Source organism: Delphinapterus leucas, chromosome 16 (genome assembly GCF_059928025.1).
Source record: "Delphinapterus leucas isolate spDelLeu-1000000601 "Yukka" chromosome 16, BTC_Dleu_Yukka2, whole genome shotgun sequence".
NCBI classification, from domain to species: Eukaryota; Metazoa; Chordata; class Mammalia; order Artiodactyla; family Monodontidae; genus Delphinapterus; species Delphinapterus leucas.
The window spans coordinates 17152196-17224284 of record NC_143144.1 but is presented as its reverse complement, the minus strand read 5'-3'; the positions used below and the strand labels follow the sequence as shown (position 1 = coordinate 17224284).

General features: G+C 39.4%; 1 protein-coding gene across 1 annotated transcript; it reads left to right on the top strand.

Annotated features, from left to right (window-relative positions):
• Positions 1–23429: 23429 nt before the first annotated feature.
• Positions 23430–68105, top strand: TMEM26 (transmembrane protein 26). The gene is made up of 6 exons (XM_022560582.3): positions 23430–23817; positions 42329–42407; positions 46472–46585; positions 48594–48814; positions 64620–64696; positions 67681–68105. Exons 1-6 carry the CDS (start codon positions 23627–23629, stop codon positions 68103–68105), a joined length of 1107 nt encoding a protein of 368 aa, XP_022416290.1. The 5' UTR covers positions 23430–23626.
• Positions 68106–72089: the final 3984 nt, after the last annotated feature.

The window sequence follows — 72089 nt, the reverse complement described above, 5'->3', positions numbered from 1 at the left end:
TCTGTACAGTGACTGCTAGTCAAAAAATAAACTCAGTAGACTGCAATAATGAGCCCAAATCAACAAGGGAACTTAACAGGAATAAACAACCATCTTTTATTCAACGTTCGCTAAAAGTATAACGTGGCCATTAAAAAAAACCAATTCTTTCCTTTGCTTCACTTAGTTTTTTTAAACTCTTTGCATCCTCCTTGGGTGATGAAGTAAACGTTACAAGCCTCCTCTCCTTCTTTTTCCTGCTAAGTCTGCTTCTTTTGATGTAGCTAACAACAAACACCCAGCATTTGCCTGCACAAATATCTGCTGAACATCTCTTTCATCCCAGTATATTCATTATCTTTCTCCCTCAAACCCAGTCCTCCCTTGTGTTTTCTTGGGGCATCTCCAACTGTTCTCCCTCATAGCCTAGTTTCAGTTTGTGGTCAGGATTTACCACTTCTACCTGCCTCTTGTTTTTATTCTCAATGATATGGACAAAGTTCACATCAATGTCATTTGTTGCGTGGACTAATGTTGTAAATTTCTAATTGATTTCTGTATCTCCAATTATTCCTGTCTATAACCAATTATGTCAGCGACAACACCATCATCACCACCTACGCTCAAACTCATTGATGATTCTCTGTCATTTGTAGAACAATAAAATCTAAGTGTGTTAATACGGAATTCAAAGCTCCGTGCACTCTTGACCTCACCTAGAATTTTGTTCTATAACCCAGCTTTACTGTACCACTTGCATTCTCATTCTTCTTGTTGGTACTGCTTTTCTATGTATCTTTATCCATCTATAAATATAATTCTCCCTCTGTCCCTCTCTAAAGACAGTATATTTATCTTCAAGACTCAGCTCAAATGCTACCTCAGGGAAGTAGTCTTACATTTCCACAGCAGAAATTAATTGTGCATCCTTCTATTTTCCATAGTGGTTTGTTTATGCCACTTTTAACATGCATATTGCTTTATGTTTATAAATATATTTATGATATATTTTATGTGTGTGTTTTCCTAACTAGACTGTGTTTTAGAAGGCAGATGTTTATTCATCTCTGTATTCTTCACAAAGCCTAGCCTAGTACGAATCTTCACTGTGCAAAATATATGATTGTGGAATATAATTCTGACGTTTAAAACAACAGGGATGCAGTTCTTTCATTCATTTGGTCCTCATTGGACTGCTTCTAGAGCTAGATTGTCCAACATGGTCACCACTAGCAAAATGAGGCTATTTAAATGAATTAAAATGATATGAAATGAAAAATTCAGTTCCTCGGGCACACCAGCCACATTTCACACACACTATAGCCACATGTGACTAATGGCTATTGGACTGCACGGCTATGGAACATTTCCACCATCACAGAGAGTTTTGTTGGACAGCACTGCTCTAGCACGTTTGCAACAGAAAGCTTTCAGCTGTAAGTAACAGAATATACAACTTGTCTTAATTTGAGTTCCTTGAAAACAGACCCTAGACAAGGTCTTAGACACATGTGATTTATTTAGAAGGTGATCCCAAGGTCAAGGAAAGCAAATTTGAGGGGAAAAAAAGTGAGACGGGGGCTTCCCTGGTGGCGCAGTGGTTAAGAATCCGCCTGCCAATGTAGGGGACATGGGTTCGAGCCCTGGTCCGGGAAGATCCCACATGCTGTGGAGCAACTAAGCCTGTGCGCCACAACTACTGAGCCTGAACTCTAGAGCCTGTGAGCCACAACTACTGAAGCCTGCACATCTAGAGCCCATGCTCCGCAACAAGAGAAGCCACCGCAATGAGAAGCCCTCACACCACAACGAAGAGCAGCCCCCGCTCGCAGCAACTAGAGAAAGCCCGCGCACAGCAACAGAAGACCCAACGCAGCCAATAAATAAATAAATAAAATAAATCTATTAAAAAGAAAAAAGTGAGACAAGGAAGGGAGACAACCCAGCAAAAGCTGAGTTAATAAGTGGGTTTCTGCTGTGGGCAACTTGGACTCTGTTGGAGCCCTTTGAGAAACCATGTTTAATGCGTTTCAGAGATGGGCCACCAGAGTCGGGGGAGACTTAACCCCCCAGCTCCACTAAATCCCATTTCCTATTGATTGAGGCTCAGGGGGAAGGGACTTAAATTCCTCCTCACCTATCATGTTTAGCACAGGACCTTCAAGAAGAGAAGAGGTTCAGGCACCTGAGGTGGAAAGCTATCAGAGTGCTGGCTACGAGCAGATCACCTCAGGTGGGCAAAAGGGAGGGGTAGGGGCTTCAAAAGACAGTGCTACAGTCCTAAATAGGGCTTAGGCAATAACTAAAATGGATTGCCCTACATAAGAATATCTGCAAAATGGAAAAATGAACACTTGTTAATTCAGTGGCTTCATAATAAAGGAGCCCTGGGTTGGTGGTTCTACAATAATCTTGGCTTTCCTCCTAGCATCATTTCAGGTCGTCTGCAGCACATCCAAACATCACCCCACGGGCGGGAAGGGGTGAAGCCCGGTCTCGGATCTTTTCTAAAGAGTGAAGAGAACTTTTCTAAAGGCTCTCCTGAAGACTTCCTCTTGAATGTTAGTGGCCAAGATTGCATCACATGAAGGTGGCAGGGTAATAAAATTGCCATGATTGACTTAAACTAATCAATATTCACCTCTGGGCTTCCCTGGTGGCGCAGTGGTTGAGAGTCCCCCTGCCGATGCAGGGGTTACGGGTTCGTGCCCCGGTCTGGGAAGATTCCACATGCCGCGGAGCGGCTGGGCCCGTGAGCCATGGCCGCTGAGCCTGCGCGTCCGGAGCCTGTGCTCCACAACGGGAGATGCCACAACAGTGAGAGGCCCGCATACTGCAAAAAAAAAAAAAAATTCACCTCTTGGGTCTGGGGGCGGGGCTGCCTTTCTTGAGCAACTACTACCACACCCTCCAATATCTGAACAGAATAGGCCTCTGCTGGCTAAGAGAAGGCACAATCGGAATGGAGATGTGTATGCGCTAGGTGAGCAGCAGTCTGTCACAGGTATAGGCACCAAGTTTTGAGAAGGATATTAACAAACTCAAAGGAATCTGGAAGAAAAGGACCAGGATTTCCAGGGCTGGAAAATGCATCATATTTTGAGTAGAAAATGGAACGAGGCGGGATTCCCTGGTGGCGCAGAGGTTGGGAGTCTGCCTGCTGATGCAGGGGGCGCGGGTTCGTGCCCCGGTCTGGGGGGATCCCGCGTGCCGCGGGGCGGCTGGGCCCGTGGGCCGTGGCCGCTGGGCCTGTGCGTCCGGAGCCTGTGCTCCGCGGCGGGGGAGGCCACGGCAGTGAGAGGCCCACGTACCGCAAAAAAAAAAAAAAAAAAAAAAAAAAATGGAACGAGGTAAATCCAGATCTTGATGTCATTAAACAACCGAATTAACCAACCCTTGAATTTTCCTCTGTAATGTACAGAATAGAAAACTTAAAGGGTATTATGATAACTATCATTATTGAAGAAATACCATTGGATAGTAGATCAAGGTTAATTCTGATGTACCAGGGGATATAGCTTGAATCAGTGTGGGAGTTTTATATTTTTTTCATATATTTTACAGTTTTCTCTCTTTAGCAATTAGAGCTGTTCATAATAACATGATAAAGTAGTAATATCCTCACCAATATTAAAATTGAGCAAAAGCTGAGTGATGTTAACAATTTACATTCCAATAATGCTTTATGCTTCTAAGTATAATTTCATTTGACTACTCTTAAAATGCTATAAGGTGGTAGTGTGTAGATACTATTACTTCTATTTTCCTATGGAAGGAATGAAGTTCAGCAAGTTTAATGATTGCTCAAATCGTGAAGCTAATAAATGGCATAGATGTGACACACTCAGATTTTCTGACTCAGAAATATTGACAATTTCTAAAACTTTATAACTGGTAGCCTATTTAAAAAGTCTTACGTAATTAAAAATAATTTTGTAATAGACCTGGATGTGACACTCGTTCTGCTTTATTTCCTATAACTAGCACTATTTTCCCAGGAATGCCCATCATTAACCACTCTATTTCTCTCTTCCCTTGATAACTTAAACTTACATTTCTTATAGCCCCTGCTGCTATACTCTCATGTCTTACAGATTCTGCCTGTCTTCTCCTTTAGCTGAAGATGCTTTGTTTGGTATTAGTCATTATGTAGATTTTTTTCCCCCTTTCCCAGTATTCTATGGGGTCCAGTTTGTGAATACATAAAAACACAGCTAGAGGAAGTGCCCTTGTTTCTCTCCTTGATCAGTCTGAATTTCCTTTCTTTCATGGAGTGGTCTGGTTTATTTCATGATTTGCTGGAACATAATAAACTCTCTCCTTCCCTTCCTTTGTATGACATATGAATGATTAGAACTGCTGTTCCAGTTACCCTGTCCTCTGTTCTTAACTTCCTTACTGGGTGGAGGTCAGTGCCTCTGTACAGCCAGCACCCATTGAGTTCTCTTCAAATCAATTAGGGAAGTCTAATCTGAGCTGTGGGATCTTTTGATTTAGTTCCGGATGTTGCTTTATGGCTCTAATTTTTATATTCGTGCAAACATACTATTTCTCTAGTTCTTGAGTTGGAATTTTTTAACAATCACCAGAGCTTCAAACTTTGCAGGATTTGAAGCAGCTATAGGTACAGGAAAAAAAAAAACCTTCCCATCTCAAATATGCTTGATGCAGGGGTTCCTTCAACTTCTTACAGGGGTTACTTTTGAGATAAGAAGAGTGACTGTTATACTGTACTGGTGATTTTGATATGTGTTATTTGGGGACTAATCCAAAGAGTACCTAAGAATCTTTAACTCCAGATATATAGCAAAAAACACTAATCCAAAGAGTACCTAAGAATCTTTAACTCCAGATATATAGCAAAAAACACATGAAAAGATATAGATTAAGTAAATGACTTTCCAATTACTGCAGTGATGCTTGCTTGTTTCTTAATGTCCACTTTGATCTGCTATTTTCTACTAATTGGTGCTTTATTTTATAGTAGCAGTAACAAAAATAATAGTAAGTAACAATAACAGTTACTGAGAGTTTACTATGTCTGAGGCATGATTTTAAACATTTTGCATGTATTAGCACAAAAACTTGGTCAACAGAGTTACCATTGGTACCCTCATTTTACATATTTGAAAACTGAGGCACAGAAAGATTAAGTAATTGTGCTAAGTCACACAGCTTTAAATGGTGAAGCCAAGACTGCTAGTCAGCCAGTCTAGCTCCAGAAAACCACACACTATTCACTATACTATTATATTATTATTATTATTAAATGTACTCACTATGTTGGAAGTTTCAGAGGTATGGCAAGAAAGCACAAAAGAAACTTGTGTCTTAGACGGTATTAATGCGTTTTTTATTCCCTTCAAACAAACTCCTGCTATTTCAACTTGCATGTTTATGCACTGGCCAACTTTATTTCATTTTTATTAATTTCTACACTTTGCCACCTACCTAAAGTGTGTATGTGTATATGTACATATATATAAAATAAATTGTTAAAGGTGATATTCTTGCATTAAGTCCTCTGTTTAGACCTCTAAAATCTTTGAGGTTAGAGAGTGTGCCTTGTGAATTTTCTGAAAGGTTGACTTGAACTGTCTTTGAAGGAAGCCCAAACCAGGAAGTAAAAGAGAGTGAGAGGAACAAAACTAACCAGAGCAGTGACGAGAAGGATTCTCAGTAGTTGTTCGGACAATGAAAGCAAGTGAATAAGTGAGATAAAAGGTTTAAAACACAAGTACTAAAAAAAAATAGTTTACATAGTACAAATATTCTTATCTAGGGAGAAAAAATTGGGAATGTTAGGAAATAAAAGCTAGTCTAATGGTATTATAAATTTAGGATTAATTTTTATAAATCAGAGAAAAAAGAAAAATTAAATTTCTACAAAGAGCTATAGATATATGCAGGAAAGAAATTGGAATCATTACTACAGAGCTTCAGAAAAATGAAGGAAAAGTCAAGGAGGTGGATAGGGAAAAAAATGTGACAAAGCAGTGAAAAAAAAACAAGAAAGAAAAATATTGAGGGCGCAATATTTGCAAAGACATTCCCATGATGTTTAATGACTAAAAGTCACAGATACATAAAATGTGAGAGAAAGGCAGGGTTGAGTCATTCCCACAGCTGGCTGCTGAAGGAAAGGCTGCAATGTTTCTTTATTATGACAACTGACCGGCCAGATAAATTATGATTCAGTAAGTTACAGGTGTGGGAAATGGAGTGGAAACGTACAAGGGACTCAGCAAACTGTAAACCTGCATTGGCTTTATCAGTGGACTTGTGTTGAGTCCATCTACTTGATGAACATCCTTATCAGCCAGCAAATATAAATGACTTATGGGAACAATATTTCAAGGAATAATGACACAGCTATATCTAGTATTCTTCTAAGATCTGGCTTATTAAATATTAAATATCAAAGCTGTAAATTATAGGAGCAGCTTTATATAACTAAATTAAATTCAAACAAAACCTAATTTCCTTAATCATTGGCTGTAATCCTCCAGGAACATATGCTATTAACTCAACTACAAATGGCACTGAAATTGTATGACTTCAGTTATTTGATATCAAATTCTAATCCAGGGCACACTTCTCTGTAAATCTCCTATAGGGATTTTAATACTTCTACAATTATATTGGCTTCTTACAGAGTAATCTTTTCATGCTCTTATTTCTCACTCCTTTATCCAATTTCTTTTTTTCATACTCTTATTTCTCAGTCCTTTATCCAATTTGTTTTTCTTTTTTCTTTCTTTCTCTCAGAGCATATTCTAGGTCAATTTTTCAAAACAAACTTCTGTGGAATTAAAAAAAATTATCCCAAATGATCACCAGAGTTAACATAACCTAAGATTCTGCACAGAGAAATAATTAAACTTAACTGGGGGGCTTCCCTGGTGGCACAGTGGTTGACAGTCCGCCTGCTGATGCAGGGGATGCGGGTTCGTGCCCCGGTCCGGGAAGATTCCACATGCCGCGGAGCGGCTGGGCCCGTGAGCCATGGCCGCTGAGCCTGCGCGTCTGGAGCCTGTGCTCCGCAACGGGAGAGGCCACAACGGTGAGAGGCCCGCGTACCGCAAAAACAAAACAAACAAACAAACAAAAACTTAACTGGGAGTATTTATAGATCCAATTAACTGTCTATGGCCATGTATGTCGGGGCAAACCCAAAATAGTAAAAAAAAAAAAAAAAAAAAAAAAGAAAGAAAAAAAAAGTGATCCATATAATTCAGCTCATTGTCTCCATGGCCAAATGTTTATCTTGGAGTTTGCTCAGTGATGAAGCGCACTGTGTCTATTGTAATTATGAACAAATGGCTTAAGTGAATTTATTTTGTGCTCTTCTTGGACAAATGTTATCCATTTTTTGAAGAGTCCATTATGGTCACAGGCTAAATAATATATGACTAAGAATCTAAAATTACTTAAAGTAAAAGATTTTGAGAAGGACAGAAGAATTAGTTCATCCTATGGGGATGTACACAGCAGTACGCAGATGAGAATCCTGGCAAAAGTAGATGCCTGGGAAGTTTGGGCTTCTGTTCATAAGTAGTGATGTGATGCATGGGGAGACTGGTGTTGATAGACACTTAGAAGAAGGAGAGTAATTAGTTCAGGTTTTAACCCTAGATGTCAGCCTTCCTCAGCGTAAGGAGGGGGCAGTCCAGGACTGCCTTGAATCCAACAAGACCGTAATTCAAGACAGTGGGCGTCAGCAAGAGGGGATGGTTGCCTTCCCAGAGAGCAATAGGTCATAGCTATTCCCCTCTGCATCTAAAGGCTGAAAATTCTTAAATGTTATTTTCTCCAGCTCAGACCTTCCCGGCCTTAAGGTTTTTCCAGACTCACTTTTGCTTGCCTATCTATATCTTCACCTGGATGCCTAACAGGAAGATCAACATAAAGTCGGCTCCTCTTATAGTCAGGGTCTCGTCATGGGATATCTGGCATCCTTGAAGGTTAACCTTCGTCTAAGCAGGCAAGTTTAATGAGGAAAAAGTTTACAGAGGTGTGGGTAGAATGAATGGAGCCAATACCTGATGCTGAAGCTGGGATAACATTGGGAAGCTGTTATCTCCTTTAAGCCTACAATGTAGGGACAAGGGCAAGGAGCCCAGAGAAAGATTTGAGCCACGGGACAGAGTCTATTTGATTGAAGCAGTAATCCCGGAAGGTAGTCACCGGCAGAGATGAGGTAGACAGGAAGGGATCATAAGGAATAAATTCTCCTATTTTTCTTTTCTCCTGTCTCCTGCTGTTATCTCACATATGTACACATCTATGGAATACACACATTATCTATCTATCTATTGGGGTGGCCAGAAAGTTCGTTTGTTCGGGTTTTTCTGTGACATCTTATGGTAAAAACCTGAACGAACTTTTTGGCCAACCCATATCTATCTATGTATCTACCTATCTATCTATAGTGATCTCTTATCCATATAAATTATAGAGACAAATTCCTCATTCATATATATTTCTATAAGCATGTATATATGTATGTATAAGTCAACTTTGGTCTATATTTTAAGTAAACGTAAGAATCAATGTCTGTACTAGTTACTGTAGATATCTAGGCTGGCTGATCCTTACATGCGGCAACTGGCTTTGAACTCTTACTTCTAATAGGGTCCCTCCAATGCCTAACAGCGGAGTCCCCAAAGGCTGAGTCCTCAACCCTCAACTCCTTCTCCTTATGTCCTATTCTCAGAATTCAACTATTGCCTTTATGCTACTGTGGGCTCTGACCTCAAGGCAATAATTCATAATTCACAGGAACAGTATTTGATTAGAAGTGAATTTAAAATGAGGTCTCTCTTTTGCTATGAAAAGGTGTAGAATTAAAAATTAAATAGACTCACTTTTGCCCTTTCTTGATGAAAACTGAAGCAACCCAAACAAAACAAACAAAAAAGAAAGGGAGCAGGTGGTCCGTCAAGCTAGCAGTGAACGTCTAAATTACATTCTTAACACTAGCCTTGGTTTGCTCTGTAATCATGAGCAAGGCTTGATCGAGTGTGGTTTACGTCATATGTAACTCAAATGTTCCCAGGTCTCTCCAGCTTGTGGCTCTCCAGCTTACAGTAAAGTCACCGAACGAGTCTTTCCTCAAGTCTCCGAGGGCCGATGGCTGTCAGGCATGATTGACACTCCCTCCGCCCTGTTTGAGGGTCAGTGCTCTTGAGACAGACAATCATCTCCATAAGGGCCAGGACTGCACTTACAGCTTCATTGCCACTTGCCTCGGGCTCTCTGGCTCTCTTCTTTAAGGCAGCAGGAAAACGGCTTTCCTTTCTCATCCCTATGCTTACAGGGGATGTCCCATGGTGGAGTGGCCTGATTCCCTGGTGACAGCCGGTTGTGATACTCACCCAAAGCATATGGGTGACTTAGGGCTGGAGGAGTTACAGAACACCCAGGACCTCTCCTTCCTCCCCTACTTGGGCTGCTCACCTGAGTCTGACTCACAGAGGCAGAATCCTTCATCTAGCTTGGTAAGTGATTTCTCTCAGGGGCCCTCCTACACTTTGTCTCCGAATTTAAACTCACAACCTCCAACCCCAAGCTGCATCAGGCTACATCCCTGCTGTGGACGAAATTCAAGTCTTTTGAGACTTACGGGTCCCACAGAAGCCTGGAGCGTGGCTAGGTCTACGAGTTTGGAATGTACAGAGTTGGGGGTGACTGTGGAAAAGAAAGAATGAACAGCCTCTTTCTCTCTGAAGTCAGGAGAGCAAGTTTCAGCAGCCCTGTGCAGCGTGGGGCTGGGAAAGGGTGGGGCAGTGGCAGGGGGATAGAGAGGGAGTTCGAGGTGTGCAGGAAAGGGAACAGTCATCCACCTTCCATGCCAGCATGTCTAAGCCTCAGCTCTGCCCTCAAGATTCCTTGATAGGTTTCTGTGGCCAGCCACACCGAGGTTTCATTCCTTGTAATCAATTTTTAGCTTATTCCATTAAGGATATTTTCATCTGTGACTAAATTCTTCAGCTCTTAGTAGTTTGGGAAAATGGTAAAACTTGTCTTGAATACCCTTGACTCAAAATTGGATTTGGTTGATTCATTTTTGAACTTAATCTTGAGTTTCTTATAAAAAGTACCACTGTCTATTAACCTACTCCCTACTGTTTCATCATTCATCACTCATTTTACCAACCCATCTTAGGGAATTTGTTGCTGTTGTTAGAAGGCCATCAATTTGATAGGAGTTAGTAACTTAGCAGGAGCTGTGTTGAGATACGATTTTTCTTAAGGCTCTATGGGAAACAAAGGCAGCATTGGTAATAATTCTTGGACCTTGGGCTTGTTAAAAAATTCCTTTCTTTTTCCCCCTACATTGGGGATTTAAAAAAAAAATGCAGCAGTAAGAACTGCAGTCAATTTCATGCTCAATACAAAATGTTATGAACTGAAAAGTTCTGGAGGCTTCAAAGGAAAAAAAAAGGAACATACGAACATACGGCTCATTTTAAAGGCATAAAGCTTACCTATTCAATTAGGTAACTTGGAGAGTATACCTTCAGCCATTGCTGCAAAGTCTCCACAATTTTCTGAAGAAAGTTACTCTTCAAACCACAGCTACTGTTTTGTTTTGTTTTTTTTTCACAACTGCTGTTTAATAAAAAGAAAAGATGCCGTAGTCATGGTATTTGCACAATATTTCTGCATTATCAGTTTCTGACTCAGAAAGGAAAACAAAAAACAAAAAATCTTTTAGTTTCCCCAAGGAAAGTCTGTACCAATCTATTAAGTGAATCTATCATTGCGTCTACTGGAGAGAAAAATTGTGCTGCTTTTATTTACAGCTTCATAGGTCATCTCCGAAAGCTATGAAGGCAGTACAGTGAAAAACTGGAACAGTGAGGGATGCCGTAGACCCCACTCTGCTTGGCTTTTCTTTAGGACTTACAGCATAAAGGTGGTATATTAACATTGAAAATATTTCAAGAGCTCTCTTCAACTCTGTCAAAAAAGTAGTTTTGCCCAAAGAATGAAAACCAACTCCTTACAAATATAGGGGCCTTGCAACAAATTAGGGCCCTAGAAGTTGTGTGATTAAACACACACATACAGAGAGACACCAGACTCTGTGTTTGTCAGTCTAGTTTATCTTCTAGGCATGCGTCGATTGCAAACTCCTTAGACCTAAATCAAATCTTCTACAACTCAGCAGGTAGCACAATGTCAAGACATCAGGATAACCAGGCCATGGCACCTGCTAGCCCTGCCGACAGCCAAAGATGACAAGTGAAAAAGCATACACTCCCCCCAGTGAGGGAGGAGTAGCCTCCCCGTAAGCCTATATGTATAGTTGGTTTCTGCTAGAACCTCCAAATAAACTTTTTAAAATCAATGTTTTTTGTCATTACAACCCTAAGGATTCAGAGGAAGAAGTCCCCTAGCCCCACCCTGGAACCTAGGTCACTCACTAGAATACTACCTGCATCTTTTCCCCATTGTGTTGCAAAGGCTCAGCATGTGGTAAGCTTTCCATAAAATGGACTGACCTTCTCCTCTCTTTTCCAGTCATCCCCTACTATTAGCAACTTTGCCATGCTGCCCCTGAAACAGCATGGGAAGATTCAGCAATTTATAATCCAGCCCTCAAAATATCAGGAAGGGTATTTTGGGTCTATGCCCAGCCTAGAAGTTTAACAGAATGGATTAGCACGTGCAGACAATTATTGGACTGATAAACTTTGAATAAATTCCCTCTTCTGTGATAGTAACAAACGTCCTCAGGTAGGGCTGTGGTCATTACATTAGTCAGCTCAGGACAAGATATCACATACTGGGTGGTTTAAACAACAGCCATTTATTTTCTCATAGTTCTGGAGGCTGAAAGTCTAAGATCAAGGTGTCTGCAGGGTTGGTTTCTAGTGAAGCCTCTCTTCCTGGCTTGTGGATGGACACCGTCTTGCTACGTCCTCATATGGGCTTTCCTCTGTGCATGCACAGATTGAGCAAGAGACCGCTGGTGTCTCTTCCTCTTCTTATAAGGACACCTATTCTATCAGATTAAGGCCCTACCCTTATGACCTCATTTAACCCTAATCACCTTCTTAAAAGCCCTATTTCCAAACACAGTTACACTGGAGTTTAGGGCTTCAGTATACAAATTTTGAGGGAACACAATTCAGTCCATAACATTCCACCCTCATAGTACTTAAGTTATGACATATCAGTGGGAAGAGTAAATATCACTCAAGGGTTTTCCGTCCTCTCCTGGGAAAAGGCTTAGTGTGTTTGGCTGTACACAGGACAATTGTGTCCTGTTACGTATAAGGATGACATTGTTATTTACCTTATTTGGAGATTAAATATGGCTTAAGGAGAAGTATATGGATGACAAAGTTGACAAGAGGTGGACTTGTGATGATTAATTTTGTGTGTCAACTTGACTGGACCATGGGGTGCCCAGATATTTGGTCAAACATTATTCTGGGTTTTTCTGTGCAGGAGTTTTGGGCTCAGATTAACATTTAAATTGGCAGACTGAGTACAGCAGATTGCCCTCCATAATGTGGATGAGCCTCATCTAATCAGGTGAAGGCACGCATAGAACAAAAGGCTGACGCTTCTACAAAAAAGAGAGAATTCTCCTGCTTGAGAGCCTTCAGAGTGGAAGCTCTGTTCTTCCTGGTTCTACAGCAGGCTGCCATTCTTCAGACCCCAACTGGGACACGGACTCTGCAGATCTTGGACGTGCCATCCTCCGTAAGCACGTGAATCGATTCTTTATAAGTAATACATGTACATGCACACATAATATGTACAAACGTAAATCCTTTTCTTCCTGGAGAACTCTGACTAATAGTCATTCATGCATTTCAAAGGCTGGCTATTGTCCACTTGTCACTTAATCATGTATACACACATTTATTGTAAACGTTTCCTGTGTAGTCTTGTTCACTCTTGTTGTTGCAAAATTTAGGAATCAGACAATCCTAGCCAGAGTTCCCACAGTTCTGTGACTCCTAATTTGAGTCAGAAATTTGAGTGGTTATAAAATATTCAGATGATTACAAAATATTTCCTTAATTCTCTAACTTACCAGCTGCATGAACTATGATGAGTTATCTGCTCTGAAATCCCGTTCCTCATTTGGCAATGGGGATAAAAATACTTCCCCTTTCTATACTGTGAGATCACTTTAGAACCTCATGGGATGACTCGTAAAAGCTCTTCTAAAGACACAAAGTGTCATCACATCACTGGCTGTATTACTATTACTACATGACATGCATATGCATTTGTAACTGTGGGTTTATTTTGAATTAAAAATTCCCAAACTTTAGGAAACAGATCTTATCTCTTATCATGACAAACACCTTAGGTTAAATGAAGGATGTTTACTAAGTGGCTCATGTGCCCACTGCCCTGGCCAGTATCCAAAGTCTACCAGGGATGCACTTTACCACTGAGCTTGGGAAGAGCTTTAGAAATCTTCTAATGCCTGTATTCCTGGCAGCCACTACCAGTGGACCTGAGTAGGCACACAAGTGTATACCTTGTTGTCATCTCTGAATTAGTTATTAATTAACCAGTTCTGTGGGCCTTATGGACCTGCCAAAGGAATGTCTAGATTACTGTTAATTTATATAATGCAGCATAGATCTACGGAAGAGTGAGGAACATATGTCCAGCCTTAATTGCTGCATTTAGCAGCCATCCACTTTGCAGCTGTGTCCCACAGCCTTTGTGACCTTTGTGTTCGGAAATACAGACATGTCTGCCCTCCTCTGCAAATTTCTTTGCAAATTCTGCAGGTCGTGGGAGCTGTCTTTGTAGAAGAGAGTTTTTTAAAGGGAACAAGAAATCAGAGACACTGTGCCAAGAGAAGAAAATAGGCTAAATTATCCACCTTCCTCACCAACCCTTACTCGCCTTCCTCCCCAACTAGAGGCACAACTAGTCCTTCTGGGGCTATTTTCCCAAGTCTCCTTCAGATTACACAGAAAAAAACAGAGCTCTCTGATTAAAGTTAGCCTAAGGTTTTATGTTTCTTTTTTCACTGAGTCATACAAAACAAACAAAACACATTCAGCTCAATCAAAATCTAACCAATCATATAGCATTGTTAAACACGGCATCGACCGAAAGAAAATATGAACTCCTTGCCCAGGAAGGATGAATGCCAAGAACAGAGTAATTTTCTGGCTATGTCTTTCATATCTATAAATTTTATTTTTGTGCAAGTCACTACGTTCCTGAATAGCTGTTGATGTTAAACACTGGGGGAAACTTACAAATGGGCAGTGAAATGCATTAGGGGTTACCAGATGTTAGCTAGCCACACTCCGTGAGAACCTTACTCACATCTGGTTTTGACCTCCAGAGTACATAAAACACTTTCTTTTCTCTTCTCTTATTCAATCTCCTTATTTTCGTGGCCAAGTATATACTGGATGCAAAAACTTTTCAGACCAAAACTTGGCATGTGAACTCTCGATTTGGCTGCAGTTGGGTTACTACCAATTTGCAAAATAAAGTATGAATAATAAGTAAGAGTGCAAGTAAAGTAAATCTTTACCATCTTATCAGGGAATATAAATCATCCTGGCACATACGTCAACCTTAATTTCTGTGTAAAAGTTCCAGATGTAGTTATGATTCTATTTTATAAACATAACCAACTTATTAGGAATAATGAGAGCGAAAGACCCCATGGATCTCATGAATGGCCCTTCCTCATGAACACAATCTGAGCCCAGAGCCTTGGAATTCGACTGAGTTCACTTGACAGTGTTGCCTCTATACAGGTTTTCCTGGTCTCTTTGTTCCCGTCCCTCACTCATTTAAACGCCTCTTCCCTCTACTTAATTTTCTGCCATGTATATGCCTCCTCTTGACCTACAAACAACAGATTAGCCTTTTGGGGTGCAATCAGGGCCAAAAAGGGCATTTTTTTTAGAACACATATCTGCAGTAATGATTTAGGATACCAACCTCCACTATTTGTTGTATTTCAAAGTAGGCTTCAACATGAAACGCTTGCTATGGGTTTTCAAACCTAAGCTCTTGGTCCTATCAGACTCCCACTGCTGCTCTGCCCGCCTGGCACCTGGGCATCAACACCTCTCTCTGTCCACTGTGTGCAGGTCTTGCGTAGACTGGTCAGACCACCTAGGATTAGGCACTGTCAAAGTTGGCTCTCCTTTATTAGGTACCACTTACTGTGGTCCAGGTGCATTACCTTCTCCAGCGCCACAACAGCCTGTTAGGGCAGAACTCTTAGAATGAGGAAAGGGAGGCCTAGATTCATGTACTTGCCTGTAGTTCCACAGTTAGGTCACTTGGTACCTAAACCCTTCACCAGGAGCTGCTTCTTTCCTGGCCATATTAGAAGCATCAATTCTGACCGCTCCTCCCATTTCTGCAATCCTTGGTCATTGAACAAAAGGTATCGCCACTCCATCTCCTCTCCTTGGTGTATTTTTTTATCCCCTACTTCTCTTCAATTCTGTACCCCTGAACAATGCCAACACCCCAGGTGCATTCTCCTGGCACCCCATCGAGCTTTTGCCTTCATCTAAGTGTCATCCTCTGTCAATGTCATCTGGGTTGAACATCTTCTGCCTCTCTTAACCCTCCAGACATCTCCTTTCTTTACTCAGAAGCTTGACACATGGATTGGTTTTCTTTTCTAACAAATTTAGTTTTAAGAGACTGTGACTTTCTCTGATTCTTACAGGAACGTTGGCTTTCATGTCGCTTTTATTTTCTTCCAGTCTGCTGACTTCCTTCTTTCCCTTTTTGCCCTGCCCACGACCTTTACAGCTGAGGTCCGAACAGCAAATATTCACCATCCTTCGTTCTCTTAGATCCCCACACTCTGCTCACCCTGTCTGGGAAAACTGAACCCAAGATGAAGGCTACAACCTACTTTCTCTGTACTCTCTCTACCGCTGGACAGTTGAAGGCCGCCAGAGGAAGCTGCATATTCCTGTATGTTGTTGGTGCTAATGCTAGCTTGGAATGTTCGTTAACCCTTTACTTGCCTTGGATGAGAGTCCACTCTCTTCTCCCTCAGATACAGGCCCAAGGCTTTACCACACTCCTAAAGATCCCCACCCAGCGCCCTCCCCTCCCTGCCAGCACACGGCCTCACGCCCTACTTCACTGTGACGACAGCCCCTCGAGCCTGATATGTCAACTTCCCGTCTTAAGATTTTGCCTTATCTAAATCCACATGCTTCCTTCCTTCCTTGCAATCTCAGAGGACAAGAAGCCTCTTCTCCTGCCTGGAGTCCCTTCCCCCGTCTCTCCATTCGGCTAACTCCTCACTCCTCTGTTAAGGCATCTCAGATGGTCACTCTTCCAAGATGGGCTCCATCGAGCTGGTCCTATAGTTGGGTCAGGTGACTCCCATCTACCCTCGTGCTTCTGACGTGCTAGTGTAAAGCTGCTTAGGTGTTTGCTGCCTGGGGACCAGGCTGGGAGGTCCCCAAGGTCAAAGACCTGATCCTTCTCACCTTTAAATCCTCAATGTAGTGCAGGCCTGTCACCTAAAAGGGACACAGTTTTACTGATTTGTTTTTGTTATCAACTTCCTTCCTTAACTGAGTGTTTCCGTAACAGTCTAGACAAAAAAAAACAAAAACAACCCAAAACAATCCTCCCCTAAAAAAACCCACCAGACTAACAGACCCAATGAGGACATCCTATGCTTTTACACCTCATTTCTATTAAAAAGAAAGATTTTATAGATAATGCAGTATATAACATATATTATGTGTGTGTGTATATATATATATATATATTTATACATATACACATACCTATTCATAATTTTTCTAGTACTTTATGTGCAATAAAAAATATCTTTTGTTTTCCACTCTTAACACTATTATACACTTTAAATAAGTCACCTGCCCATTCCGGGCCTCAGTTTGCAAAGTGAGGAGGCCGGACTTGGTAAGCTCAGTGAACTCTTCAGTAATGAGATGATTGTTTGATGACAATGATAATCAAGCAGAGACTCTAGGCCTGGGCGACAGCAGAAAAATAATTGACTCTGCTATTCTAAAAGTATTTTCAAACTATCACATAATTATTCCCTTACCTGACATTTCTAAAGTGAGCTTTTGAATTTATAAGCTGCTTTCAAATGAAATGAAATAATCAGATACATTCTTATATTAGTATGTCAATTTCCTTTTTGAAAATACACTTTTAAATTTTATAATAATTTTAGATTTACGTAAAGTTTGCAAACATAGTGCAGACAGTTCCTGTATACCCCTCATCTGGTTTCCCTCTTGTTAATATCTTACATTACTACCAACTGAACTCTAGACCTCATTTGGACTTCACTAGTTTTCCACTGTCCTTTTTCTGTTCCAGGATCTCAGTGAGGACACCACATTCATTCATCATGTCTCATTAATTTCCTGTGGGCTGTGAGAGTTTCTCAGTCTTTGCTTGTTTTTCATGACCTTGATGGTTTCGAGAAGTACTGGTAGGGTGTCCTGCAAAATGCCCCTCAATTTGAGTTTGTCTGGTGCTTTTCTCATGGTTAGACTGGGGTTATGGGTTTTGGGGAGGAAGACCACAGAGATACAGTGCTATTCTCATCACATCATATCAAGGGAATGTATACCAACATGACTTATCACTGTAATGTGAACCTTAACCTCAGTGTCCTTTTATGGAGCAATTTCATATTCGTTACCTCATGTGACTCTTTTAAGGATCATGGCATGTACAAGCCTGGCATCCCCAGCTCCATTTTACAAAGGAAGACCTTGAGTTGGGGTTTGGAGACAAGGCATTATGACTGTCACACTATCAATCTCTCCCTAGCCCCCTGACGGTCTCTTCTAAGTCACACCTAAAAGAAGCATTTATAAGAAGCATCATACGATGCTTTCCTGTATACATTCATTTTAGTGCTCCTGTGGTTAAGAATTTTCATGATTAAATGCTACATGTTATCTTCACGACTACAGCTATAATCCTAGGCTTATAATCCTAGGCTTATTTGGACAAATGCAAAATGGATCAACATGTCCAATCAACCAATCAAGTAGCCAAATAATCATTATTTAAATTCACATTTGGAATGAACTTTCTTTTTTCAAACGGATGACTTGGTGTTTGATAGTCATACTTTATTTTCTGAAAGATTCAAGCCTTCTTACCAGACCCCAAAAATCTTTAAAAGAAAGTTGTTTCTTCATCTGTGAAATAGGCTTGTGATTTACATAGAGATACAATATTTTGGGTGTGTATTTCAATATGATAGGAAGGGGGCCTGATAACTGTCCCTCTAGAGACACTAGTAACAATAATAATCATTGGTATTATAATGATAGCAATAATAATAATAGCTAACATATTTAGCTCTTACTATGAGGCAGAATCTGTGCTAAATGATCATCTCATTTCATCATCAAAATCTATGGGTTAAGTGCTACTTAACCCATAGATTTATATCCTCATTTTGCAAATGAGAAAACTGAGGCTCAGCGAGATAAAGAAACATCAAAGTTTACACAGGTCATATTCTTGAAGCATTTACTTTGCTAGGGCTGCCATAATAAAATACCACAGACTGGCTTAAAGAACACATATTTGGGACTTCCCTAGTGGTCCAGTGGTTAAGACTCAATGCTCGCAATGCAGGGGGCCCGGGTTTAATCCCTGGTCAGGGACCTAGATCCCACATGCCGCAACTAAAATATCCCGCATGCCTCAATGAAGATCCCGCACGTGGAAACGAAGACCTCACATGCTCCAACTAAGACCTGGCACAGCCAAATAAAATTTAAAAATAAATAAATATTAAAAAAAGAAAAGAACAGATATTTACTTTCTCAAAGTCCTAGATCACAGAGAGCAGTTTGCTTCTGTCTGAGGCCTCTCTCCTTGGCTAGCTGAATCCTCACATGGCCTGTCCTCTGTGCATGTGCACTCCTGTTGTCTCTGTGCACCCAAATTTCCTCTTTTTATAAGGACACCATTCAAATTGGATTAGGACCCACCTTAATGGCTACATTTTAATTTAATTACCTCTTTAAAGACCTTATCTTGAAATCCACTTACATTCTGAGTTACAGTACTAGGGGTTGGGACTTTTAACATATGGATACTGGGAGAACGTAATTCAGCCCATAACAGGAACTGTGACTCAAACCCAAGCTGCATGACTCCCAAGCCAAAATCTTAACTATTTAGCTATCCTGGGAAATGAATCTTACACCTTCAGGGTAGTAAAACCACCAGCATTTTTAGACTTACTTATCATCACAGCCAATCATGCAGTGTTTCCACTGATCTGTGATCTCCCTCCATGTGATAGAATGAAGCACTGAGCTCATACCAATAACATTTACTACTTTATTATTTACCCCATCATTTACAAGCAGCTGGCCTTAGAACAGGACTCAGCTATGATGCCAGCTGGGGAATAACATATTTCTGTTTTGGGGTGTTGCTTATTCAGCTCTCACTCATATCTTCATTTATTTGTTCAACAAATATTTACTGAGTGCTTGCTATAATTTGGGCATTTTTCTAAGCACTTTAGAAATATCAGTCAATTTAATCCTCATAATACATGAAGGTATTATCATTATTCTTATCTTACAGATGAGAAACCAAGGCTCAAAGAGGTTAAGCAACTTGCCAGTCACTTAAGAGGTGGTGACAAGGCTTGAAGAAGGCAACTTGAAAGCAGCCTCACTCCAGACCCTTTGCCTATACTTCAGATTTCTCTTCCTTTCTAGCTGTTAAAGTGTCTGAAGATGGATAATTACCTCTGACTTTTCCTTTTTTAAAATAAAAGTAATTATTACAGTTACTAGTAACTTAGCAAAGATCTGTTTTTCCTCTACTATTATATATAATGTGAAATAGTTGCAATTAGAGTTCCTATTTAATCCTTATGTTTCAGAACAGTAAATAAATCTGTGAGTTTTCTGGTTCAAATTTGTGATCTAGCAGCTAAGACTTCACCTTTGAAATAATAGAAAAGATTTTTAAAGCCAGAAAGGATGCAATTAAAACAGTGCTTTGAAAGCATGGGGGGACAGACCAGGCATTTTGAGGAATTTCAGGAAGATAGAATACAGAGAGGATAGGGTCAATGGAGAAAGTAGAGCAGAAGAAAACAGCCTAAGAGAACAGAGATGAGCACAGCTCTTTCCATGAGAGCTCCTAAGACGCTAAAGTCATACCAGCAAGTGTGAAGAGCAGCTGTGCTCAAGGTATTTATTCAATAACTATATTCAGACCGTCTATATTGGGGACCACCACTACTCCTTACCTAGAGCCCTCAATGATCTCGAGTTAAAATCTGAGAAGTGTTCTTGAGAGAAAGAGGGGGGTGGGCTGGGTGAGACTCCTAGTAAGGGTGTAAAGAGAATCAGAACACTCTTGGGGGTGGATGTGGCTCTTGCAGCAGCCAGGGCTGGGGGATGGGGTAGAGGAGAGAAATCAAGGCAGCTCTACCAAGGCCTGAGTGAGACGCACTAAGCACTAGCTCTCAGAGGCTCATGGGAGCCCTCCTTACACTGATACCACTGCCTGCTTCTGTGCGTGTGCGTGTGCGTGTCAGAGTGATGTCTGAATAGGATCAAAATGGGGCTATGGGAGAAATGAACGTTATTAGGAGGTTGTGGCTTTTGAGACCAACCTGCAACTTTGGTAGCTCTGGATGCAGACATGACTTTGGATTGCATCACTATTGGGAGGCCATGGGTGGGACTGTAATTGCATGCACACTCTTCAGGTAGTACAGGCGGGGACACCTCTAGCCCTGTAGGTGTGGGAGATTTTTTTAATTGCTCAGCGCTTTTTTCTTTTTTAAAGATTATTGGACTCTTGGCTTGAAGGTTTCAAAATATTTTTCAAAGCTTCCAGTTTTCTAAAGCGGGTTTAGGAGAAAATTGAAAAGAACCAACCTTAAGGTGCTCGTCAATGACAGTTTTGTTTTTCAGATCCAGACACAACAGAAACTATACCGAATCTAAACCTTCAAAACAGAGAAAAACAAAGATGTGGGGAAGATGTCAGATTGACCTCCTTTCTTTTCTGTTAACCTCTCCCCCTGGAGAGCCCTTCAGGAGACCTGAGAAAGAGAAAAGTAAACCCCTAAAGCAGGCAACTGGTCTGGTGCTGTCAGCCAGGTCTCGGTCTCCTCCTGGTGAGCACAAAAATTTCACAGCACATCCACTTCAAGCAAGGCCACTCTGTGAGCGTGATGGATCAAGACAAAAGATAGGACCACTCTACAATCATGTCTGAACACAGACAAAACATGAACATTGTCCAAACCACAAAAATGACCAAACATTCCCCACCTATCTAAATTAGCGTCAAGACACTCAATTGTAGAATTATTAACGCCTACTTGCTGATAGCATCCAATTTAGAGTAAAGCCCCACCTTCTTCAGCCCTCTTTAAAATCGCCTAACACAAGCCCAATCCTTTCTAGTAAGTCTTTTCTAACCTTTCTGACAGCTTCTTAGTGAGACACCCCACAGTTCTCCATGGAGTGTGTACTCCCTCCCTAAAAACGTAATAAAACCAACTTGTTCAACAATAGATGTGTTCCTGGTGGTGTCGGGATGGAGGATTTTGACAGGTCTTAGGAATGTCAAGTTTCTCTCTGCACTTTTATTATTACTTGTCTCAGATCATCAAAGAGCAGCTCCCCTGGACTAAGTTTCCTGGTCCAGGCAGTAATTGCCAACGTTTGCCAAGCTCTTAGGACGTGCCAGGAGCTTTATATGAATTAACTCCTTTTATACTCACAATGGCCCTACGAGTTGAGAGGCTTAGTACCCCATTTATAGATGAGGAAACTGAGGTACAAAGGTTACACACAACTAAGTGGCTGAGCCAGGAGTCCAGGACAGCCAGTTGAGCCAGTGCTGGGACTCCAACGTCCACACCATGCTGCTTCCCGCTGCACAGAATCACTGCTGTACAGTCACTGGTCACTGTGCCATCAGCCTGCACTGAAGGGCACTATAATAAACAGCCCCAGGATATCACTGCTAGGTTTCCTGTAAGATACAGAAGAATGCAGACGCACAGGAAAAAAAAAATCTCCTTAATCACAGCACCAGAAATAACTGAGTTTCTTTTAAGTAACTGGATTTTTTTTCACCTAATGAAGACAGTAATTGTATAATTCAGAGATTTCAACCTAATTTAAGACAGGTATGGGATGCTTTTAGACTGAATAAACCTAAGCAAGAAAGACAATTCTCTTTGAGTTTTACTTTCAATTTTACTAATGTGGTCAAGAGAGCATTCCTGCTTGGTAGTTAGAGGACTAGCTTTTTTTTTTGGCCGCATCACGAGGCATGGGGGATCTCAGTTCCCTCATCAGGGATGGAACAGAGCCCCCTGCAGTGGAAGCCCAGAGTCTTAACCACTGGACCACCAGGAAAGTCCCAGGACTAGCATTTCTTTATTTTCCCAGAAAGAGGGAGGTTGAGGCACAGAGGCTTGGAAGGTAATAATTAATATCTAGCAAGATCTCAATAACTTAGCTTCATTTTATTCTACTGATTTTTACCTTCCATTTATAGCCTACTACACTGATTTTCCATTTACAAGTGATAAAAAGATTTCTTGAGTTCGTTTAAGGAAAAATGTTAATAGTGGTACAGGTGGTAGGAGACCAAACAAGGAAACAAAAATCATGAAGGTGCTTTGGGAAACGCTGACTTCAGTTGCCTCTTTGCCTTGGGTGCTGGCAAGTCGGAGTTTACTTCATGAGTCATTGATGTCAAGGGTACAGTTCCCTACTCCATGAATTTCTCCGTCTGACCTAAACCTAGCTTTATCTTGTCTCCCCCTCACTGTCCCCTCTGCCCTCTTGTCTTGCCACCCTACTTCCTTTCAGAAAAAATAGTGTGTGGGGGGGCGAGACATAATAAAGACTATCTCTTTGCTTTAATAACACCTGGTCCAAACAGTGGAAGTGACCCGGGCTACCCGTCCGCTAAGGGAGGGGCAGGGAGCTCTGGGAAAGCCCAGGGTGCCTCGTTTCCTCTAGTTCGGGAAAGCTTTAATTCTTCAAACTGGGCTGGAACCTTATTTCTAAACCTGCCTGCGCGGCAGATTCTCCGGCTCTCCTGCGTCCCATCTCAGAGTCACCGTGAGAGCCTGTTCCTGCAAGAAGTGTGAGTGAATTAAAGTACTTCAGTGGAAAAGTAAGGGAACCCCCCAGCCCCCGACGTCCCCCTCCCCCTTTCTGGCTATGCAGCCCCACGACCTTCAGTTCGCCTCCCTCTTTCCAATTCCTCGGAGCGGCGACGTTCTCGAGGACCCCACGGAGGCCGGGCGGCGGGGGTCGAGGGCAGGGACAGAGAGAGGCCTCCCCACTCCCCGGGATTGGGAGGGGGATGGGCAAGCGCGGGAGAATAACGCCTGGGAGCCCAAGCAGCGCAGCCCCAGACTCCCCGGAAAGCCCGAAAAGCTGGGTGCAGAATCGCCTCTCTTTCAAGAGTTCTCAGGAAGTTTGGGGGAGGGGCGCTCCGCTCGCTCCTGTTCGCGGGAGGGTGAGGGAGGAGGACAGCAGCGGCAGGTCTCGGAGCTGTGTCGCGTCCCGCCCTCGGACGGGCTCGGGTGCTCCCGGCGGCGGGGTCTGCGGGGCGCGGGCGCGGGCAGAGCGCGCCGGGCGGCATGGAGGGACTGGTCCTGCTCAACGCCCTGGCCACCCGGCTGCTCTTCGTGCTGCACTCGCTGGTTGGAGTCTGGCGAGTGACCGAGGTGAAGAAGGAGCCGTGGTACTGGCTGCTGGCGCTGCTCAACCTCTCGCTTTTTCTGGAGACGGCGCTGACCCTCAAATTCAAGCGCGGCAGAGGCTACAAGTGGTGAGCGCACCCTGGGTGAGGGATGGGCACGCCGAGTCCCCGGACGCTGTCCCCTGCGGCACTCTCAGGCGGCCCAAGAGCCCGTCTCCCCGACGATTCTTTACTGGGATGCGGAGGACACCCTTTGTCCTCGCTGGGAGCATCGAAGGAGCGCGGGATGCTTGGGCGTCGCTTGGACACAACGGAGTGCCCCAGGGTCCCAGGGCAACCCGGGAGAGGGGAAGGCTCCAGTTGCAGCCATGCGCCACCCAACCCCAGGTCTAGCAACTTGAAAGATGGGAAAAAAGAAGGGAAGCGCTTGCATGCTCTACAGAAAGTGCTCCAAAGTGGGAGAGTAGTGGGGCGACGGGGGTGTCATGTGCTCTGCGTTCTGAATTTGGGGTGTGGTTGCGCACGGCTTAGCCTGAGTGCATGCAGTTATGGGAATGCCTTTCGCCGGGCATCAGCGACTTGTGTAAGGGCTTGTGCACATCGGGCAGCGCTGGGGCAGCACTTCCCGGGGTGAGAAGCCACTCGCAGCACGTCTGTGGTTTCAGCCGCTTCGCCGCAAACCAGCCCCAGCATGGCACTAGCTTCAGGTGTCTTCCGGGCTTGGTTGCTTCCGAGCCTTGGTTAATGGTCAGCCCATCTTGTCAAATGTGTCATTTCTTGCTTGTTTCAAACAGTCTGCTTAGTTTCACTTAGATTTGTTCTATATCACCTTAGGAAGTTACCTTAGATATAAATGTGTGATTTTGACATTGGTTTCACTTAACCTGCTTAGATTCATCTTAATTTGCTCTAACTTGTACTAAGATGGTACTTTTGAGATGAATGTGCATTCCTGAGCTTGTTTGCTCATATAAAGTTTATATAGCATTTACAACGTTAAAAAAAAAAAAAAAAGATGGGTTACGATGCTGGTGAAGGTACTAGCAGGCAGTGGTTCAGCCTTCACCTCAACGTGCCAAACCACAGACTCTTTAGTGATGTTTTATTTCCTCCCCAAAGACTTGGATGGCAATCAAAGAATTGAGAAAAAGATTCCCTGCCATTTACAAAGAGCCTCTACCTCTATGGCTCCACTCCCAGGAAATTTTCAGCCCAAACTTATCTGAGTTAGGCCTCTTTCTGTATTATTTTTTAAAACAATGAGTCTGTGTTTTCATGTATGCCGTATTTAAGAAGAATACCAACTGCTATGAGATAGAGGAAAATACTGTTAGCCAATTCAAGAATTGTATACATGATGGCATATTAAGAAAAATTAAAAGAAAAAAACCCCTCTGGACAGTTTTACATATTAAACTACAAAAGGCTGTGTATTTCACTACAATCCAAGGGAGAGAATGCGTTGTCTCTTAAAATCATGTGAGTCTTGCTTAAATTTTCCACTGTCGAAAAATTTCTAGAATTATCAATGAAGGAATTATTCAAGTAGAATCAATTTAATACAACAAGGATTGGAGGAATGTCACTGCCCCTCCCCCCATTAACAGCTTATCAAGCAAGAGAGATCTGAGGAACTTTCCAGTATGCCTTTCGGAAATCTCAAAGAAAAATAGTATTAGTTCCCCAAATAAGCCTTAGGGTTAAAGAAACAAAATGGAGAAAAGTGTTCACCCAGCAAGCGGATCACATGAGATTGATTTAGCTTTTACTGAGTAGCTTTAACATGCTAGGGTAAAAAATATCTTCAGTAACATGAAGATGAAATCTGAGGCTTAAATATGTTCCATGGAAAGTAGTCCTGCCACCAGCCATCATCAGAGCTTCTGGGAGAAATGTCAACCTCAGAAGAAGGACCAGCTCAACTGGCCCTGAAATATCCTCCTTCTTCTCCAAGAGTGAGGGCTTAGCTCACATTAAGTCAAAATTCCATGCCAGTTGTGTAGAAATACTGTAGGCAATGGAACCTTCATGTCCGTATCACCATTGACCACTGATTGACCCAGATTGACATGTAACTTAAAACTGAGAGAGGACAAAAGGATGGGCCAAAAACTGGTGATGGCCAATATGGCAAATTAAACAGGAAACTGGGGACATGTTTGTATATGGAGCATGGATTCAAAATCAGACAGATAATGGAGTAAAAATTGGGGCTTTCCTACTTACTTGCTGTGAGGCACTGAATAAGTTACTTAACCTTTTTGAGTCTCGGTTTCCTCATCTATAAATACTTATCTCATAGGTGGTTATGAATTAAATGAGATAATATATATTGATGGTCAATGAATACAAAAGAAATGGTCTTTTCTAGATCCTAGAGTTTTTCTTATTTTTCTTCTTATTAAAAAATATTCTGTGTCCAGTGGACATATTTTCTGTCTGTAAAAGTCAAAAAACTTTACCTGAGAGACTGGCCAGTAAACCATTGGTTCAGAGCCAAAAAGCAGAAAATAATTCTCATCTTTATTTCAGAACAGGCCCATGATGTATATTGTATATTATAGCACTAACTGAAAAAAATTTTTGCTGGCTCAATATCAAGATTATATTTGAGAGTTAGCAAAAAAAAAAAAAATCCTTGATAGACTTGGCTATTATAAAATTTCAGGAACAAATGAGTCTTTGTAAAATGATCTAAACAGAAATGTGATAAGTAATTCTTTGTTCTACTGATGTTACCAAATAAACCCGAGTCTACAAATATCGTCATTTTCATGATGGACAAAGGTCACATGCTGTTCTTTCATAAGTTTGAGAAAAAAATCAGAAAGTGGAATGCTAAAAAAATATAGAAAATTATCCTAGATATAACATGGTGACACTTAAAAAGGGTTTGATTTGGGACATACTTCATTTCTGGATTGAAGTTTTCTGAGTAAGGAAAAGCATGATTTTTTGTTGTTTTTGAACATTAAAAAAAGTTGTCATTAGAAAATCAAGGCTGATGGGATAAAAAAAAGATAAAGTAAAAATGATGGCAGTAGGAAAATGTTCCTCTAAGTAGGAAAATGTTACTACAGAGATCTTTATGTAGATCTACATAATATAAAGATATATGTATCTTCTTCTTTTGGCTGAGTTGGGTCTTCGTTGCTGTGCATGGGCTTTCTCTAGTTGCGGCGAGCGGGGGCTACCCTTCGTTGCGGTGCGCGGCTTTCTCATTGCGGTGGCTTCTCTTGTTGCAGAGCACGGGCTCTAGGTGCATGGGCTTCAGTAATTGCAGCACATGGACTCAGTAGTTGCAGCATGCAGGCCCTAGAGTGCATGGGCTTCAGTAGTTGTGGAGCATGGGCTCTAGAGCACAGGCTCAGTAGTTGTGGCACACGGGTTTAGCTGCTCCACGGCATGCGGGATCTTCTTGGACCAGGGATTAAACCAGTGTCCCCTGCATTGGCAGGCGGATTCTTAACCACTGTCCCACCAAGGAAGTCCCTATATATGTATCTTTCGATCCATTGGTCTTACATTTTTGACTCTACCCTATAGAACCAAAAGTACCCATATGCAAAGACACACATACAAAAATACTAATTTTCATCTTGTTAGTGGAAAATAAAGCTAAAAGCAACCTGATTATTCACCAATAGATTGGTTGAAAAATTGTAATATACCCATACTATAGAATATTTTGCTGGTATTAAAAATAATGAACTAGGGCTTCCCTGGTGGCGCAGTGGTTGGGAGTCCGCTTGCCGATGCGGGGGGCACAGGTTCGTGCCCCGGTCCGGGGGGATCCCGCGTGCCACGGAGCGGCTGGGCCTGTGGGCCATGGCCGCTGGGCCTGCGCGTCTGGGGCCTGTGCTCCGCAGCGGGAGAGGCCGCAGCAGTGAGAGGCCCGCGTAACGCTAAAAAAATTTTTAAAAATAATAATAATGAGCTAGATTTTACCTATTGACTTTGAGGGATGTCCATGATATGTTGTCAGAAGAATAAAGTTACAGACTTATGTATATTATGCCCTCAATTTTTAAACAAACTTGTCAAAGAACTACCCTTTGTATCAATTGAATACATTGTCTATTTATTAGTCAAGAAGAAGAAGGAGGGGGAGAGGAGGAGGTGGGGAGGCAGGAGAAGAGAATGAGAAGAAGAAGAAAGAGGAGAAGAGAAAGAAGAAGAGTTGGAGGAAGAGGGACAACCCTCTCACACTGAAAATCAATCAATCAATCAATCAAGGCCTGAACGGTGGACTAAACTCTGTTTACACATGAAGTGAAAATTTCTCTTCTGGAATATCAGATCCATGAAACTCCTTTAGACTGCTCTAGGCTAGTTTGAACATTGTTCTTTTTATTAAAATTTGCACCTGGCCCCAAATAAATTAAATCTATAGAAATCATGGTGCAATAAACAGAGCTAGAGAGGAAAATGTGAAAAAAATTTCTTGAAACGCAGCAAACATATTACACTTGTCCAAAGAATGTTTCTTTAGCTATTCTTTGGATAGGAAAAATGGAACTAGAGCTGCTGAGCTCAGCTGTCCAGGGACAGGCAACATTACATCAACACTAAGAACTTGCCAGTTGGAGGAGCTTAATTTGTTGGAATCCTATAGAATAAAGAGGGTAAGCCAACGACACGTTCCTTGTTAAGTCCAACAAATGTGTGCTGGTGGAATTTGGCCCTTTTCCCCTGGTATTTATTAATTTCATCTGCTCTTCACTTACTTTTCATTAAGATGAAAATTAGTTTCACTGCTTTATTTTTTCTTGATTTTGTTTTCTGTTGTCTGGGGAACAATCCAAAGGGTCTGTGAATCACCATTTAGGTACAGTCAAACAGAAGATAAGATTTCCAGTTGCTTTTCTAGCTAATACTGATAAAATATTCCTCAGGAAATAGAAAAGCGATCAAGATTGTGACAAATTTGAAGCCTGTTCACTTAAAAGCAGGTGGTATCTGAGAATAAGTAGAAATCTAAGTTGAATTTATTGATAAAACTGTAGAATTGTAAGCACTGAGCTTTCTTCATCACAATTTCAAGAATACAAGGTAAATATCATTGAGTTAATAAAACAGCTCACTTATATGGTCACCTTTCTGCATTGTCTCTTTCCCTTCTCTTTTTTCTTTAAAAAATAAATTTATTTATTTATTTTTGGCGGTGTTGCTACCAGCAGGCTTTCTCTAGTTGCGGGGAGCGGGGGCTACTCTTTGTTGCCGTGTGCAGGCTTCTCACTGCGGTGGGTTCCCTTGTTGCAGAGCACGGACTCTAGGCGCGCAGCCTTCAGTAGTTGTGGCTCGCGGGCTTAGTTGCTCCGCGGCATGTGGGATCTTCCCAGAACAGGGCTCGAACCTGTGTCCCCTGCATTGGCAGGCGGATTCTTAACCACTTCGCCACCAGGGAAGTCCCCTCCCTTCTCTTTTATTAGGTTGAATCAGACAACTACTTGTTGACCTGCCTACTAAGTAAGCGTGACACATGCTAGGCGCTGTGAAGAAACAGAAAACAGACACATTTGAGATTTTAAAATAAAATGTAGCATTTCAATGAAGTGTTCAAATGTGTGGGAATAAGAATAATTGTGAATATTTAGCATTTTGTGATGTTCGGGCTCTTTCAAGTGTTTTACAGAACTTCCCACTTGATCCCGACAGCAACTGTAGTTATTTTCTGTTTCTGTTTTCTCCCATTTTTAGGTGAGGAAGCTGAGGCACAGAGCTGTTAAACCATTTTAAGATCATTGAGTTGGTGATGGGGAAAACAGGGATGTTAAGACTCTAACAATTTAGAGGAGAAAAGGATGTGGGGAGGAGTGATGGGGCAGGGTGGGGACATGGCCAGGGGATGGTGAGTAGGGAGGGAGAGGGGGCTTTACAGCATTTGAGCCGCAGCAGGAGAAGCAGATATGAGAGAGAAGAGTGCCAAGGCTGGGTAAGTAAAGGACATCCTGAGGGAGGTGAGTGTGGGGAAACGATAACAGATTTCTTTGGAGGAAACACAGAGCCTTATCATTCTTCATTCAGCAAAAATACCTGGAACATCTCAAGTGTGTTAGATGTTTTTTTTTTAGTGCCAAGAATACGGAGGTGAATAAAGCAGGTAAAATCCTGCCCTGAAAGAACTCGTATCTTAGTCAAGGGACTCAGAAAATAAAGTAAATAATAAACAAGTGTGCTGACGGGGAACTGGATAAAGGCAGTCAAAAGGTACAAACTTCCAGTTATAAGATAAATAAGTACGAGGGATGTAATGTACAACATGATTAATATAATTAACACTGCTGTATGTTACATACGGACGTTACTGAAAGTAAATCCTAAGACTTCTCATCACAAGGAAAAACTATTTCTTCCCATTTCTTTTATGTGTATCCGTATGAGATGGATGTTCACTAAACTTACTGTGACAATCATTTCATGATGTAGGTTAAGTCAAATCATTAATGCTGTACAACCTTAAACTCACACAGTGCTGTATGTCAATTGCGCCTCAGTGAAACTGGAAGAAAAAAACCAGGTGTGCTGATAAGTAACAATAAGCAGGTAAACAAATGAGGGATCAGAACTATGAAGGCCTAAGTGGGATGGGTTATAGAGGGATGGAGGCCCGGGGCAAGGTTCCACTGGGTGGAAAGAGAGATGTCTAGCTGGGGAGGCGACGTGTGAGCTGAGTCCGTTAGAGAGAGAAGGAGCCAGGCAAGGGAAGAGCCAGGGAGACGATGAAAGAAGTGAGAGGAAGAAGAGCTATGCGTGCTTTGGGACACTTCCGACATCCTCCCAGAAGACAGAGAAATACTAACTTTCTCTTCTAGTCTTCATTGTCTCTTCTCCCCATGTCCCCTGCCTCCAAGTGAGAAATTCCTTCTAAATTTTATATTTGATCGTATCTCATTTTAAAAAATTGAAGTATAGTTGATTTATAATGTTTTAGGCATACAGCAAAGTGATCCAGTTATATACACATACATACATACATACACACACACATATGTGTATATATATAGTCTTCTTCAGATTCTTTTCCATTATGGGTTATTACAAGATACTGAATAGAGTTCCCTGTGCTATACAGTAGGTCCTTGTTGTTTATCTATTTTATACACAGTAATGTGTATCTGTTACCATACCTCATTTGAAACATCATGTGTTTGAAAATGTCTGGCTGGCCCCCAACTAAAAACAGGAAAGATAAATTAAACATCAAAAGAGATTCCATCCTAAATTGATTGCAAATTCAAACCAATTGTGTAAAAAACTCAGTGAAATCTGATTTGATTAATCAACTGTATTTAGACGGTTCAGCAGCGGAAATGAAAAACCTAGACTTGACAGGTATCATATGAGGTCTGATCCTGAACAAGTTTTGAGCAGTGTAGAAGAGCTCTGTAGGATTATAATGCTGTAGTATTTGATAATATGTATCTTCCTCTACCAAAACTGCTTACAAAAACGCCACAGAGGACGTTGGGAAATAAAAGCACTCTTCTCCTGATCTTGTTGGGTATCAGAGAGGACGAAATGAAGGCATTTAGAAGGAGACCCTATGATTTCCATATGGCCAGGGTGGGCACCGGAAATTCTCCCAGGAGATAAACTGTTTCTCTTCTTGTTCACATTTGCTGTCCAGATTTCCTGATATCTCTCCTTAACTTTTTAGTTATTCCAATAATACTTTCCACTGTGCGTTGGACTTACCAGCACTGCCTGCAGTGTACATCCAGAGCTTTATAATATTCATTATCTTCACATGTGTTTGTGTGTATGCGTTTTCTATCCTGAGCCTTGAGCTCAAGGCAAAAGGGTGACTTACATTTATTTGCATCCTTTTTGTAGGCATACACTGAATGTTGCCAGCAAATGACTTTGTTTTTAGTGATCCGAGTCATGGTTTAGGAGGAAGAGTCTTAACCTATCTTGAGTTAGAACTATGCTTTGCTCCCAAGAAGAAGTCATATTTTCTTCCTTTATTTCACAATGAACTTGGGATCAAATCAATAATTATGGCTGCATTTAGAATGGGACCCCCAGGAAGTTGAACCACTGAATGATGCCCGTGTTTTTCTCCACCAGTATGTTCAAGTGAGACATTTAAAACTGAAAATTAAGGCTATAATATTTTGTAACTTCGTGTACTTGACTGGGAGAAAAACAAAGTACAAATTAGTGTGGGCAGCTCCCATGAGTCAGTGTATATGTGTATACCCCTACTTCTAAATTTCAAGCATTTCTCCTTCTCATAGCAGTGACATTATTATGCATACAGCATCAGGACGAATCTGAATAGCTTCACTTTTACAACAATGGAAAATTCACCTTTACGTGGAGGTTTATTTTCCCCATGTGCATTTCCCTCCCTACTCCGGAAGTTCCTCTAAAGTACCAATATCAGGCGTGTTAGACCCGGAGTGCATAAATCATTTTGTGAAAGAAAACCCGTGGTTTTAAAAAAATAAAATAGTATTTTTTAATATGCAGGTATGAAAAAATGAACTTTCTTTGAAAGTCACGTTAAGGATTGTTAACAATCCACAATTTTAATATAAAATGCCAAGGTGGGGCTGATTTTGTTTAATTTTCCTGAATATAAACTTACCACCCATAGTTGTTCAGGGAGAGGGGCTATATTTTATCTTTGGGTTGTCTGACCTCCAAGAAGTAGCTGGTATATGACTGACTTAATGTTGTATGCTTATTAGAATAAAAATTAGTAATTCTTAGAAAAAAAAGAAGTCCTGAGGGAAGACATATGGGGACATGTGTATATGTATAACTGATTCACTTTGTTATAAAGCAGAAACTAACACACCATTGTAAAGCAATTATACCCCAATAAAGATGTTTAAAAATAAAAAAAAATAAAAAAAAAAGAAGTCCTCTCTACGACGGATGCCTCTGGCAGCCTTGGTTGGGTCCTACAAGAGTCCTTTGCTTTCTTATTTCCCTGATTGAGCCCCCCGTCCCACACACCTATTTTAGTATTAGGAATGGCCTCTTAATGTATTGGCTGCGCCATTTTCTGACAGTCTGTTGATAATGGAGATGAGGATGATGATGAAAGTGATGGTGATAATGCAGGTGGTGACAGTTACTGAGTACTGAGTACTGACGATGCTCCTAGCCTGCTTTACATCCATTATCTCATGTGATCCTCACCACCAGCCAATGAATTCGTTCTCATCTTTATTACTCTTTTATGATGAGGATGCTGCCGCGTAGCAAGGCTAGGTCACTTATCTAAGGTCACGACTAGTAATAATAAATCACAAAAACAATGCCTAGCATATGGTGAGCCCTCACTTTTACTGAGCCAGGCTTTTGCACTGAATGGATTACCTCCTTCACTCCTCACAATAGCCCTCGTGCTACTATTCTAGCTCCTACTTGCAAACGGGGAAGCCAAACTCAGAGAAGTATTCCCACGCTCGGATTAAACTCCATCAGCCTGTTTGTTGCGCTCTGCGTTCAGTAACCAAACTGGGTTTTGCCTGTGGACAGTATAACTACGTATATTTTGGGGGTCAAGGATTCCCTGCAGTAGAGAAAGGGTCAAAGTATTTACTCTGTTTCAAAATTGGGTAGGTAAATCTCAGGTGACTTGCTAATGAGTACTAGGATGGTTTTGCTTAGAATGTAGAAAATTTCAGACTCCACATGGCCACGACTCAGAGACACTTGCACAAGCAGACATCCCTGTAAAATCAAAGCAGATGCAAAAGAAGACAGAAGAGGGGAAAAATTCTAGAGCGTCTTCATTTTTGGTCCTGAAGTGAAGAACCAATCTCTTCCACAGAACAGAAATAAATACCATTGTCTTTTATAGAGTGAAATAAATTGAAGTGTTATATAAATAACATCCATAATGCATTTAATCCTCTGAGAGACCATTAAAATTCATTAGTCATTAGTGCTTAAGTTCGCTTGTTCATTAAACAATCATTTATTATAGTAGGTGCTATGATGGTGTTCTTGAAGGAATATAAAACATGCGCTGTTATATGAGGACAAGACAAAACAATACTCTGAGAACCAAATAATTTTCCACAAATTAAGTCCAAGAGTGCAGAAAGGCTTCAGAATAAAGATACGGTCTGTATGGTAGACTTGTTGGACATGGAAAATTTCTCAGGCATGTGCTTTATGTCCTAGCCTTTGAAGTGGCTGGTGGTTTTACAAGAGTGGAGAGAAGAGAGAAGGGCTTTTCGGGTTGAGGGAATATCATGAGGGTAACACACAGGGTTTCAGTTGGAACCAGTTCATTTACGAAGATGTCACGATTTCCTTTGCCTCAGAAATTCTATGAGCAAAACAGTAATGTAAATCCTAAAAATCGATGCATATTTTGTCCCTAGAGCTCGTTTAGTCATCCTGAAGCATTTTGTTGAGGTTTGAACGTGAGCAACTTCAATTTTAATGGAGTTTGTTCTTGCTTTAGATATCATCTTGGAAATTCTTAAGTGAAGTGAAGTATGTAATACTAATTTTGCTAGTGGTTGATATTATACTTTGAGAATGTTACCTTATTGGAAAAACAATCAGCGACAATGAACAAAGAAAGTTATAATTAAAGGCCTAGTGTTCAGCTTCAGAAGTATTCTCCTTTTTACAAAACCTAGATGTGGGCATTCTTCAAGGGCTTTGGAAATCTAAAGAACGATTCCACTGTAATAGGTATTCCTAACCCATTTGAAGTTCCTCCCTGTCTCTTCTGTTCTCGTTATTAGTCTGCTCCCCCATAAGATCCTGGACAAAACAAACCCATCATCTGATCTTGGTACCTATTGAAACATACACACTCCATATTCAATTTTCCATTGGTGGGGAGTTCTCACCAGCCTACGGCCATTTGGTTGCGGCCTCCCCTCCCCCTGCTCCTCCCTTATGGGCGGGCACCAGCAAAGGGCTCTAGGAGGGAGGTGACAGATTAGTGATTTCCCAGGCATTTGGGGGTCGTGTGTTCTAGAGGAGCACAGGGTGCATTTTGAGGGGTGGCAGAGAGGTAGGTGCTATCTGGAGGCTGTCGTATTGGACACCCTTACCCCCTGTGCTAACAGAAAGCCCTCCTGAGCAGCCCAGATGGAAACCGTGGCTGTTAAGGCCCACTTCAAGAAACCAGTCTACAAGTAAGGAGGCCAGACAGTCCTTAAGTTGTTAGACACGGTTTAGGGGCTCATGAAAGGATATCTTGACCTAGTTTCTTGATTTCCATGAAAATAAGCCTATTAATATAAAGTGCTCCAGAAATTTTGAAGACCCTCGAGGCTGTTTAACGTGAGATTTTGAAACCTGGGTCTAGTATATCCTGACAACTCCACACTGCCTTTGTAGAGTAGGAAATACTGAGCAGTGAAATATAAATAAAATCGCAGTTCGCATCAAAGTAATTTTGGAACATTATTTTTGCTCCATTTAAATATTATCTGTCTTCAGATGTATGCATATAATTACAAGATTAGAATCCTCATTGTTTGCAGAGAGAAAAGCCACACAGGGTAGTGGGTGATATTATGGTTAATTTTTCTTCTACTTGCCTACTTCCATTGTTGTATGTTTCTAAAGTGAATAAATGTTACTTTTTCAATAAGAAAACAATAATAAATATCATTTTGGGGAAGAGGAAAATGGAATCCTAATTCTACGCTAATGGTGAGTTGAAGTAGATATCCATTGCAGGACTAAATTGCTAAATGTCATGACATAATCATTTTGTGAAAAACACTGTCATGTTGAAATGACAACTTTGTATGGCAAATGATACTTTATATTTGGATGAACTGAACTGAAAATAAAGCAACGAGTATAGCTCTTTAAGAGCTCAGAGCAGTGTCTAGCATGTAGGAAGACCTACAAACATTAGTGAACAAATAAGTACGTAAACAAATAGAGAAAAACATCCTTTAATGTAAGGTGCTCCTGCTGTGTATTTAGAGAGAATTGGTGTGTTGGCTAAGGGCTGTGAAATAAAAAACAAACAAACAAATAAAAAAAAATTTCTGTGGAGAAAAATTATCTTCAGGAAGGCTGGAATTTAGAAAAACTAGCTGAGAAAAGGGAAAGCAATTTGGCATTAAAGTATTAATGCTGGGCATCTTCTATATTGTGATAGGGTAGTGATAGCTGGAACTGTAATAAGTCTGAGTTTCCAAGGATAGGTAGCTCATCAGTAATCAAGTATTATCAATTTTGTAAAAATATCCCACCTGGACATGTCTTATTCATTTAATCATATATTTATCAGTTTTTGTCAGTCTCTCAATAGTGTAACATAATTTTATAAACAAGCAACCAGAAACCTGATTTATTTCTGAGATGGCTAGACCCCTCTCTGGTATTAGTGCTTGTGGTTGGTATCTACTTACTTCTGATACAATTAAGACATGAAAACTGGAGTAAAATGATTTGTAGCCCCTAAGAAAGGGCATGCAATTTGGTTAATTACCCAGAAAAAGGTGGGATCAGGCTTAGTTTTTAATTTTTAGAATTCACATTCTCCTTGGTTCCAAAAATGAATCACCGACAATGAACTATCAAGAATATGACAAACCTTCAAAATAATAAGTAACAGCTAAATGTCATCTTGAAATATTAAAATCCTTCGTAGTGGCAAAAAAATACCAAATTTATACAAGAACAGAATAATTAGTTTCCTTCAGAAGAACTTCTGATAAGAATCAATTTATGATGATATTTCAAAAAGAGATTTCTAGTCAAACCAGCAACAGAGTGTCAAGAAAGTTGGAATTATAAATCAACTAGGACCTTATGAAATCACTGACTATTTGGGGGAGGCCGTCATGTGCCAAACACTGTGGAAGGAGCTGAGGGCATAATGTTGAGCAGACAAGACATAATCCTGTGCTTGTATCAGGCTGGCCAAAAAGTTCGTTCATTTAGTGACTACGTTGTTCAATAAAGGTCTTCATGAAAATGAAAAGCGGCCTTTATTTTTACTTAAAACCAAACGAACTTTTTGGCCACTCCAATATTACTCAGAATTGCTGGGAGACAATTAGTGACCACAGGTACACATACACATATATACATATACGTATATATAGTCATAAAATTTGAAACTGTATGGGGTGAAAGTGAAGAGTGTTATATATAGAACAAGCGTAACAAGGAGATCTAATTTAGGCTGGAAGGACAAGGAAAGCTTTTCTGTGGAGTCCTATAGAGCTGACGTGAATTTTGAGGAGGAGATAATCAGGTGAAAAGTGAGGGAGAGAGGTATTTCAAGGGGGAGAAATACATGTGTGAAGGCCTGAGTTAGGAACTCACTCAGCTTTTTTCCAGAACTGAAAGAAAACACCATTATAGGAGCACAGTGAGAAAGAATGCAAGCAACAGAGACCAAGAGGTAGGCAGGGTGCTGATGGTACAGCATTTTATAAGTCATGATGAGCAAAAAGCCCACGCCAACCATGACTGTGTGACAGTAACTGCCTTAACCGTGAACGTGAAGTTAGACATAATGATGTCCACAGCACTGCAAACAACTTCCCTTGATTCAGGGAGTCTCAAATAGCTTTGGCTTTGAGAACCATAGTTTAAAAATGGGATCGATTTTAAGTTATTTGAAGAAACAATCTTCTAACCAGGTATTCTGTGGGTCCGCTTTAAGTGTAGGTGCTGAATATGTGGCCATGAGTGTATCTGCAGAGCTGAGCCTGGGTAAGGCAGCAACTCACATGTATTGAGCATATACAGTATCAAGCTCATAACACTGTCTTATTTAATCCTCACAACCACCCTATGAGGTGGATATTATTATACCCATTTCCATAGACAAGGACATTGAGTCTCAGGAAAGGTAGCGACTTTCCAAAGATGAATGAATAGAAGAGGCAAGATTCAAGTTTGGGTCTCTCAAGTTCATGAAAATGCTACCACAGTGTCACAGTTCCTCAAGGGACACAATAAGAGGAGCATACTTGTTACCAGACCCGCTGAAATGGGAAGAAAATGTCCTCGTAGATGCCAGCAGCCTCCATTCACTTCATTTGCTCAATCCTCCCTTTATTTATAAATTCAGGCATTCAAGCATTTCAGTATTTGCTTAATAGACATTAATTAAAGACTTAAAAAGACAACTGAGACCACTGAGGAGGGGAAAAAATGAAGGAGAGGGAAGAGGGAAGGGACATAAAGATATATATGACTCAGGATCTGTCTTCATGGAACTTAGGAAAGCGAAGTCATATATACACACGACAAGAAAACAGTGGAGAATGTGTTGGGTCACAAGAGAAATACAAGTTAAGATTAAGTGCTGCCATTAAGTCCTATATTGCAAAATACAGGAAGGACGTCGATGGGTAGAGACGTAAGAGGAGGGCTTTCCAAAACAGGCAGTCATAATTTGAAGGGACGTTTGCTCCAAAAACCATGTCAGAGCCTCTCTTCTCAGATGGACCAAGCTGAAGGGGCAATAGAGCCCTTTGCTCTTAACAGGGACCCATGGTCCAATAAAACATATGCGACATATGGTTGAAATGTCTTCTTCATGTCCCAAATAAAACCTATCATACATGTTTTAATACTTCTCTAGATTATAGAGACTTATTTTCTCCATAATTAAAAAAAAAAAGAAATTTCAGTTGTACAACTACCACAGCCTGCTACTGGAGGGGGGGGGAGGGGGAGGGGGAGGGGGAAGGAGAGGGAGCAAGTAGGGAAGGAAGCTCCTGATTCTCATTTGCTATTGACCACTTCGCAGACTAGGCATTTCGTTGGTAATTCTACCTGGAAGCCTTTGGAAATTCCAGCAAATCCTCTTAGGTGTAGGGTTAAGAGGGTGGGAAATAGGGGGAGAAAGACTATGGACTCATACACTCTTGAGCTGAATATGATTAATTCTCGGGGGGTTAAATGTGACTCCCTCTTCCCACCCCCTTTTCACTTACATCAAATAGGTCTGATGAAGAGGGGCTGAAGTGAGGGAAACTTTCTAAAACATTTTGTTTTGTTTCATTTTAAATACACAGCAGGTTGAAACTACTGAGTTGCTCAGCTTGATAGAATGTGGTAAAGGAAGAGGAAGGGGAAGGGGAGATAAGATTACATAATGGAGGCTTTGAATATCAGAGAGAGAATTTAGATTTTCTGTAGTAAGCAGCACAGAAAATCCTGGATTTGGAAGTTTTTTGTTTTCTAATATAACTAGATTCCTAATCAGAGGAAATATGTTGAACCAGGATAGTATTTTTTTCCAGTTATAGAAACAAATCTTATGCATAGAAGATGTTAAGGGTTATTGTTCTTTTTTATCCTTAACCTCTTTCAAGAGCTATGTTATGTTCAGTCTAGAGTCTCCCTAGATTATTATTATAACAGTATTGTTAGGGGAGTTAATCCCAAAATTAATTCCAAGAGAGTCAACAAAACTGCAGTCCAGCCAACATCTGATGTATCCAAACAGACATTTACATATTCCCTCCGACTGTCCCTCCAACCAGAATTCATTTCCTTTCCCAATTTCACAAAGGAAATATTCTCTCCTGATGTTTCCCTTGATATGGAAGGTCAAAGAATTAAGTGTTCCTTTTCTTTTTGAAAGCATGTTCAACATGGGGGCTTTTGATATCTTGCTGCAGCCCAGCCATCGTCTAAATCAGATTTTAATAATATCATGACGCATACCCCTTTGTTTCAAAATTATTTTTTGCAGGAATTCAAAGGTAGGGTAGTGTCCATTTAAATACTGATTTTTTTTTAACATCTTTATTGGAGTATAATTGCTTTACAATGGTGTGTTAGTTTCTGCTTTATAACAAAAGTAAATCAGCTATACATATTAAATACTGATTTTTTTTAAAAGACTCTCTTTCTTTTGCCCTTTCTCCCTTCTTCTCCTCAGAAGTTGAAAGGAGATATTAATGAAAGGGTTAACAGCCTTTAAAAAGTCCATTCTAAAAATTTTCCTGCATTTAGGTTTGCTCACTTCTTCCCCCACTGGATTATAACAGTATGAATTTAGTGGCATTTCATCTCAAACAATTCTATTTTTGAGCAATTAACATTTCTATTTTTCAGGTCACTTTAAACCATCACATATGTGTACTAAAAGTATTTTAATAAAATTATATTGACTTACAAGTTTGACTTTAAGATGATTCATAAAGCAAGATTCCAATCTAAATTAAATGAAATTGGAAGAAATAAATTTGGAAAGTATGTAATTTTCATCTTCTTTCAAATTTTTAAGGACATGTTTTCATTGCACAATGTCCCATAATTATATTAGTAGTAGCTACTTGTTATTGAATGCCCAACTCTGCCAGGCGCTGCTTTATAGAAAGTACAGTTGATCCCTGAACAGTATGGGTTGGAACTGTGCAAGTCCACTTATATACATATTATTTTCAAGAAATACATACTATAGTACTACATGTCCCATGTTGTTTGAATCTGCGGATGTGGAACTGTGGATACAGAGGACCGACTACAGAGTTATATGTGGATTTTCAACTGTGCAGAAGGTCAGTGATCCTAACCTCCACGCTGTTTAAGGTCAACTGTATAATAAAAATTCCTGTGAGATAAATGTGACAGCTACGGACTGAACTGTGTTCTCCCCAAATTCATATGTTGAAGCCCTAACCCCCAATGTAACTGTATTTAGAGACAGAGCTTTTAGGAAGTCAGTAAGGTTAAATGAGGTTCATAAGGGTAGGGTCCTAAAATAATAAGATTAGTGGCCTCATAAGAAGAGAAGAGAGGGCCTTCCCTGGTGGCGCAGTGATTAAGGATCCACCTGCCAATACAGGGGACACAGGTTCGAGCCCTGGTCCGGGAAGATCCCACATGCCACAATACAGGGGACATGGGTTCGAGCCCTGGTCCGGGAAGATCCCACATACCACGGAGGAACTAAGCTGGTGCACCACAACTACTGAGCCTGGGCTCTAGAGCCCACGAGCCACAACTACTGAGCCCGCATGCCACAACTACTGAAGCCCACACTCCTACAGCCCATGCTCTGCAACAAGAGAAGCCACTGCCATGAGAAGCCTGCGCACCGGAACGAAGAGCGGCCCCCGCTCATAGCAACTAGAGAAAGCCCGCATGCAGCAACGAAGGCCCAATGCAGCCAAAAGATAAATTAAAAAAAGGGGCTTCCCTGGCGGCGCAGTGGTTGGGAGTCCGCCTGCCAATGCGGGGGACACGGGTTCGTGCCCTGGTCCGGAAAGACCCCACATGCCGCGGAGCGGCTGGGCCTGTGAGCCATGGCCGCTGAGCCTGTGCGTCCGGAGCCTGTGCTCCGCAACGGGAGAGGCCACAGCAGTGAGAGGCCCACGTGACGCAAAAAAAAAAAAAAAAGAGAGAGAGAGAGAGAAATCTCTTTCTGTCCTTGTGATGTGTATGCACTTAGGAAAGGACATGTGAGGATCTTAAACTTCTGACCTCCAGAACTGTGAGAAAATAAATTTCTGTTGTTGAAGGCATGCAGTCTGTGGTATTTTGTTATGGCAGCCTAAGCTAATATAGGACTGTTCCCATTTTGTGGATTAGGAAGCAAACAGAGGTCAGTGGCAACACTAACATTTGAACCTGATGTGTCTGACTACAAACAAAAGCACTCTCTTTGAATTGCCCTCTGAATTTTGAGTCTGAAAATAATTAATATAGATAGCTCTTTAAAAAAATACCAAACCCTTCACCTGTTGTTTGTTGGTATAGGCATACCTTGGAGATACTGCAGGTTCAGTTCCAGACCACTGCAATAAAGCAAGTCACATGAATTTTTTGGTTTCCCGGTGCATTTAAAAGTTATGTTTACACTATACTGTAGTCTTTTAAGTGTGCATTGTTTTAAAAATCAATGCACATACTCTTAATTTAAAAATGCTCCATTGTTAAAAAATGCGAACTATCATCTGAGCCTTCAGTGAGTCTTGGAAGTAACATCAATGATCACTGATCACACATCAGCATAACAAATATAATAATAATGAAAAAGTTTGAAATATATGACACAGAGACTCAAAATGAGCAAATACTGTTGGAGAAATTGCGCTGATAGACAGACTTCCTTCACGCAGAGTAGCCAGCAACCTTCACTTTGTAAAAAATACAATATCTGTGAAGTGCAATAAAGCAAAGCGTAATAAAATGAGATCTGCCTGTATTTTTATTTGTACCAGGTTTAGCAGAAACACACAAAGCCAGTTGATTTCCTTCAGTACATATCATCTGACTTTTGTCTTTTTGTACGTTACTATCTGAGCTCTCAGAATTTCAGGTTAATGTTGAAAAATGTAGCCAATCTTTCTGAAAGCACAATGTTCAAAAATCCAAGATTTACTCTTGCTGTATTTGCTTTTTGTAAAATGTATTAAATACAAAATATGCAGTTTTGTGCGTGAAACTAATTGGCAGTATCCCATTAAACTACATTAAAATTAACATCTATTAATTGGATTAGAAATTCAGTGAGGATGACAGCTGCTAGTGCCTTTTACAGTTACTTTGTTTCTCTATAATCCATATGGCAGGAATCACATAATGCTTTTTCCCCCTTAGAAATAAACACTTGAGATAAAACGATCTGACTCAGTGTGGTCAGGGTATGTGCACTTGTTTTCTTTTTAAAAAATTTTGTAAAAGCTGAGCTATCTTTTTTTTTGCTCTTTCACAGGTTTTCACCAGCCATATTTTTATATCTGATTAGCATTGTTCCATCATTATGGCTTCTTGAAATGCACCATGAGACCCAGGTATGTCCTTTTGGAAAGTAGCAATAAACTACATTCATATTATAATCCAATTTCTGTCAGAAATGCACTTTTCTAAGGAACTGGAGTTATCAAGATTTGAATAAGTAAGAGGCCTCAGCAAAAAGGAAGTGAATCCATATCTGTAAAACCCCATGAAAATGTTGCATTCATTTAAGATTTAAGACTACATCATTCATTAACAATTTGGGTTAGAGATCTTGTTCTTAAGACTTCCCCTCCAATATGCTACAGTTTACATGGGGATATACAATTCTGGTTTTAACCCTTGCCGCCTCAACGAGTTATTGTGCTAAGAACGGGCAGGGCTCAGTCATCTAGCATCCTATAAAATGACATTTTTAGGGACAACAGAAACAAAAAAGAAACCCCATCATCTGTACTCAGCTATACAAATACAATCAAACTTGGAGGGGCTATTTGAAGTAGTCTGTCTTAAAATACAGGCTTTGCAGGTTACGGGAGATTCACTTTTGAGGGTCCTATGAACTGTCTCAGTAAAATAGGAATTTCACCCTAGGGACCCGAAATAAGGGTAAAGGAGAGGAGCCAGGGGACCTACCGTCAGGAAGGGTGGGCTCTCTGTTTTAAGACCACACTGACCTAGAAAACAAACAGTGGGTTCCAATAAGAGTCCCTAATCTATATTAGGGAGATACAGAGGGAGGTACTGATTTTTAAGTGAGTTGCTTCTTGCCTGGGCAACCCTAGGTAGCAGGCTCTAGGCTGGATTCGGTCATTGATTGTTGTAAATGCTCCTGTACAACACTGGGGGTGCCAGTTGGCGAAGTCCATCAGACTGCAGCCTGGACGTCACATCTTCAGGGTCCAGGTTACAGGTTCATATGTTTTACAGTAGTTATAATATTATTTTAGGACATTTACTGGTAAAATCTGTGAGACCGTTTCACAGATTTCTTTGCTACAGTTGGCCATTTTATAGCAAAGTTAAGCCTCTGATATAAGTTTCAGATATTCAAACCTCATCTGGAAAGTGCTTGCTCCAAATTTTAGGCACACAGAGGGGAATTTAGTTCTGTAGACTATTTCTGAATTCCACAAGCATGTACCAATGATGTAGGCATGAAGAAAACATTTGTCTGCCTAAATCTCCTGTTTAAAAAACACTGAAGTCAAAGACTCTCTATACGTTTGTAGCAGAAGTATTTTTGTCACAGTAGATTGGTTGGTTCAAGTTATTATAGCTTTTAAAAACTGTACCATAAGGATTAGGGGACTGTTTCAATTTCCTTACTACTTACTGCTTTCAAGGATATGAAAATAAGCTCTGGTGATTTGAATCATTTTTTTCCTTCACATCTAATTCTATGACGTGGCTATCATCCACAATAACAATTCATTTCCCCAAATGCTTTTGTAATATAAATGCATTGCACAGTTAATTGATATACAGGTCCCATCCTATTACAACAAATAGCATGCAACCAAAAGCTCTCTTTTTAAGAAAAAAAAGATTTTTGAGCCCTGGGCAGTACCTCTCTAATTTTCATACTACAAAAGAAATTGGACCTTTAGCAGTAATGGATTTGACTCATTTTGACACTGAGAATTAAAACGAATGCCCAGTGATTGAATTGGGCAGGCTGGGCAGAGACAGAAGTAGAAAAAAGTGAGAGAGAGACAAAAAAGTATTGGAATTGCGTTTAAAGAAATAAGAAATGGCAGAATAAAGGGAGGTAGAGAAATTCTTAGTCCATGTAGGAAATTTTGGTTATGATAATAATCACTTTTTTCATATAGTCCCTTCATTTCGAAGTATTTTCAGATACATTTTCTCATTTATACACCCAGCAACTTCTTAAGTTAGACATGGTATATGGATTTCTATTTTATAGAAGAGGACCCTGAGACTAAGAAGGGTTAAGTAATTTTCCCAAGGCCACACAGCTAATCAACCACAGTTCTGGGGCTTAGAACTTGAGTCTTGAGCCCTAGTGCATTAAACCACACTGCCTTTCTCAATTATGTGTTCTATGTGTTACAGGAATTTGCATCAAAATCATCTGGATTTTTCATGATGGGAAAGGATAATTTAATTTCCTTTCACACTTTCCCTTTACTCTATACCCTAAATGCTCTAACCTATGACTTGGCATTTGAAAAACATGCTGACCTATTTCATGAAAACATTTCTCCTAGATGATCAATTCTGTACCTTCATTTCTGAATCTGGCTGGGTCTACCTGAATGGAAACAAAATGCTTATGACAACAGTTATGACCTTAACTCTTAGTCAAGTCTATTTATGAAGTGGCACAATTCAAGCAATGGAAATTTTCTGGTCTTGATGGTGTCACAGTCTGGTTGACCCAACGGAGTACTTTTGAAGCTATTAAAAGTTATAAGACAGAGCCCACGAAAAAGTGACTTGTTGGCACCCAGATCACGCACATAACTCACTTATACAATGCTGAATGTAAACAATATTACCACGAAAACAATATAAGTCAGGTTAGGTCTTAGGAGTCAAACCCACTGCTCTTTGCAGTCCTAAGGCAGCTGCCACTTAAAGGAAAGTCGTATCAATTTATAACAAATAGAGCTCTAAGAATAAAGAGGGACTCAGGTCTTTATACCATAACACGAACTACAAAACTACTTGCTATCAAGTGATCTTATGCTGCAGTATAGATGACGATTTTTTAAAAATAACAAGATGTCTATGGATTTTTAGTGATAAGAATGTAAAAAAACATATCAGGGTCACCATTTTAAATATACAATCTGCTTTTCATGCCTGTAAGAGAAGTGGTCAAATTTGTTTCCTATTGAACATTAGGTTATTAGATAGAGTCACAAAACTCCTCTGCAATGAGGATTTGTTGCTCAAAGATTTAATTTGTTATCTTTATTATCTTTTCTCGGAGCCTTAGCTGTACAAAAAAAAAGGGTACAAACAACTGCACTTTTGTTCTTAGAGTTATGGCACATGGCCATTTTTCTTAATTATTCTTGTCATTTCACCTGTAACACTAGTTGTTTCGATGGAAGGGAGGAAAAAAATAGCTTCTTGACAGACTTTCTTTTCTACTTTTCCAAGTAGCTCATAGAATGATCGATGAAGTATCCAGAATAATTAAGAAAAATACACTTCTCACAATGTTAGCATTTAAAAAATAATAATTTCTCTCTAAATCCAAATGTGTGATCATGTGTGTGTGTGTTTGTGCATGTGTATGTGTTTCAAAAGTACGTTTGCTCTGCAGATGTTTTAAAAAAAAATCAACCATATATATATATATATATTTTTTTTTTTTTTTTTTTACCCACTTGTGAAATAATCATTGGCTACAGTTACATTTTCAAGTGCCACCCCTTTCCTCTCTTATGTACTTTTTTCTTCTCTTTCTGTACCTCAGATTCCCAGCATCTGGCTGGATAAAAATCATCCACAGTTCACTTGTAGAAATTTGCATGCAAAATGAAAGAACAAGAAGGGGAAAAAGTGCCATTTATTTTAGGTCTATTGTTAAATTTTTTATAAACCTAAACTGACTTCTAAAGTGACACAAGATGTATATGTTGGTGGGTGAATATGTTAATTTATTATTATTTTGGGGGGGTTGTTACAGTGCTTAACAGGCATGATTGAAAGTAACTGAATTATCTATATTAGCAAAATGGTATTTTAGATAAAGAGGCCTCTGGACAAGAAACAAAATCTTAGAATGAATGCTTTGACCAGGATCATACGTGCTTTCACTGGTTGTTGGTTTGTTTTATAATTGATCCAGGGTTCAAGGAAGGGAACACAGTGATCGATCCATAAATTCTACAGCTCTCCACAATGAACTCAGAGCATCTCATAGACTTGTGGAAAAATAAGACATGTATAGTTGACTCTTTTCTCATATTAGCTGAAAAGTGGTTTTCTATCTCAAGCCTATATTCTGATTTTCAGAAATGTTTATGCATACTATGAAATGTCACATATTTGCTCATAACCTCTTAGACACATTGAAGCCATCTTAAACTCTACCTACTGTGATATTTTTTGACATACTGCTTTTTAAAACACTTCTTAGTATTGCAGTAGCCAATCTGAAGGAATGTCAAAGAACACCAGCACCAAAGAAGACTTCAATCAAACTCTGTTGTCAACTGAACAAACCAACAGAGCGGATGATCTCATTGAGACGGTGAGAGCTTTCTCACTATATTAAAGGATCTAGCAGATCGCCTTTTCACTTGGTGAGGATAACGTACTCTATACCTTTCAGCTCATTCTTTCCTAGGGAAATTTGCCAATTGTTTGGCTCAGGAATTCACAAGATAATTGTATTTAAAAATATTATTAAACATATTTAACTTGCATAATAGGCATATATATCTTATATACATTAATAAATATATTTAACCTGCAGTATTAAGGAACCTTTAACACTTAGATCAGACAGTCTATGTACAAAGAGAGATACATACACTTGTGAAGGAATGATACAATGGAAAGACTGGGATCTGCCCTATATATTTTTTAGGTGTTTATGTTAATAAATCAGGGAAGATTTCCAGCCAAAATAGAATCGCTTGTTTGTCTTCTCATGCTTGATATGTGGCAAACTAACCATGACCTATTAGAAAATGATATACTGGAGAGACTCAAGGCCAAGGCCCCTACCACTGAACCATGTTTTCAACAATAAGACAGGCTACAGATTCTGTGAGGTTTAACAGAGCTACTTCAAGCTTCAATCACAGCTTACCCAGATCACTTAGAACAAATCAATCTCACTGTCTCTCAGTTTATCATCTGACAATTGAAAATATTAACCCTGCTAGTATGCTTCCTCGAAGAATTAAATAAAATGTATGAGAAGTCTCAAAGAAGTGTGCGAATGAAAGATTATTGATCTTCACTCATGGCTTCAATCAGGTTAGCATCCTGCCTTGTCTTTTATCCTCCCTTAACCTTTACACTTGACATCAGCACGTGATCAAGAGGGGTAAATAAATTTTGCACAGATATAGTTAAGTCACTTGTATACATCAGTTGGAATCACTATCCAATCCACTTAAGATCTACACCCTTGTAGTCTTTAGAGATCATAACTGATAGGGCCAATAATATACTTTAAAAGTTATTTGGAAGTTAAGTGGGCAAGAGATGGCATCCAGAATACGTGAATGGGATGTAAATTTTTCTCAGAGTCCAAGAATAGGGGCAGAATAAAATTTGGCTACTAGCTTATGAATTTTTGAATAATATGTTAAATGTTCAGAGTAAAAATAACCTTATAGTTATTCTCTTTCTTTACTTTTAGGTAATGAATAAACACTATTATATATTTTCTCCTTTGATATAGTGGGGTGTTTTTTTTTTGTTTTTTTTTGTTTTTTAAGAAGATGTTGGGGGTAGGAGTTTATTAATTTATTTTATTTATTTTTGCTGTGTTGGGTCTTCGTTTCTGTGCGGGGGCTTTCTCTAGTTGTGGCAAGCGGAGGCCACTCGTCATCGCAGTGCGCGGGCCTCTCACTGTCACGGCCTCTCTTGTTGCAGAGTACAGGCTCCAGACACGCAGGCTCAGTAGTTGTGGCTCACGGGCCTACTTGCTCCGCGGCATGTGGGATCCTCCCAGACCAGGGCTCGAACCCGTGTCCCCTGCATTAGCAGGCAGAGTCTCAACCACTGCACCACCAGGGAAGCCCTGATATAGTGTTTTATAGCAATAAAAATCAAAAGAGAAGATTTGTACCATGCTAAAAATATTACCAGATTAGTAAATTCCAATTTGAAATCTATAAAAGAAAAATACAGGAATTTTTAAATTTTAATATGGAATTTTTAAAATGTTGCTATGTGTTATACTGGTTACAGAGACTGATGAAATGATAAATGATAAATTATCTATAAAACATTGCAAAATTGGTTTTTAAAATATCATATAGTACAATGCCCCTAGTAAGTGAAAGGTTTAAATTACTTTCAGTTATAAGACTGCCCCATTTTAAGGACCACATTAGCTTTTTTTATTTTTTAGCATGTTCAGTTGAAAAGAGTTGTGCTTTCTTTATTAAGTGAAGAATCATTTTCTGAAAATGACCTTCCACAAAAGCTAACTATTGACTGACAGCCATGGTGAAGAAGGCCTCTCTCTCTAAGGTGGTAGCTCATAATCCTTCTGTCTGTATGACATTTCTCTTAAACAGGCCAAAGTTTTTGTAAATAATTTATCTACAGTATGCGAGAAAGTTTGGACTTTGGGACTCCATCAGACATTCCTGCTAATGCTAATAATTGGAAGATGGCTTCTACCCATTGGAGGCGGGATTACTCGGGATCAACTCTCTCAACTTCTCCTTATGTTTGTGGGGACAGCTGCTGACATACTGGAATTCACAAGTGAGACCCTGGAAGAAGAAAATGTGAGGTAAGAAGGCCCTGCAATGAAAAGACCTTCTTTTCAAGGTCAGGCCCACACACCTGTCTTTTTGTTCTATTATTTATATTCTGCATGAATAAGGATTTTCAGGAGATCATATATCCAGTGCTAGAATCATAGAATTTGTTGCTGTTCAGGTACATGTTAGGTACCAGCCCCCTAACACACACACACATATATACATATGTATGTATATATATACATACGTATTACCATATATATATAAAAACTTTATACATGAATATGTCAAGGATGTTCCTGCTAGAGAAAAGGGGCAAATAATATTACCCATGGGTAAGAACAGAGAAGCTCTGACTGTTTGCATGACCACAGATTAGGTGAAGCCGTGGTTATCCGAAAACTTCCGAGGGTGGAATGACCATCCCTAGCTTCTCTTTCACGTGCTCAAGTGTCCAGGAATGTAGCCAATCATAAGAGTCTCTTCTAGAGCAGAGCAAAGCTACCATTCCAGGGAAGAACCTAGAGGTGACATGGAGAAATCACTCCTCTAGCCAGCTGGGGAATTTATACTCCCTGACGTGAATGCAGAATGGGGCAGATTAGGTTTTATTTTACTAGATTTTATTTTTAGTCAGTTTTGTTCGAAGTGCCCAAAGGCTATCTGGTGTAGATGCCTATAAATTAAAACTTATTGAGTTGGTACTTTTATTTTTGCCACAAGCAAATAAACTCAGAATCCCTGATCACAGCTGCTTATGGAACTACTTTCTTACCTTTAGGGATTTAAGTCTCAGTGCCTAAATGTACTTTCAGCTTTGGTTGTTTTGCACTATGCTATAAAAATAAATTGCAGTGAGGCTGGCTTTTAATTCTACATTTTATGCTGTGTTTCTCAAACAACGAAACATAAAGCTGAGCAAAATACACTAACTTACTGAGTAAACTTAATACCCCAGTTGTAGTACAAAGTGTATCTGTAACCATAGCTTACCTTCACATGATCATTTCCTGTTCCATTTCTACTGAGTTTTCTTATACCGTAAGTAGACGTCGAATTTTTTTTTTTCCTAGGTTAAGGACAGATTTATTCATTGCTTTTTTTTTTTTTAACATCTTTATTGGGGTATAATTGCTTTACAATGGTGTGTTAGTTTCTGCTTTATAACAAAGTGAATTAGACGTCGAATTTTAAAAAGAATCCAATCTAAGTTGACCCATTGTCCTCAGAATGTTGACTTTAGCTTTGTAGCTTTAATACCAAATATTTGGTCAGTGCTTCACATTGTATAACACATTTTCAGATACATTAGAATACTTACAGTACAATGAGGTTACAAGAAAATCATGAAGAAATCATGACCGAGCACATAAAAACAATAAATAACTACAGGCACAGTGATATGGACATGACAATGTAAGGATGATTAATTCTACCTAAATAGAAGTAGACACATAAATGCCAAATATCTAGTGAGATGCATGGGAAATAGGGTAGGAGAGGGGGTTCAGGAGGAATATGTTTTGAGGGGCTGGTTATAAAAATGTGAGAAACGCCAAACTCAGCTTCCTTAATGGCCTGTTTATGAGGCCCATCCACAAGTGACACCAAGAGGCATTTTATAGATCAGTGTTTCCCAACAGATGTTGCATATTAAATAAGTTAATGATTAAAATGTCAATCACCCGGGGGGGAAATACCTTGAAAATTACGAGGGATCATTCATGCACCAACTCTTGACTGATCGTCTAGTGTGGGCCAGGTAGTGTGCTAGTGCTAGTGGAGACCGGGGAGCAAATGGTGAGCAAGGGATGAAATCAAGGACACACAATCCTATCCCAACCCAGGTAATTTCAGTTCAGCAATTTCTTCACCCACCAATACATTAATCTGAGTGTTTTATAAATTGTTTTTTCTCATTTTAAACTTATACCATGTCCTGAGAATAGAACTGAATAAACTCTGCCCAGGTTATTGTTTTTAAGTTTCTTTTCAGGTTTCATGATCTCAGATGAAATCATTTTATTTTTAATATAACTGCATTGTGTCAGTGACCTTCTGTGGTCTCCACTAGACTCCTGCATGTCTCCATCATGACCCAAAGACTCCAAAATCAAGGCCCAGAGAGAACTGAGAGTTTTTAATTCCCTCCTAAGGCCCACCTCCCAAGTTCTGATTTCATCTCAGGCCCCATCTATACTGCAAGAATTAATACTGCAAATTTCCATCTCTTCAAAGGAAATATTAAATGCTTCTCACTGTAGTGTAGCTTTCCTCTTTGGCCTCAAAAAGACAATCATGAAGCATAAATTTAATATACATGTAAAAGATGTTTACATGTAATATAGCAAAGGGGGTTACTTCATTATAACCGACTTAGCATCACTTATTATTAAAACATTTTCTTTTCCTTTTTATTTTATTCCATAATTTGAGCTGATAGGTTTAGGAGAAAACCTGCAATAATGTCTACATCACAGTGATGTCTACATCTTTCTCCTGCATCCTGCTTAATACCTCAAATCCAGTTTTGTTTTAACCTAAATCAACTTCCTTCCGCATGCCCACATGAAGTTCATCTTCCTAATTCTTATGAATTTACATGGACTTGTGAGATATGGCAAACTTTTTGTAACAGCTTCACTTTACACACCATGTAATTCATCTATTGTAATTATACGGTTCAATGATATTTAATAAATGTATAGATTTGTGTAGCTATCACCAGAATCCAGATTCCTTGTGTCTGTTTGCGGTCAATTCTCACTGCCAGTCTCTGTAGGAATTCCTTTCCTAGAAATTTGATGCAAATGGGATTGTAAAGTTTGTGGTCTTTGTGTCTGGTCTTTTCACGTAGCATAATGTGTTTTTGGTTCATTTCCACTGTTGCATGTGTGGGTAGTTAGCTCCTTTTTAATTGCTGAATAGTATCCCATGTATATACCACATTTTATTTATCCATTCAGTAGGCAATATACATGTGTATTTCAATTTTCTTGCTATTGAGAATGATATTGCTATGAACACTCAGTTATAAGCCTTTGTATGGATCTGTTTTCAGTTCTCTTGTATAGATACCTAGAAGTAGAATGACTGGGTTTTATGTTAAGAAAACTGACAAACTGTTTTCCAAAGTGGCTATACCTTTTTATATTCCAATCAGCAATGTGTGAGAGTTCCATTTTCTCAACATCCTCACCAACGCATTTTTTTTTCAGTCTTTTTGATTATAACCATTCTAGTGGGCTCATAGTAGCATCATATTGTGGTTTTAATTTGCATTTTCCTAATGACTAATGACGTGTAGCATCTTTCCATGTGCTGATTAGCTATTCATATATCTTCTTTGGTGAAGTATCTGTTCAAATTTTTGCCCATTTTTCATTGGATTAATTTTTATTGAGTTGTAAGAGTTCTTTACATATTCTGGATACAAGTCTGGTATTAGATACATAATGTAAATATTTTCTCCCAGTATATCATTTTTTAATGTTGTCATTTGAATAACAATTTTTTTGAATTTTGATAAAATCCCATGTATCATTTTTTCTTCTCTGTAGTGCTTTGGGAATCATAGATTCTAAGAAATATTCTCCCCATCAAAAATTAGAAATATTTTCCTGTGTAATGTTTTCACTTAATTTTTGTGTATCATGAGGTAAGGGTCTAAGTTCATGTTTTGTCTTGTTTCATTTTGTGTTTTGGCATTATCCCAGCAGTATTTTTTGTCCCAGCGAGGACCAACTGTCTCAGCACCATTTGTTGAAAAGACTATCCTTTCCCTATTAAATTGCCTTGGTATCTTTGTCAAAAATCAATTGACCACATATGTAAGGAGTTTTTCTGGACTTTCTATTGTGTTTCATTGCTCTGTGTGTCTATCTTATGCCAGTACTACGTTATTGAGATTACTGGAATTTTATGGTAAGTTTTGAAACTGGATACTGTAAGCCCTCTAACATTATTCTTTTTTCAAAAATTGTTCTGATTTTTCTAGCTCCTTTGCATTTCCATGTAAGTTTTATAATTAGCTTGTCAAATTCTACAAAAAAAATCCTGCTGGAGTTTTGATGAGGATTGTATTAAATCTAAGCATCAATTTGTGAAGAAGTGGCATCTTAATAATATTAAGTCTTTCAATTCATGAACATAAACTATCTCATCTTTTATTCAGATGTTCCTTAATTTCTCTCAGCAAAGTTTTGTAATTTTCAATGTATAGGTCTTACACCACTTTTCCTAAATTTATTCCTAAATATTTTTCTTTTTGATAGAATCATTTTCTTAATTTCTTAGTATCATTTTCATGTTTTTTATTACCACTATGTAGAAATACAATTGACTTTTGTGTGACAATCTTGTACCCAGAAACCATGCTGAACTTGCTTACTAGTTTTGTAGACTCCTTAGGGATTTCTACATATGGGATAATGTCATTTGAAAGCAAAGATATTTTTGACTCTTTCTAATCTGTACGCCTTTTATTTCTTTTTCTTGTCTTATTGCACCAGCTAGAATTTCTTGTACAATGTTCAACCGAAGTATAAGAGTGGACCTTTCAATCTCAAAGGATAAGCATTCTGTCTTTCACTATTAAGGATGATGTTAGCTATAGGTTTTGCACAGATATTTTTAATAGATGCCCTTGATCAGTTGGAGGAAATCCCCATCTAGGTTACTGAGAGTTCTTTCTTTTCTCTCTCTCTCTTTTTCTATGGACACTGAATGTTGTTAAATGTTTTTCTGTGTTTCTTATGATCATTGTGTGGTGGCTATCTTTTATTCTATTAATATGGTGTATTACACTAACTAATTTTCAGATGTTAAATCAACCTTGACTTCCTGGGATAAATATCACTTGGTTATGGTGTATAATCGTTTCTATATGTTGCTGAATTTGGTTTGCTAACGTTTTGTTAATAATTTTTACATCTATACTCATAGAGCATACTGATTTTTAGTAATATTTTCAAATGATATTTTTCCTGGCTTTGGTATCAGGGTAATATCCTTCAATGAATACCTCAGGAAGCATTCCTTCTTTATTTTCTGAAAGACTTTGTATAAGACTGATGTTATTTCTTCTTTAAATATTTTATAGAATTCACTTAGGAGGCTATCTAAGCCTAGGTTTTTCTTTATGGGAAGATATTTTATTACTAATTCAATATCATTATTTCTCATAAGTCTATTCAGTTATTCTATTTCCTCTTGGGTCGGTTTTGATTATATTTTTCTTTCAAGGAATTCTTACATTTTATCTAATTTTATTTTTTATATAAAGTTGTCCATAATATTATTCCTTTATACTTGTGTCAATTTCTATAGGGTCACTTATTATGCCCCTCCCCAACTTTTCATTCTGAGTTTGGTCATTTGTGTCTCCTCTATTTTTTCTTAGACTTCTCAACTTAGTCAGTCTTTTAAAATAACTAATTTTCGGTTTCACTGATTTTCTCTATTATTCTGTTTTATATTTCATTGGTTTGTGTTCTGATGTTTAATTTTTCCTTCCTTCTGCTTGCTTTGGATTTAATTTGCACTTCTTTTTTCTAGTTTCCTAAGATGGAAGCTAATTGATTTGAAACCTTTCTTCTTTTCTAATATGGTATTCAAAGTTATGTTTCCTTCTAAGCACTGCTTTATCTGCATCTCATAAGCTTTGATATGTTATCTTTTTAATACAGTTCAAATTACTTTCCAGTTTCTCCTGTGAGTTCTCCTTTGACCTATGACTTGTTTAGAAGTAAGCTGTTTAATTTCCATATGGGGATTGCCCAAATTTCTCCCTGTTGTTTTCTATTTTAATTCTGTTGTAGTCTGAGAATATACAAAATTATTTTAACCCTTTTAAAATACTGAGACTTATGGCCTAGCATATGGCCTATCCTGGAGAATGTTCCATGTGGGCTTGAAAGGAATGTGTTGTTTGGTTGAGTGTTCTGTAAATGTAAGTTATGTCAAGTTGGCTGATAGGGTTGTTCAAGTTTTCTATATCCTTACTGATTTTCTGTCTAGTTGGTCTATCAATTATTGAGAGTGAGGCATTGAAATCTTCAACTCTTATTGTTGAACTGTGTATCTCTTTTTTCAGTATTGTCAGTTTTTGCTTCTTGTATTTTGAGGCTCTGTTTTTAGATGTGCACACGTTAATTTTTTAAACTTCTTCCTCATGTAGTAACTGTTTTTCATCATGAAATGCCACTTTTTCTCTAGTAATATTTCTTGTCTGAAAGTCTATTTTGTCTCATATGAATCTAGGCACTCTATTTTATGACGACTATTGACATGGGATATCTTTTTCAAACTCTGTATCTTTACATCTAAACTGTATTCCTTATATACCACATATAGTTGGATCTTGCATTTTTCTCTCAGACAATCTTTGTCTTTTAATTGGAGTGTATATTAATTTCCCAGGGCTGCCATAACAAACTACCACAAACTGAGCGGCTCAATACGACAGAAATTTATACTCTCTTAGTCCTCACGGCTGAAAGTCCAAATCAATGTGCCAGCAGGGTTGGTTTCTGTTAGAGGCTCTGAGGGAGAATCTGTTCCCTCCTGTGGCTCTCTTGTGGCTTCTGGTGGTTGCTGGAAGTTCTGGTGTCCCTCAGCTTGTAGACACATCACTCCAATCTCTGCTTCTGTCATCACATGGCATTCTCCCCAGTGTGTCTGTCAGTGTCTCCAATTTTTCCCCTTCTTATAGGGACACCACTCACTGGATTAGGACACAGGTTAATCTATTATGACCTTCTCTTACCTTGACTACTTCTGCAAAGACCCTACTTCCAAATAAGATCACATTCTGAAGTCTACGCAGACATGAATTTTGGGGAACAATTTCCAAGCTTTTGCAATGTGTTTAATCCATTAATATTTAATGTAATTATTGATTTGGTTGAAATTTTTATTTATTTATTTGTCTATCTATCTATTTATTTATTTATGGCTGCATTGGGTCTTTGTTGCTGTGCGCAGGCTTTCCTCTACTTGCGGCGAACGGGAGCTACTCTTTGCTGCGGTGCACAGGCTTCTCATTGCAGTGGCTTCTCTTGTTGTGGAGCATGGGCTCTAGGTGCGCGTGTTTCAGTAGTTGTGTCATGCGGGCTCAGTAGTTGTGGCTTGCGGGCTCTAGAGCGCAGGCTCAGTAGTTTGTGGAGCACGGGCTTAGTTGCTCCACGGCATGTGGGATCTTCCCGGACCAGGGCTCGAACCCATGTCCCCTGCATTGGCAGGCAGATTCTTAACCACTGCGCCACCAGGTAAGTCCTGATTTAGTTGAATTTGTATCTGCCATTTTGCTATTTGTTTTTCTCAATGTCTCATTTCCTTTTCGCTCTTGTGTTAATTATTTGCTGCTTTAAAAATATTTTTAATGAACAATTTTAATTCCTCTATTGATTTGTGTATTGTTTTATTACAGTGGTTACTGTAGGGAATACAATATGATTTTAGATCTTCACATTCTATTACAAGTTAATAGCTCAATTCCCTCCCCCCTCTTTTTTGCAATTATACTGTCATATACATTACATCTTTATATGTTATAAGCCAAACAGTACAGTTTTATAATGATTGTTTTATAGACTTGTGTTTTTTTAAAGAAATTAAGAGAAGAAAAGATATGACTGTATGTTTATATGCTCTCTTATATTTACTTACATATGTGAAGATGCTCTTTATTCCTTCTTGAGGATTTGAGTTACTTTCTGGTGTCATTTTCTTTCAGCCTGAAAGACTTCCTTCACTGTTTCATCTAAGGCAAATGTGCTGGCAACAAATTCTCCTAATCTTTGTGGAGAAATGTGTGTATTTTTCCTTCATGTTTGGAAAAATAGTTTTGTTGTATGAAGAATTCTTGCTCCATAGTTTTTACTTCAGCATTTTATACGTATCATTCCGCTTTCTTCTGGCCTTCATTATTTCTGATGAGATGTTAGCCATTGTTTTGTCATTACCCTGTACAAATGAGTCATTTTTCTTTTGCTGTTTTCAAGATTTCCTCTTTCTCTTTAACTTTCAGCAGTCTGTGATGTGTCTAGGTGTGGGTCTCTTTGTCTTAAACGTACTACAACTTTGTTGATCTAGGATCTATAAATTAATGTTTTTCCTCAAATTGAGGAATTTTCAGCCATCATTTCTTCACTTTTTCTGACCCATCGTCTTTTCTTCCTTCTGGGACTGCTATTACAAATAGAAATGCTTAGTTGTGTTCCATAGGTCTCTGAGACTCTGTTCATTTTTCTCCTATCTGTTTTACCTACTAGTCTTCAGACTGGAGAGTTTTCACTGATTTATTTTCCAGGTCACTGATTCTTCCACTATCTCAAATCCATATGTAGAGTCAAATTGTAGAGTTCACCTAGTGAATTTTTCATTTCTGTTACCATATTTTCAAATCTAGAATTTCTATTTAATTCTCTTTTTAGTTTATATTTCTTATTTCAGTTATTTATTTGTTGAGTCCCTGTCATATTTTTCTTTAGTTTATGGAACATAGTTTTCTTTCATTCTTTGAAAATATTTAAGATAGTTGCTTTGATGTCTTTATCTGCTAAATCCAATATCTGGACCCCATTAGAGTCAGTTTCTATTGATTAATTGATTGTTTTCTTCTGAGCATGGGTCGTGCATTCCTGTTTCTTTGTATGTCTCATACTGTTTTGCTGAAAACTGAACATTTTGTATTATGTTTTGTAGCAATATATTATCCTCAGGCTTCCCCACGTGCCTCAGGAGTCTTTTTGTCATCTTTGTTGTCTCAGTAAATTGCCTGAACTTAATCTGAGGACTCTATCTCCCCTTGGATTGCAGTCACTGATGTTTCTGCTCGGACTTGTTTTTTGTTTGTTGTTTTAATTCTTATTTTTGTCTTTAGCATGGCTATTAGGGTCACACCTATGGTCAGCCAATGATTTGAGCAGGGTTTGTGATCAAACACTCTGAGCCCTTTTGAGTTCCACCCTCTGCTGATGGATCTGTGTATGAGCTGGATCGCACATTCAAGTTCAGAAAGTTTTCATATATAACCAGTTTTAAATTTCTACTGGGCCTTCTTGGATCGTCCCTGCACATGTCTGGCATACTTGGAGACATTATCTAGCCTTTCTATGGCTCTCTTATTTTTGGAATCTCTCCATTAAATGTTAAGTTAGTCTGCCCCTCACCCCAGCTGGGGCTGCAACCTCTAAGTAGGAAAGCCATGGGCTTCCCCATTTCCAACTAAATGTGTTACTTTTACGGACCACACCTTTAACCATGGATTTCACACTCCACTCCAAATCAAGTCAGCATACTCTGGTCACAAGGGGCCTCTGGTTTTCATTGCTAAACTCTCCCTGGTAAAACCACCACTCCGACTGACCAAGGCAGCCTTAACATTCCCCTTAGCTTGATTAAACTTTAAAAAAGTTTATTCCTGAATATAAGCCTCTGCTCTCCCTTTCCTCAGAGCATTGATTTTAGAAAACTTGCAACTGTAATTTCTTTCTATGTCCCTTTGAGATGCAAGTCTTCTCTTAGACTCTTTCCAGCTTTACAGAGTAGGAATATCTTTCTCGAGGATGTGAGAGCCATCCCTTTGAAATGTGATCATCAGGAAAGATAACACCCCCATCTCCTAGTCTCTCTGCGACGACAGGAACCTAACTTATATCAGTGCCGATTAGCAAACAGATGGCCTAATCACATTGACCAACTTCCCTCTAACAACCTCTAGTACTGTTCCACTAGCTCACCCCAGTGTCTAAAAACTCTTCTGATTTTGTTTCAGTGGGGGTGAATTCAGTCTCTCTCCCTTACTGTAGACTTCAATAAAGTCTTCATTGCCTATTTAACTGTCTGGTGCCATTTTTCCTTCACACAGCAAAGCTGGAGGTTTAAGGGAACATCCCATGGGCAAGAATGCCTTAGACACTCACTGTTCTTAACTGAAGTTCTACCAGGTTTTCATGAATAAATGTTACTCAATTTTTCATTTGCCTTTGGTTTATTTCCAGAGATCTGAAGTGGTTGTTTTTGACAATTTGTCCAGTGTTATGTATGTTTGCTGGGGAGAGGGTTTGCTGACTATTTCATTCTGCTACAGCCACCCTCCAACATTTTAACAAGTCTGAATTTCAGTACAATTGCCAGGAAGAGTTTAGTAGTTATTTACACCTTTGGAGATCACTCTGCAGTCTTTTTTTGAACACAGATCATTTACTGAAAAGAAAAAACACACTTGGTAAAATGTTCCCGTAGCATTACTGCTACTTCACTGTGAATATCTGACCAAACAAAGGAGAGTTTTTCTATGTTTACACTATGTGTTCTTCTAGTTTAGCTTTTTTTGCTTGATGAAGCATTTCTTCCAGGTTAGCTTAATAGCTCATTTGCTTGCTTGCTTTCCTTTTCTCTCTCTCTCCTTAATTTTTTTGCTCCTCTGAAGAGGTTTGTGGGATGCTTTTTAAAAAGCTAGAGCAACTCTATCCACTGATTATCTCTTATTTATAGGAGTATTTACACTTTCAAAAAGAAACAGTTAAGCAAATTAGCAATGCATGAGAATACACCCTCAAACCATGCACAAAAATAAACTCAGACTGGCTTAAAAACTTAAATATAAGACAAGACACCATAAAACTCCTAGAGAACATAGACAAAACATAAATCATACCAATGTTTTCTTCGGTCAGTCTCCCAAGGCAATAGAAATAAAAACAAAAATAAACAAATGGGACCCAATCAAACTTACAAGCTTTTTCACAGCAAAGGAAACCATAAACAAAATGAAAAGACAACCTATGGAATGGGAGAAAATATTTGCAAACGATGTGACTGACAAGGGCTTAATTTCCAAAATATACAAATAGCCGATACAACTCAACAACAACAAAACAACCCAATCAAAAAGTGGGCAGAAGATCTAAGTAAACATTTCCCCAAAGAAGACATACAGATGGCAAATATGCACATGAAAAGATGCTCAACATGGCTAATTATTAGAGAAATGCAAATCTAAACTACAATGAGGTACCACCTCACACTGGTCAGAATGGCCATCATTAAAAAGTCTATAAGTAACAAATGCTGGAGAGGGTGTGGAGAAAAGGGAACCCTCCTACACTATTGGTGAGAATGTAAGGTGGTGTAGCCACTGTGGAAAACAGTCTGGAGGTTCCTCAGAAAACTAAAAACAGAATTACCATATGATCCAGCAATCCCTCTCCTGGGCACGTATCTGGACAAAACTATAATCAAAAAGATACATGCGCCCCCTATGTTCATATCAGCACTATTCACAATAGCCAAGACATGGAAACAACCTGAATATCCAGAGACAGATGAATGGATAAAGAAGATGTGGTACAAGTGTACACTGGAATACTACTCAGCCATAAAAAAGAACAAAATCATGCCATTTGCAGCGACATGGATGCAACTAGAGATTATCATACTAAGTGAAGTAAGTCAGAAAGAGAAAGACAAATACCATATGATATCACTTATATGTGGAATCTAAACTATGACACAAATGAACCTATGAAGCAGAAACAGACTCACAGACATAGAGAACAGACTTACGGTTGCCAAGGTGGGCGGGGCGGGGTGGAACAGCTCTTAGCTGTTCTAAGAGCTTTATATGTTTAACATATTTAAACAATATATTTAATTAAAATTATAATATAAAATCCAATAGCTATTATTACTGTCATCCTCACATTTGGGATTAGTAGATGCAAACTATTATATACAGAATGGATGAAAAACAGGTTCTATTGTATAGCACAGGGAACTATATTCAATGTCCTGGGATAAGCCGTAATGGAAAAGAATATAAAAAAGAATGTATATTTATGTATAACTGAGTCATTTTGCTCTACAGCAGAAATTAACACATTTTAAATCAACTATACTTTAATAAAAAAATTAGCAATTTATGACTTTATTTTTACTTTTCACCCAATAGTTGTGGTGCACTGATTTACCAAATGCCAGTCTTTTATCCTCCTAGTTTTCCAAGCAGAGAAGTGATACATCTATAATTATACTTCAAATGATCTTTTGTCTCTATATGAATAGAGCCCATTGTCTGCTTACATGCTTCTCAGTTGACGTTTATGAAGACAGATTACACATGAGAAAATGGGGCAAGACAAGTTGGGGAGACAATTACACAACAGAGACAATGCTGGAGAAATTGACTCCAAAATTCCTTCACAAATTTGGAGTGTTTGCCATTTAAGCTCAGTGATGTATTTATATTCCAGCGTTTAACCTTCCTGGGTAAATTTTACTGTCTGAATTAATAATACAAATTTGTCTGCTCCAAAGATTTTCTGGCCATCTTTTCCAAAGTTATTTTTGATAACTTTAGTAATAGGTTTCTCAACGCCCACATTCTCCCATATTGTGTGTGTTCAGATAATAATACTTGTGAATGCAAAAGACATATATCTGGTATTAGAGGGTTAGAGTTTGACTTACTTAGGGCTAAGGTCAGTTTATTGTTTATCCCTGTTTTGTATAATAATAAAATTAAAACACAAAGAGTTTAAGAAATATGTTCACATAATAAAAATAAAAATACTATTACTACTACTAACAGTGGTAGTGGATAATATTGATTTATCTCTTGCTGTGTTCCAAGCACTGTTCTAAGGGTTTTAGTTGTGATGAGTTACTTAGTCTTGACAACACCACCATGAGGTAGATACTGTCATTACCACGATATTATAAGCTGAAGAACGGCAGGCAAGAGAAGTTGCAAGAGTCTCAAGGTTACGTGGTAAAAAATAATAATACTTAACTTGTGGTAGTATACCATGCTTAGTCTGTATCCAGTGCTGTTCTAAGAGCTTTATATGTTTAACATCTTTAAACAATATATTTAATAAAAATTATCATATAAAATCCAATAGCTATTATTACTGTCATCCTCACATTGAAGGTGGGTAAACCAGAGCACATAGGTATTAAATTACTTGTTCATATTCGTGTAGCTGGTAAATGATTAGTCTGGGACTGGAAGCCCACATCCTGTCTGTCTGGTGAGGGTTAGAGCTGGTATTTGAACCCTGGCAACCTAGCACCAGAGCTCGTGCTTTACCACTTCTTTCTGCTGCCTTGCAGACAAATTGCACATGAGTTTTTTCGTAGAATTACTGAAGTCTGAGATGAGAAGAAACTTCAAAAGTGACCATCTATTGAGAAACCTATTTTACATCTGTTACAAAATCCTCTCCAAAATTTTCTCAAGTTTTTGTCCAGACTTTCTTTGAAAACTTTCACTAATAGAGAATATACTAACCCCAGGGGCAACATGCTCTATTTTGAATTAGTATTATTAGAAAGTACTTTCCTCTACCTGGATGAGATTTGGATTCTTACAGGTGCAACTCAAATCCTCTGAACCTGAATTGGCCCCCTCTGAAGTCGTAAGAAATAAGTTTAATTCCTTCTCCACATGATAACCCTTTAAATGTATGAAATCAAGTTTTAAAGCAGTCTTCTCTAGTTTTTAGCTCCTTGAACTGTGCCATGTCTAACATGGCTCTGAGTCCTCTCACCACCCTAGTCTCTCCTTTTTGGACCAAAAATGTTTTCAGTGTTCCTCCTAAAACATGAAGGACAACACATAATATGTCAGATACACCCTGAATATTGTAGAATAGAGCAGGGCTAAAACTGTCCATTTCCTTCATGGAAATACTACCATGGAAAGGTAAAAAAGATGGATGCTGAAATCACTGGCCAAATAGAGATAATAAGTGTACGTACTTGGTCGAGCTGGTATGAGGATTAAGTGTGATCGCAGAGTTAAACACTTAGAAAACTGCCTGGCACATAGTATGAGCTCAGAAACGGCAGGCAAGATTATTTAAAAATTCAGGCACTTACTGAAGGTCTACTATATAGAGACATTGACTTTGCAAAGAGGGAAAAGTTATAGACTGCATTCCCTAGGCATTTTCACTTAAAATTCTAGACTTTAAACTTCTCGGGAAGAGACGTATGATTGCATCTGATTTTGGAAAATCATAAATCATGTCACACTGCGGACTCATAATTAGATAACAGGAAGGGAAAATCCTTGAGCCTTTTTAATGGCTGCTGCTGTGAAGTGCTACCTCTTCCATCCTATTCTAGGTCATCCAGTTAACATCCTGTCAAGATCTTTGGGGATCCTGATTATGTCTTCTGGGGTATTGGTTTCTCATCCAGCCCCCAATGTCATATGTGCATATGAGAAGCCTTCCATCAATGTCGGCAACCAACTCAGTGATGAAACGTGAAGCAGAACAGAATCAAAGGCAGAGCCTGCAGCGACCCTTGGAGAGCTCCCTTTACAAATCCCTGAGTCCTTTACACAGTTAGGCATCCACCTAACTGAACGCACACTCAGAACATTTCTTAATCTTGCTCATAAGAACACTATGGGAGGCTTTTTTCATGAGCCTTGTTTAAATCCAGTGTCTATTATTATGTATGTATCATGACCTGCTTAGTAATCCTAACTCGATTTTTTAAAAAAGGAGGGGGGGAGAGAGAAAATAATCTTAGCTGAGTGCCGTTGTTCTCAGGTAACCTGTGCTGATTCTCAGGTAACACTGTCTTCTTCAATAAGGGCTCTCAGAAATCTTTCAAATAATCAGTTACATAATCTAACTAGGGATTAACAGTAAATGTGCCTTTATGGTTGAAAATACACTTCTGCTTCATTTTGAAAGTTAAGACTTCATTTTTTTTGTCACCAACCTTGTCTTCACCGTTAACTGCCAGAACAGATAACGATGGCTTAGAAATCTCATTTACAAATTCTCTCAGAGTTTTAAGATCTAATTTTTCAGGGCCTCAATACTCGAAGCATTTAAAGATATCCCTTACAATCACCTCATTGAGTTTGGTTTCAATTACTCTTCCCTGATGTTTTTCTATCCCTCTCCATTCTGGAAATCCCTCTTGACAGAGAAGTTGGCAACGAAATCTGTTATTACACCACTAACCTCAAATTGATAATTTCCTCTGGGATTTTGCTGTAAAAAAGTGACTTTGAGACTTCTTTCGGATCCTTTGCGTTTTTGTAACCTCTCTTCTTTCTGACTTTAGTCTTCAAGACCATTTTCCTAGGTCTATGACATTTGTATTTCTTCCAAGCACAGATCCTTTGATTATTCGTTCAGCAGTTCCTTCCACAAATATTTGTTGAGTGACTGTTATTTGCCATGTACTGTTACAGGCACTGGGGAAATCCAATGGTGAATGAAACAATCACATCCTTTAATTTACATCCTAGTGTCCAATGTATATCTTTGATGATTGGATTTATCTCCCTACTTTTTGTTCAACTGAGGATAACTTTCTTTTACATGCTAAGCTCTTAATTGTTGAGCCTCATCTAGGCCTTTTGAGACGTACTTTTAAGCTAGAGTCTTGGGATCTTGGAACAATTTTCACTTCCCCTCCTTGAAATTTCTTGAAATCAGTCCTCTGAATTTCCAGGTTAATGTCTAACTTTTGTCCTAGCATTTCCCTCCCATAATGTGTCCGTGATTCTGTAAAACTAAATACAGCAATATAGGACCAAGAGGCTCTGCCATAATTCACACAGATGTTGGCACATGTGGAAGTTGGGTTTTAAGTCCCAGATTTTTTTAAACTTCTTTTTCATTATTCCATTTTAATCATGCATGAATTTTTCATGGATATCTTATATCACCAAGATATTCTGAACACTCTCAAGAGGTTTATTAGGATATAGTCAAATATGAGAACAAAAAGAGATGAGATTTTTCTGCATGTGTTCGTATTTTTCATCACTAATTTAAAATTTTGTCTGCATTCTAGGAATAGCCCTGCTCTGGTCTACGCCATCCTTGTTATATGGACCTGGAGTATGCTGCAGTTCCCACTTGACCTGGCAGGTAAGTGTCCAATGTTTGCTCAAAGAAACAGAAAATTACAGCTCTTGATTATGAACTGCAGTGAAGCTAAGGAAGCATTTGAGAGGATTATCTTTTTTTTTTTATCACTTCGATATCTCAGTGTTAGTTCCAGTTCAGTTTAGAAGACAACTAGGTTGAAACTTAGGAAAGCCATGATCCACTCTGGTACGTGGTGAGCCTGACACAATTAAGTCGATAAGAGCACAGCTTTATGTTCATTTCATACAGTAGTTCCATCACTTGCAATTTGTAAAAGCTTCTGCAAATTAGTTAACACATCAGCGCCTCAGTTTCTCATCCATGCAATGGGGATGATAATTATTGCAGTGAGGATTGAGGGTCCTTGTGATGACAAAAATAAGACATAGTTTGTAGCGACTGTGCTTCAGCACACTTACTGGCATATAAATGTTATCTCCTGATTTTTTAAGGGGCCATTTTCATTCTTTGTCAGACCCTTGTATTAGAACTTCAAAGGGAATAAGAGCAGGTTCAGGGCCACATGGGAAATTAGATTTTTCCTCAGTACTGGCTCTTAGACTCCCATTGGGCTTATTTTAATAAAGACATAAACCCCCAAGACTTTGCAAGAAGTAAACGGTTTTCTGGGCATTTCATACTGATGATCTAGAGCTGCATTATCCAGTACAGTACCCACTAGCCACATGTGGCTGTTTACATTAACATTAATTAAAATTAAATAAAATTTAAAGTTCAGTTCCTCAGTCACACTAGCCTGCTCCGTGGCTGCATATGGCTATGATGTCAGACAGCACAGATATAGAACGTTTTCCCTAACACAGATGGTTCTATTGGAATGCATTGACCTGGAGTTATCCCATAACTTCTAGGAGCCCTGGAATTTTTTTTTTTTTTTTTTTTTTTTTGCGGTACTTGGGCCTCTCACTGTTGTGGCCTCTCCCATTGCGGAGCACAGGCTCCGGACACGCAGGCTCAGCGGCCATGGCTCACGGGCCCAGCCGCTCCGCGGCATGTGGATCTGCCCGGACCGGGGCACGAACCCGCGTCCCCTGCATCGGCAGGCGGACTGTCAACCACTGCGCCACCAGGGAAGCCCGCCCTGGAATTTTGATCTGGAAATTCTCCTGGATGCCACTTTACTCTGAAGAAATTCTAGGATTGAATAGTTACGTTTTCCTGAAGTCTGACTCCTTTCTTACGGTACCCTACCTGATGGCCTCAGGGTTAGAATTAATCTTTGTACAGAGATATTTAATTTTTTTCTGCATCTTTTTTTGGTCCACTTTGATAGGCACAGAGGTTTTAGAGGCCATTTTAGACCTTAGCATCCACTTTGCAAAACAAAATTGCCAACAGAAGGAGAGTGGCTGTGGCTTTTTGGAAATGCCCCAAACCTAATTACTAGTTAATAACTGCAAACAAATGTATGCCAATAACACACACACACACACACACACACACACACACACAGATTTTGTCGTAATGTGCCCCAGAAGGTACTCTATACCATTAATCAGCTGGTGTCCTCTGTGAGAATTTTAGGCACCTTCAGTTTAGATGTCGAATAATACTTTTAGGAGGTCCTCTGGGAGCCATTTCCCGACCCTAACTTCTTAGGAACGGTGACTATTGATCTTACGTTGGTTTTTCTTTTGTCATTCCCTCTGCTGGGCCTCACCCTCCCATATCTTGTGGTTTACCGCCTTGCTTAGAAAATTTTTATTTAAGAAAGAAATTCTGTAAACTTTCAGGGGTGATAATGTTATGCAGCTGTTTGAAAAACAAAGACCAAATGTTACTTCTGACTAAATCACTATTGTATTTCCAACAAACGGTACATTATGTGCACCCATATCAAAGCAGCTTCATAATATTTGCAGGCTCCAGTAGACGAAGGCATTCTTTGTTTGAAAACTCCAAATGGAAGTCTTCATTATTATAAAAGGATTATTTTCTGCCCTTGACCCTGAATTAAATTTACATTTTAGAAATTAAAACAAAAAAGGTTCATTTGTTGATTGGAACTCCTTTTGTTCAACTGGAAAATCAGTAATTATATCCAGTCTTTCTTGTAAACTGTGAAACAAAACCATAAGGAATTAGACAAAATAAAATAACAATGGCATTTATTTGGGCTTTTTTTCCCCACCCCTGTTAGAGAGATATGTTTAACGTGACTTCAGTTTGAATTTGAAGATAAGTGCTTGAATTTTCACAACACAATTTACATAGAGGGCCAAGTGAGTCAACCAGTAAATAGGCAGGTACCAGAGAGGGGATGCAGACAGCTCTGGGACACCGACACTCTGTTTCATCTCCCAAATTTAGCAGCCAGGTAAGTCATGAATTATCCTCAGGGAAAGACAGTGAGAAAGGAGAGGTGCCAGGGGTGTTAGTCTAATGGAACCAAAAACAGTCAGGGAATAGGAGCCCCTCTCCTCAAAGCTGTCATTGTTCTCCAGTTTTCAAAGGAGGAAACTGAGGTCCAGGCAGCCTAAGTAACTTGGCGTGCATCTTGCTGTTAGAAAATGAGGAAACCAGGAGAGGAAGCCAGGCTCCCTGACTTGAGGCTGAGAGCACCCTGCCGTGCTGCCTTCCGACTCTGCAGACTTCAAAGACAGACAGGGCGGCTTCTTCTGCTCTTTATCCTTTCTAGCCTAGTTAATTGTGCTTTCCCCAGTGTGAGTGAGGACTTGAAGACGAGCTGATTTTTTTTTTTTACGTGGATAGAAACCAGAGGCTGGCTTTTTTTCATGTGTGTCATTGGACTTATAACAGATGATCCATTTTGAATATAAAATGCCCAAGGATGTAAAATGGCAGGGTGGTTACACTTGTTTCCCTCCAGAATGAAATTACAGAATCACTCCCCATTGCGAATGAGCGTAACCCCCATGGCTGATGACTTGTCCCCACTTCACTCTGCCTTACTTTTCTGCATGTCAGAGAGCTACGGTAACTGGTCTCTCTTGCGTTTTCAGTACAGCATGTTGTGTGCCCTGTGTCTATGACAACAAGGGGGTTCCCCAGCCGGTTCTTTTGCCAATACAGTGCCGACCTCTGGAACATTGGAATCAGCATCTTCATACAAGACGGTCCCTTCCTTGTTGTGCGACTCATCCTGATGACCTATTTCAAAGTGATCAACCAGATGCTGGTATTCTTTGCTGCCAAGAATTTCCTGGTGGTGGTGTTACAGCTCTACCGCCTGGTGGTGTTGGCCTTGGTTGTCCATGCTTCCTTGCGGAGTCAGCGAGAACGCCTGAAAGGAGAGCACAGACGCCCAGGTGTACCAGCTGAGAGTGGGGTCTCACCTGGGGCCTGGGCAGGTGGTTCGAAGGAGGGCTTGGCTATTCCTTTACAGGCCTTGCCGGTCACCTCTGACGACTCTCCCCTGACCCCATAGTTAGTCACCGAGAGCAGCATGCCGCCAGAAGGCTTGACTTTCCGGTTCCTATAGACAGAATCTTCTCTCTCTCTCTTTCTCTTTTTTTTTAACCTTGGCATATAATAATTTTCAAAAGAACAACATAAAAAGTGATCTTAAACCAAAGCCGAGGAACTTCTTTTTCAACGGAATGAAAAGAATTTTGATTAGTGGCTGTCGCTACCACGTCTGTGTGATGGCATCAGATGCTAGTTGTTCAACCGCTAAGTGATTTGTTTGTCTTGAACTGTTTGAAAAGCTGTGGACAGGGTTACAGTGACACATGCCCTCAAGACATTTAATGCAGGCAAACTGTCCTGGCTGTTACCTGAGAATAGAGAAGCTTTGAACTTTGGCTCTATTGTCAGCCTATCTCACCTGATCTTTCCTGCAATGTCCCTCTGACATCAAAAAATGTACATTCAGTGAATGCAGAATAAATGAAGGGAAAAGTGCCTTTAAAATTACTTCACTGTGGGCTGGAAGCAGTGAAAATCTCTGCCCAGCTGCCATAGCATCAAGAGCCCTATTCATCGCTGCACAGACCTTCCCAGGAAAAATCATTTTTCTGGGCTGCTGTAGTCTTCTGTCATGGCGCATATGCTCTTACGGAAATGTTACTGCTTTGGCTTGGGTGCCGCAAAATTCACAGCAAGCCATCCTGGTTACGGATCTATTGGTTGGGAGGCAGGAAATACTTGTAATGCTAGCAAAGTCACAATTTCCATTCTAAACATGATTTGCAGTATTCGTTAGCATTTCCCTTAACTCCACTTTACCATTTTCTATATTGCCAAGTCGAATTGCGTGGGTTGATGCAAGAACGCACTGCAGCAGTGACTAAAGGTGTTTCAGGCCCTTTAAGTGTTACCATAGTCTCTGGTGTCTGCCGGCTGTCAAGGTAGCTCCTCTGAACTGCCACATCTGGAGCCGGCCTTTGGTCTCAGGGAAGATGCTGGTGATGGAGACTTGCATTAGCCCTACTCACGGCCAACAGCCCTGGATTAGCGAAGGGGATCAGAAAATGCCCCAGCATCGTGGAAATCAGGAAATGCGCTTTTCTTCCCTGCATTACGACCGCATTTCCCCAGTACTGAAATAGCCATACGTTCCCTTTATATGCCTCTGTACTTTCCAGATGGAGGCGATTCAGAGCCTTTTAAAATGATTTTTTGCTTTTAAAGATACAGTGTGAAAATCTACCTGCTATAAAGTATAATTACTTTATAGTAGTAATTATGTAAAGCAAACAGCTCCAAAGCTGTTCCTTTAGGGTTCAAAGCATAATTCCTCCTTGCTTATTATGCTCAGGAATTGAAAGGGCATTAAAGATAAGGCAGGGTGTGACCTTAAATTGGGTGTGACCTACCGACAACCAACTGGGACAATTTCAACTATAAATCTATGTGAGAGGATATCTGTTCGAACCATTTAATAAAGAGTTGCATAGGCAAACTCTGTTCTTCTACAGAAAAATTAATCCTTTCCACTTAATAGCTTCTCCAGTGCCTGATAATGTTTCTATTTCTTTCTTTTTCTTCCTTGTGTTTCTAATTTTAACAATATGATGATTGTAAAATTACACATGAAGCTAATGGAATACATTTATAATTTTTCATAATCACTTTATGAAAGTTAAGATCAGGAAATTATATAAAGAACTTGACGACTTTTAAGGGCATGCTATTTAGAACGCTTAGCAATTGAAAGCAAAGTAATACCTGCTATTTATAAAGACGCCTCAGCAGAATCTGTTTTTATGTTGACTGTCTTATGTTGAATGTTTTCCTCCACAACATGTATGTGCTGCTTATTATTGCAGATTTGCTCCTGGGCATACTTTTCACGTTCCAATTTTTTTCTTCCAGCCAAACAAATATTGGGCCTCTAAAAATAGATAAAGTATAAAGTAGTATGGCTGTTACAAGGATATTTTTTAAATGCTTTCAAATCCGAGACTGGGCTTGGCTCTGTGAATGAGTTTCTAGTATTTAAGCATTCTGTAATTATAAAGCGCCCTGGACAGCAGTTACTTCCCAGAGGCTGACATTCTGGGGCTGGCTTCTATTGTACCTGTAATAACGTAACGGACTTAGATCATCTATAAAATGCGATGCAGGCCATACCTCTCTTCCAGCCTCCACAGACACAGAACACGCATATCCCCAACCACTGAAGAAAGTGGCTTGTTTGTGGTTGCTGGTGCTATTGTTATTATTATTGTTACTGTTGTTATTTGATTGCTTGATTAAAGCTCAGTCAAATGTGCTTCCTAAAAACCTATCATTCCATTTGTGAGAAAACACAGTGCGCATGTTTTAGCGATGCTGTGTAGAAACACACCTCATAACCATCTTGTGGGCTTTCTTCACTTACTAGAGGAGTCTCCGAGGACACGACTTGACACTGCAAGATTAGTGATCTGTCTTTCTCTTTGACTATTCTGTTAATTTTTATTTAAACTGGAACAGATAACATAAGAAAATGGAAATTTTTATTGGCCAATAACATTCTTTCTAATCTTCCAAAATGAAGATTGTTACACAAATTCATCAGCTGGCTCTGTTGTAGTTCCACTAACATGTAGTAGCACTTCAGGCCTTTTAAGACCAAAAAGATGTGGCCAGTTAACTATCAGCATTCACTATCGTAATATTAATTGTTAACTTGTTATTTCATAGACTTTTCAAAGCCCTGGGAAGGCATGCATTTCAGTGCACGTTTTAGGATTTCCATACAGGTTTCAGAGATCCACAATGACTCTTATTATCTTTGGCATTTGATCTCAATGACTCAATCACCTCTCCTGTTAAAAGAGAAAGGATTGCATAGGGCCACTGTCCACCTTCACTCTACTCCAGTGCCAGGAATGTGACATACATGCTGACATACATCTAGAGCCTCAGAGATGTAAATGAAAAATCAAACCGTCTAGAATTATAAGAACAGAAGAGACTGTTACTTTTTTTCCCCTAATTTCAGACTTCGCTTTTTACTTAATGGACATTCTGATCCACTCTCAGAAACATCTGATTTGGGGTTAAACTAGGCAGCTGGACGATGTTTATGGCTTTGAGGCTTAAATAACTTTCTATATGATGGGAGAAACTCTAAACAACGTTTGAATAATCAGCTCCTACAGTCTTATATTTCATGGGTGTCCATCCTCTGAATCTTTCTTACAGAAGTATTTTATAAGAACATTTTCTGTGAATTATTTATATTTATACTATTTTGGTATGAATGACATTTGTATTATATTATATACATTAAATAGTTTGTGTACAACTTTATCCTAATGTCTGTTTTTTGCCTGCATTTCCTGTCTTTGTTCTCTACTGTAATTCAGTTTATTTATTTTTTAAGCTCTGGTTTAAAAAGAAAACTGATCTACTTAGAATATGACTAAAGTGGCATTTCAAACTAGTGTGGAAAGACTGACCAATTTTATAAATGATGTTGGGATATTTGGCGAACCATCTGGAAAAAATGAAGTTAGATTTTTATCTCATGCAATACATAGAGATAAATTCCAGATGGATCGAAGATCTAAGTGTAAAAGTGAAAACTATAAAATATTAGAAGAAAATATGGAATGTCTCGTTAGCATCTAGGGAGTGGGAAATACCTTCCAAAGCAAGATATAAACCCCAGAAGCTATGAAAGAAAAGAATGACAGATTTTCTTATGTAAAGATTGAAAATTTCTAAATGGCAAATGGTATCAGGAATACATCACTATTATCTACTTTTTGGAGAAAGGTGTCAGTGCGCTCAGACAAGAGAAATGAGAGGTAAAGATATTAGGAAGGAGGAGCGAAATTCATCGCTTACTTCTAGAAGACTGAGTCTTGAATATGCAGGAAAAGCATAGGAAAACCTAAGAAACTGTTACAAATAATCTGAAATCACACAATAATCAATAGCTTTTCTATACACAAACCAACATCACATAGAATATATA

What these genes read in the sequence shown, in the direction of transcription:
- TMEM26 (XM_022560582.3), top strand. Translation starts at nt 23,627, where the DNA reads ATGGAGGGACTGGTCCTGCTCAACGCCCTGGCCACCCGGCTGCTCTTC. An exon ending in CGCGGCAGAGGCTACAAGTG is followed by an intron (nt 23,818 to 42,328) that starts GTGAGCGCACCC and finishes GCTCTTTCACAG; the next exon opens with GTTTTCACCAGCCATATTTT. An exon ending in CGGATGATCTCATTGAGACG is followed by an intron (nt 46,586 to 48,593) that starts GTGAGAGCTTTC and finishes TCTCTTAAACAG; the next exon opens with GCCAAAGTTTTTGTAAATAA.